Here is a 72,089-nt window from a genome sequence, read left to right on the forward strand (position 1 = left end):
AGCAATAAATGAACTAGCCTTCATGATCAGATAGGCATGTGGCAATGAGATAGAAATGGGCAGAGAGATTAGTAAGTATACTGTCCAGACAGGATATACCACTTTCGGGTGACGCCATAAAGTGAGGGAACCAGATTGATAAGATCGGTAAACTGAAGTGATTCATTAGAGAGTTCTAATACGTTTCTATTAAAATCACCAGTACTTAGGACGTTATTTACGTCTCTGTCAATAACAGTCAACAATGTGAGGAGTTTATGCATAAAAAGAGCAAAAGAACCATCCGGGGACCTGTGAATGCAAACAACAGTGGTTTTTAATTCACGATCCGTAACGGCTGCCTCTTCAAAGTGCACCTTGATGCTGTGCTGCATCAGGTCATCCCGGAATTTGATCATCCAATCTGGCTTTGTGCTCATCAAAATGGCAGCTCCTCCACGAGTTATGGGACTCCTACAAAAAGTAGCTAAAACTTTATAGCCTTTTACAACTAGTGATTTTGCCTCATCGGTGGTAAGCAAATGTTCAGTTAGGCATACCAAGTCAACATTTTTCTAATACAAAAAAATCTCGAGCTGATCAAACTTAATGCTAAGACCTATACAATTCTGGTTTAACAATAACAATTGGTACTGAATTTGTACATTTCTATTTACTTGCTAAGAATTTGTGTTACAAGAAACATCAGGCAGGCTCAATTGCATGTCAATAAACATGTGTCAGTAATGTTATGTGATCTTAAACTATTTCTAGTGTGCCTACAATACTATTATCATAGTGGCCATAAGAAGATTAAGAACGGATGGAGGGAGTTTTTAGTGGATTAGGAGGGGTAAAACAGACGGAATTAAAACCAAGGTCGAAAACTTTGCTGTTACTGAAAACGCTGTCTAACTTATTTATTTTTTTATTAATTTCTCTGGTGGATCTGTTTTCTACTGCATGTGGATTGAGATCATATCTTGGAGGGATTGTAGAGATCAGGCAATTATTATCAGGCAGTGTGGTTAGCAGATCTAACTTACGTACTCATCTACCAGGCCATTTTCCCTGTCACTCCCAGTATGATTCGTACCACCTACAACTACGATAAACCTATTGTCCTTAAATCTATTAGAGCCTTCCTTTACACCACTCACGACTTCCTTGAGTGGAGCACCGGATTTAACCAGACCAGGTTTCACTAGACAGGATTTCTGCCCAAAATTCTTTGTGTCTCTACCATCACTTCAAAGGGTCAGGCCTATGCATGACAATTGTATTTTTTTTTTTTTTTTTTTTTGCTTTTTTCTGCTTTTATTGCATCCAATCTGCATCTTTTACCTCTTCTCGGTTTGTTGCTGTCCAGGTTTTCTGTATTGCTGTCTCAGCTTCTGCCAACTCTTCGGCGAATGACAGTCCGGAGAATTTGTTCGATGTTGAAACAATGGGGGTCATTTCTTTCAACAGATGAGGGGAAAAGGCAGACGAATTTTGGTCATCTAGTTGACATTGACTGGACGTCCTCAGATAACTAAGTGTTTCTTTTCTTTAAAGTACTGATTTCAACATTTAATACGTTAATGTTGTCGATCAAGTGAACGATGGGTTCTATTTAGAGGCATTATCTTCCTGTAGAGCATTGTTTTTTCCGCAACTTATTTACTTCAGCTGTCAAAGTATAGATTGTTTTCTTCAGATTCTTTATCAGAATCTAGAGACAGTTCAAGATCGTCTTTCAAACTCCCCCTCTCCATGCCATTTTCAAAATTGATAACTAACATTGTTATTGTAAACATAACGTATTAATGACCTGGAAATATTAGGTAACATTTCCTGATGAATATTTAACATGGTAATTATAGAATATATTAATATGTATATTATGCAAAGTAAAGCGACAAGTTAAATAACTTTAATAGATCTTCGTTTTATTAGGTTTGAAAATGTATTAATAATATTAGAGTACTAAATTCAAATAAGGAATGATACCTACTGTTATAACTTACTCTGCAATTGTGAATTTTTAATCACATTGATGATTTCAAGCAAAAACACATTAATTAGTCTAAGTAACTATAAAGCTATAAGTTATTATATAAAGAAATTATGTTTTAATATGACATGTAAAATCATGAAGACAAACTGTAATGAGTAGATGCGGTTTCATTCTAGGGTAAAAATGGAAAAGTTTGAAAGTGGAGAATACAATCTCTTTAAATTGTCCTAAATAATGTTTTATTTCTTCATTTCGGCCATGGTTTCTGATATGTTTAACATAGCTTAATCTTTAGGACTGAGTCTTCAATAAATAGTGTTTGAGAATAGCATCATGGTTTAAAACCAAAGCCGGCACCTACGCAATTAGTAAAAAACAGGAGTTGGTCATATTTCTTCAGCCCAAACAAAACAAGAGTTTTTTTTTTCAATTTCAGATCTGTTTGTTTCTCTACACTACATTTGCTACAATATAAGATTCACCTACTTCTCATTGGTTTTCTGTTGAGTGCTGATCTGTCAGTAGGTTTGCTTACTAATATTTTTTATTGTAGCCTACTTTTGATTGATCTAAGTAATAGGCTACTACTAGAATAAGAATAACCTAAATATTAACAAACTTAAGTTTTCTTATGAGGTGTTTCTTACTTTGTAAATTTACTTTCATTTAGCTTGAATGATAACCAATATTTTGGGAATTTGTAAGTTATTACAACTGTGTTAATAATTTAATACTATGAATCTTCAAGAAGTGTTTTTCATCTCTTTTCAAAATGATGTCAGCTATGTGAGGTCTCAATTCATAGTTTTATAGGCACACAAACAGCAAACTGTATTTACATACTCTCTTCAATTTATGAATTAAGTTTTATAATTGAATATACTTAAGAAGTGAAAAGGAAACAGAAAACGGCTGCAGTATAATAAACAGCCATCGACACAATCAGAATGATTATCGAATGATTCGAATCATCAATATTCATAATCATCCAAAGGACAAAGCAAAATGTCTAACCAAATAACATAATAAATTTCAAAGAGCAATATAGTTTTGCTAGTTTTCAATCCCGCTAGTAATCAAATTAATGTATAAATATTAATATAATTATCAAATTAAAATATAATTAACATAATTACAACAAAACAATAACATTTATGTATTTTTAAGGATAAACGAGAGTGCTTGTGAAATAAGAAGATACGTATGTCACTGTCCTTGCTGCCATTAGTCAATCACAAAACACATGATTTTAATTTTGAATTTTTTTCCAAACACGATTATACTTTGAATTAATTTTGAGTGATAATAACGAACTTAATTAAGTTTGATGCTTTTAAAATTGTATTATTGTAAAGCTATACTTTTATATATAAAAATAAATGTATTTGTATCAGGTTATATAAAATAACAAACTTTATCAATACGATGTTTGAGCAGCGTATTACTTTCAATTAACTTTAACCAATCTAAATAGCATTTCTGCAGGTACTGATGCCGTTAAAAATAAGTCATTTAAAATTTAAAACTTGATTTAAAATTAAATAATTTTTAGATACAGCGTGTGTTTTTTTACTTTTCTTTTAGCAAAACACTATTTAATTTCCACCTTTAATTCTAGTTTTCATCACCTCATTACAAACTGGACACTTTGGATTTAAAGGAGCAAGGTTATTATCTTGTAAAAACTTAAAACATTCTTCAGTGTTTAAAAATACATTTTCAGAAGTTGGTGGGCCGCTTTTTATACTGTAGCCAGTGGGTAGGGTACGATAAGGGGACCCAGTTTTTTATATCGAAGAATGTAATCATCAATACCTAATATTCGCATCTCAAATCCTAGACTATCAATCCATATAAAAGTATCTATAGTCCTCAATAACAATCATATGTTTTAAATTAAAATATGAATTTAATATTTACAGTGATGAAACAAATTATTATAAGCAAAATTAGGAAAACTGAAGACGACCATATTTGCTCCTCTTACAGTTACAGTTGTTTCTTTCCCACAAATTTCACATAATCGATTTTTCGGTACGAGTCCAACATGTTGAAGCCACGTAAAACATGTCTTATCATCTTTCAAAGCAATGTCGTGTAGTTTTCTAAAATTGACTGCCATTTTTAATAATCAAATGTTACTTATATGTAAAATTGAAATATTACCTTACATGTATTATTTGAAAGTGTTTACAGCTGTTGATATAGATTATTTAAGTTATTTGTTCAAAATAATTAATTAGTAGCCTATCGATTGATTATATCGGTGGTTAAATGATTAAGTAATATCGTTTGCCAATTTCGATATAAAAAACCGTGTGCGCTTATTGTACCCTACCCTAGCCAGTGAGCAACCACTTTTAAGAAAAGATGAAAGGATCTCCCCAGACAGAAGCATTTCCCTGTGGTACAAACCAAAGCGTTTTGTTTTTGCTAATTTTACCTAAAATTCTTTTTATTCAGACTCTCTAAATAGCTATACTAGGGCCTATGTAGAGTTTATGAAAATACAAGTATTTAAAGATTTGTCTTCTTTTTATTATATCTATCAATTTGAGGTATGAGAACTCACATAACATGCAATGTGTCTATGGTTGATTATTTTAGAGAGATGCAGCCAACTAACAATCAGGTGATGCGACAACGTCAGCGTTTCACTCGCTTTACATGTCAGATCTGTGATAAGGTTTTCGCCACACAGGAAACACTCAACCAGCACATTGCTACCCACCGGACTCCTGGCAAACTTCCCTTCAGGTAGACTTTACACTGTTCAGCATGAAGGTTTATAGTTGTGTTTTATTTGTTTTAAACTTCTTAAATAAATTTGATCAAAGTGCACAATTGCTCCATCCTTTAAACAAAATAAAGAGGATATTTAAATACATAAGTCCTTTAATCCAGTACTTACACTACTGGACAGGACCATGTTACAATATCTGAGACAAGCAGATTAAATCAGTAATAGTGTTATAGTAAGTTGTAGTAAGTAATATAGGTATAGCAGCTGGACAGAGAAATCTACTTTCTTTGTTTTAACGGAAATCCCAATATTTCGACTCCAAAGAATGCTGGAAAATAATTTTTAACACATAATAATACCCCAAAATGGCACTTTTTGGAAGGTAGAGGTCATTTTTGAAAGATTTTCAAATGTAAAAGTAGGTTGAGTTGTACCTCATTTTAAAGGTCTCTTCTTAACTGATCATCTAGGAAAAAAGTTTAAATGTATTTTGCTTTTTGTATGCAAGATGGTCCAAAATGTCAAAAGTTGTACGGTTTAACTTTTTTCTTTTATTTACTGTTACCTCGTTAAAACTTTTACCAAATCCAAATTTTTATCCAAGGTTACTAAAGAAGTATTCTTTCTAAAAATATTTTGGAAACAAATGTCACTTTTCAGCACTTTTCCAGTTAAAAAAAAAAAAAAAATAGTTCTCAATGTTGATGATACATGACTTTTTACAAAACTTCAAAGCTGCTGCTGCTCTGTACGCTATTTTCATTATGACTCTCTGCAAGATTACAACTTGTCTACAGTTCAGCTGGTTGCATCAAATATGTTAAATGTATATTAAATGACAAAGTAACAACATTAAAGGGAGGCGTTCAGATTAAGCACAATGGAATAGATTGTGAAATATATATATGCTGTTCTGTATAGAATATGTTCTACAAAACCTTTTAATTAGGGCAAAACCCAACTTTGCAACTGGATGTTGTGAGATCAATGAAACCGACTTGATTGTGAAGCGTTCTACAATAGCCTACACTCTAAGCAATTTGCTTATCATTGATAGTAGCATTCTTTTGTCCCTAATACAATTTACAAACTGTTGAAGAGACAGCTCTCAAGTGTTGCAGTGGGGAGTTGACAGTACATGGCTAGATGTGAGGAATAATAACTCTAAGAAAAATTCTCAGATGAATACCATGCCAAGTATAATGACTAGTAACTACTTTGGAATCCTCTCTGAAGTTTCAGTAGAAGAGGAAGCCTATCTTGACATAAACAAGTGAATTTATAACAAAGAAATTATCAACCATCTGGTGGAAAACTTCAAAAATACTTACCTAAACAATCTAAGGTACTTATATTAGCAGACAGCCACGGAAGAGGATGTTTACGTATCCTTCAAGAACAGCTTGGGAATAAGTTCACTGTTGGGACAATATTCAAGCCAAATGCTTCACTGAGTTCTGTTGTACAAAATGTGAGCAATTTGACAAAGGACATTACAGATAGGGATTGTTTTGTCATTGTCGGTGGAACTAATGCACAAGTAATAAAAGAAAAGGAAAGTCTGTAAACAAAGCTTATGGAAATTATAAATCCTTTAGTACAGAAAACTAATGTCATTGTACCTAGTATTGCTCATTGCTATGACAATCCAGTCCTTAATCTGAAGATAGACGAAACAAATAATTGGAGGAATGAATGTTTACTGAAATTGTTAAAACTGCACAAAACATGACCCTTATTCAGAACACCAAATTCAACAGATATGATCATACCAGACAGGAATTGCATTTTAGAAAGTCCAGAAAACCTTCTGGACAGAAAATTCTGTAAGATGGTATCAAAAGCAATTCTCATTAAAAACATTAAGAAAAGAAATATAGTAATCTCCAATGAAGATTATTTTAAAGAACTACTTCATATACCTCACTCAATCTTCTAATACTCATGAGGTGTTAAGAAGATCTGAATCATTACCCTGCTTGGCTGGTCCTCTGCCACACCTATACAGTCTCACATCTGTGACTCAATCTGCACACAGCAGCACGCCTGGTCCGGGATCTGTGGCTGCCCTTGCGTGTCTCAGCACAATAACCCTTGCAACTATACCTCCGCTTGCATCGCACAGTATACATATCCATGCAACTGCAGACGGCCTCACCCTTCCCAGTTCTCGTGTTCATGTACCCATGCTCTTTTTTGCATTGTACAACACAGAGAGCCCTGATCGTCATCTCTACAGTGAAGTGTCAGAGCAGAGTAATTGTGTTGGTGAATGTTCTGGTGATTTTCTATAGCTAAATAACGTCAATGTAATACAACCTTATTCTGTTTTCTCAAGTCTTCTAGAGCAAAGTCAAAATCCCCTATTACATCTAAATTAAAAAAACCCTACTGCTCAGTCACATGAGGGTATGTTCTTGCACTGTAATAGAGTAACTCATCCTCTCAAGCTAAAGAGTAACTTCTCTAGTCTGAGTAAGTCAATCTGCAAAGCATTAGAAATAAGCTTCTTGAATTAGAGCATTTTTGTGAAATTAAAAAATTTGTGTTTCTGAACACTGATTAGTTAGGGATGAATTTGACATACTGTATATGTGCTTAATTGATATTAACCTTCAAAGTTTTTTCTGCAGGAAAATAAAGAAAAATGATGGGTCAGGTATTTTTATCAAACAAAGTATTCAATTTGAGTTAATCGATTTAGAGGATTTTGGTTCCAAGTTGAATTTTGAAGTATGTTGTATGAAGTTAGTTGAACTGAATATTATAATAGCAAGTGAAAGGTCGCGAGCAAGAACAATCAGAGTCAATTTTTTCACGAAATCGAGTTTTTCAATGCCATTCGATAGCTTAATAGAAGTAGATTTCTTAATGCTATTACAAACGTGCAAAAACAAGTAGAGTCACTAAGTTTTTCAAAGGGAAAGATATAAGCTAACGGGCAAGAAACATCATAGTCCATGCGGCGGCGCACAATAACAATCAGAGTCAATGTCGCTCCCCTCCACCTCACTCTAACTCAGATTCAGTCAGGTGCTTTGTTGTTTTGTTTCCAAAACATAACCCTACTTTAGTGGATGTGTGAATGTTGTGCGGACAAGTTTTCAAGATTGTTAGATTATTTTACTGTTAGTAAACGCTATGTTGAGTGATATAAGTGGAAGTGAGGGGGAGGAAGGGACTCATGTTGGTTTACAAAATGCAAAGAAAAGGAAGAAAACGGGGAAGATGAGCGACGTGATGAAAAAACTTCGTGCAACTACTCATGAGGTTGGTGATGATTGTCAATGTTCTTGTTACAAGTGTTTTCACGTTGTTTCACCGGAAAACCGACAACGTATCATCAATAACTTTAACGGACTAGGTGATTACAACGCACAAAATCAGTACTTGGGTGGTCTTATATCTGTTGTACCTGTTAAGCAGCGCCGCAACCGAAATTCCCAAGAAGAGGCTAATTTCAATCTTTCTTCTTATTGTTACCGTGTTCGTGCATATGTAGATGATAATTTACAGGACGTTACAGTTTGTTACAAAGCATTCATGTCATTACATGGCATTGGGAACAATCGCGTTCAAACCATAAAGAAACACCTTACTAGTTTTGGAGAGGTCAAGCCAGATGGGCGAGGTAAACATGCAAACAGATCTAATGCTCTGTCCGAAGAAACAAAAACAAAAGTAATAAGTTTCATTCAATCCCTAAAGGGTAGAAAATCACATTACTCTTTGAAGGACACATCAAAATTATACTTACCTGAAGAGCTCAATAAGTCTAAATTGCATAGAATGTACAATGAAACAAATAAAGATAATACTGTTGGGTTCACTACATTTCGAGACATTTTTGATAGTAAATTCAATATTTCATTCGGGTACCCAAGGAAAGATACGTGCAGTACCTGTGATGTACTTAAAGCAGAAATTTCTGTTTTAGAAGAAAAAATCAATGGAGCGGATGACAAAAAAACTAAAGATACATTATCACAAGATCTAACAAAGAAACAAAAAGAAAAAGAAATTCACCTGGCTAAAGGCACAAAATTTTATTCAATTAAAACTAAGTGCAGGAAGGAAGCAAGAAGAAAAGAAGAATTTGAGGCCGTTACGATGGACTTTCAAAAAAATTTGCCTACACCAAACATTACAACATCTGACGTATATTATCGACGCCAGCTCAACTTTATATCATTCAATGTCCACGTGTTAAGTGACTCTACATCGTTGTTTTACACATACGACGAAACCGTCGCCAAGAAGGGAGCAGATGATGTTTGTTCAATGCTTGAACATTTTTTTGACAATGTACTAAGCTTGAATGTGCGACATCTTGTTCTGTTTTGCGACTCGTGTGCAGGACAGAACAAGAATTATACCGTCATACGCTTTTTACATCACACAGTTGTGGACAAGGACCGTTTCGATAGTGTGAAAGTTGTGTTCCCCATAAGAGGTCATTCGTATATGGAGGGAGACAAAGACATGAGCGTTGTAAACTCAAAATCCTACACAGAGACACCAGATGACTGGAGGGATGTGCTCAGAAATTCGAGGGTGAAACCTTCACCTTTCACAGTAATAAACTGTGGCACTGAGGTTAATTTTCAAACCTGGACGAAGTACTTTTCTGACAAGTACGTAAAAAAATGTCCCATCCCAACGAGACCTATAAGAGTACTCAAGATTGACAAAAATGAACCAAGATTCATGCTGCACAAGTCTAACTACTTTGGTAGTTATTTAAAGGCTGTCTTAGTTCCTCCAGTGAAAAAAAAGCAAAATTCAAGAAATCCTAACAAAAACAACTCTCCAAAAGTGCTTAGTAAACAGTACAACGGACCAGTGCCTATTAAAGCGGCAAAAGTGAAAGACCTTTTACACTTAAAACAGTTTTTGACACACCAGGAGTCAAAAGCTTTCTATGAAGCGTTAGTACCTGACAGTGAATGTTTAGAGGAAGCCTCGGACGGCGAGTTTGCAGACGACCCACTCATTGATGAGGCCCAGTGACGTGGAAAACCAATCAAGGTCATGACTCTTTTTTTTAAATATTTAAAACAACCTTTTATTGTCGTGACTTAAAAATGTTTACTATGTTTGGAATAAACTAAATACTATTTGTAACATGTTTGGATAGTTATTTTTAGCTTTAGACCTTTTTAATAGTAGGTAGGCGACGTTAAACTTTAAAAACTGTTTTCTGGCAAACTAGGTTCAGTTGACTCTGATTGTTCTTGCCCGCGACCCTTCAAGTCTTTATAGATCTCCTCAGGGCATCACTAACCTGTTTTTCAAGCGTTTTGAATTGGCAATTAAAACTGTTCTTAGGGGGAGCCCTAAAAACAGTCTCATAATTCAATATACTTTTCAAATTTACTTAGATCTCTTAACCTTATGTTTATTATTAAGGTCTCAACTCATGCTAATTCCTGTATAGATAATAATTTGGTAAACTTTTCTGATAATTTATATGAGACAAACACAATTGAAGGCCAATTTACTGGCCACCAATCCAATCTTATCAATCTATATATATAAATATGAATGTTTGTCCTTTATGGAATCGTAAATTATGTGACCGATCATTATGAAAATTTGTATGTATATGTATTTTTCCACGGAGAAGGTTTATATGCTATGCCCATTGATGTAACTCGCCACCAGGCGGCACTATAAAAGAAAAGTTTTCGAAGCGCCTGCACATTATAAACTGCAATTACGAGATAGATATGTATATTAAACAGTGAAACACTATTTGAAGGCGCTAAGTTATGATGTATAATAATTGTCTTTAAACTAAATTTTTGGTTGAACTTAAAGCTTGAGTGGTAGACCACTTTGTAATAAAGTACATATGCATGTACAATACATTTTTGACAGATTTTCTTGATCGTGACATCAAGGTAAAATCTACATCGGCGTTGGAAATATAATTTACTTCAACCAGAAGTGCTCATACGCGGGCAAAACTTACGAAAAGCGTGCAAAGCCGCGGGAAACAGCTAGTATACTTATAAATGCAAGTAACCATAGTAGTTCTAATAGGAGTAGTAAAATTGTTTTTATAAAACAAACAGAAAATCACATTACAAAATTTATTGAGATTTTGAGGTTTGAAAATGGAGCATGGTTGAAAAATATGTTTTGGGTAAAATAAGTGTTTAAGAACTATTTGATACTTTTTTAAAGAAATAAGTTAATGTATGGTATATTTGCTCACCTTTAATAACCAAATATAAGAAACCAAAATGTCACAAAAGTAAGAATATACAATGGTATAGTAATGACTTAGTTAATAAAAGAAAATTAATGTTGAATGTTTTTAATATATACATATATATATATATATATATATATATATATAAATCTAAGACATGGTGGCTCTGAGCAGACACAATTGGCTTATAATGCTTACATAACTTGTAAAAGAAATTACAGGTCTAATTTAACCCAAGCCAAAAGGCTGGCATGTGAAGATTTTACTGAAACATCTCTGAACAGATGTAAAGCTGCTTGGGATATGATCTCACTTGAACATTCTCCTATAAATTCATATGAAGTAACACTTGATCCAGAAAAAGTTGAAAGCTACTTCTTAAGCTCTGTCACTAAAATTTCAAATAATATTCCAGCCACTAATAAATTCATCCTCAGATTTATTGGGTAACAGTCCTGTTTTGCCAGAATCTTTTCATTGGCAAGCAATCAGCCCAAATTATATTATCAGGGTAGTCTCAAGGTTGTCTAATTCCAAAAGTATGGACTATTATTGGTTATCTAATTTCATAGTAAAAAAGACAATTCAATACATAAAGGAACCACTAGCATTCATCTTCAGTAAATATCTGGAGACTGGCTACTTTTCTGACTCCTTGAAAATATCCAAGGTTATCCCAATTTATAAAAGAGGTGATAAACTTTTGCCCAAGAACTATGGCCTAAAATCGATTGTTCCGATCTTTTCAAAAATATTAAGAGTCACTAATGCATGATCAACTTTCATCACATTTCAGCCAATACAATCTTATTTCGGAATCTCTTATTCGGCTTCCAAAAAGGTAGATCAACTACATCTGCTGTTATGGAAATTATAAATCACACTCTTCATACATTAGAAAACAGAAAATAAGTAGCCCTTTCACTATTGGATTTGAGCAAGGCATTCGATTGTGTTCCTTTTGCTTCTATTTTGGAGAAAGTAAAATTCTATGGTATCTCAGAAAAGTCATGTAAAATTATTATTTCCTATCTAAGCAACAGAAAACAGTAGGGGTACCTCAAGGGTCTGTTCTAGGTCCATTTCTCTTTACAGTTATAATTAATGACTTACCAAGGAATTGAATTGTTGATTCCATAATTTATGCTGATGATACCTCTATTTTCTCAAGTAATAAAAATCTGTCTGAGTTGCAAGCCATTATGAATACAGCCAAAAATGAGACAATACATCTCTTTCAACAAACTGCACTGCAATGAAGACAAAACCCAAAACATTTGTATTAGCTTAAATCCTTAATGACAAAGTACAATACAATTCGTGGACAATGAAATACACCCATACCAGATTTAATTACATCAAATTGCATGGAGATGATTACCTTCTAAGAATGAACTTTTGTTTGTGGACCTGTGATAAAATGTACGAAGATGAAAATTTTTTCACAAAGTTTTATGGTGCAACAAAGCAGCCTTCCTGCGTAATGAAAAGTGATCGTCACAACATGAGATTTTTGGCTTTGAGAATCCCCATTGGATGTGAGAGGGAGACATCCAAAGGTACTAGACTCTCAATAATTGATGCGGTATCATTGATAATAAAATTTTTTGCCTGTTTTTTATGAAGGACACTTGGACAGAAATATGTACAACAACTTCCTCATCAATGACTCGCTAGATTTATTTTTGAATATTCTTGAATCGTTTCAATGGGAACAACTGTGAACTCTGAATTATATAAGGGCATACTGCAACATTTGCAAAACAACATAACGAAGAAAGAGGCCAGAAAAATAAGTGAATCGCTTTCTTCTTCATCACGACTATGCACCATGTCACACCTCCCTTTTTGTTCGCAAGTTTTTGGCAGAAAAAAGTGTTCCTGTCTGTTCACATCCGCCATACTCACCTGATTTAGTACCATGTGACTTCTGGCTCTTCCCAAAAATTAAAAGTGTGCTTCAAGGAAAATGTTTTGACACCATTCCTGACATTGAGAAGGCCAAGACCGAGCAGCCCTTCCGAAGGAAGCCTTAAAAAAATGTTTCCAGTCATGGATTAAATGTTGGAATAAGTGCATTGCCAGCCAAGGACAGTACTTTGAAGGAGATTAAATCGAATTCAATTTAAGTTTATTAATTTTTGAAAAAAATTATTTACCATATTTTCAATGGTCAATTGTTATTCTAAAACATTAATTTATTTTACACTTTAATTTAGTAGCATCCGATGTATTTAAACCTGATCAAAAACCAAACTGACATGGGGACAGTCCATTATTTTATACAAAAAATCAACAAGTCCATTGAAAATAATCTTTTCAAAACCTTTATAGAGAAAACTGTCGTAATAGAAATAGACCTGAATGAGTTTACCTTTGAATTCAATGTAAGGTTTTTAGGCGAAGTTTTAATTACCTTGAAATTGGTGGGGTAAATTCCGTCAGAGATGCAAGCATTAAAAAGAAGAGTCGAAACAGGGGTAAGCACGCTAGTAAATTCTTTGATGAACTATGTTGATAGGTGATAAAAATTCTTAGATGTATTAGATAGCAAAGAAGAAATTGCACTTAAGATTTCAAAACAGTTAATTTTTCAAAAAATGAAGAACTTTGGACTTGTTCAATAGAAGAAAAACATTTTCTGCTGAGAGATGGAGATAGATAGGACTTATCCTGTATGGTAACGGGTAGATTATCCATTACTATACAGGATAAGTTTTCAGCAACATTAATGGAGGAATGATACCATGTCCAATTTCCTGAGCATCCATGCAACAACACTCAAACACAATTTGACTTATTCTACTACCAGAGGGCTTATTTGCAGGCCTAGAGCTGTTAATGACCTCCTAAGTTGCTCTCACAGTCTACAACCCTGAGAGATATGCTGTTCCACCTGTCTGGACTTCATATTCTTTATGAGTGAAAAAATTAGATTCTTTAAAAAGTGTGTAGTACTCCAAAGGAGGAGGGCTTTCTAATTGCAAGACGTAAGCATCCCACAACTTTCTTCAGCTTACTAGACTACATTTGTTAACCGCTTAGGTTGTTGAGATTTCTTGGTTGCCTGTTTTACAATGGAAAACGGGAATTAAAAAACTAATGAATTTATCCATAAGTGGATGATCATGATGCAGCTCTAGTGTCGATTCACAGAACTCAGATCTCACCAAACCTCATCCATATGAAGGATTTATATTTTGTGTAAGTAATTTAATCAAAGCTATTAGGTACTGTAAGAAGAGACAACAAACAAGAATTTCCCATCTAAATTTTATAATAAAAAAATAAATGACCCAAAAAGTTGGATGCTTAAGTTTTTATTCAGGAATGATATGCCAGCAAACTAAATGTTAAGAAAGTAGTTTGTTTAATCTCATAATTAGGTGATAAAAAAAGGGCAGAAGCACGTTTTATCTTTTAGTTAACTGTACTTGTCAACGATTTCGTGGGATGGATGTACATTCCACTTCATAATTAATATAATGGTACCTCAAACTTGGTTTTCACAGGGTGGCCACTAAACCGGGAATATTCCTGAAGAACTGGAAAAATCTCAAAAACAATTTTTCCATTTCTAAAAACTTATAAAATCAAGAAATAATTTGACACCTCCTTGAATCGGAACCTGATTAATCTCAAACATCGTATTTTACGTGACGTGGTCTGTGAAACTGTGAATGAAGATAGACATATGTTAGCGAGCCCCATTTGACACTGTTTGCCTCCATTAGTGTAGTGAAGTTTATCTTAGTTAATTCCACCCCTGTGTCGTGACAAGACCCCAAACACATTCCATTGGATAGTTAAAGTCGGCCGAATGATTGTATCGATCCTCGGCCACTATACAAGCGTTAATTGTAATCGATAAAGTGGTAGTGGCCGCGATACAAGCAGTGTTTTTGTGTCTAAGTTTATTCAATCAGCAGAAGAATGTCAGTTGGATATTTACCAGACCTGATAAGTCACCTTTTAGAGAAGAAAATAGTAGGTTTGCAATAATAAGTACAGCCGAGAATGGGTCTGACATGTTGCACAGCAATGACTAAATGAGCTAAGGGCTGAGCGGCAAGAGAAAAATTTAATGTCTGGAATTGGTGGCGGATCAGCAATATCGTGTGGTCCTGGCATGCTGCTCACATTTGTCATAGCCTGGGTATATCTTGAATTATCTTGAATCTTAAAAAAGGGAATTCATAAATGCAGAAATCATTTCATCGGCTTATGCCTTAAACTGTGAGGCCACAGGCTCTCAAATTTCAACCCTTGGCTCATAAAGCTGATTTATGCATGATGTTTGGTTTGCTAAGGGTTATTGTGCCTTATCAGTTCAAAGTTTATATCATAGATTTTGGTTATTTAAAATCAGATAAGAGTGGAGAACTAAGATGAGTTGTTGGTGCAGATGTAACCTGTGTAACGCCCAGTACCCGACGAGGATGGGACTGGATCAACACAAGTTGACGTATCACCGTGGTGGAGGTGGGAATGCAGGTTGCGGTCAGGGATCTGAGATGGTCGCTCCAGTGGTAGATCTCAACCAGCCAGGTGTCATCGACAAGTTGACTGCCCTCGGCATTCGCCACTGTGTCGTCCTCAACCAGATCGGAGAACAACCTGCTGGTATCTTCGGGCTACCGATCGTGTCCATTGATGGGGCACGTAACCCTGCACAGAGCAACTCTGGTCGTGGACCCCCTAGCACTTTATCTCTTGGCCCACCCAAGCCCATACGATAGATCTGCTACTGAAACAAGTTACTGATTGTTCTATAAGACTGAACAATATAAGAATCTTAAAATGATAATAGATATAGTTATGAAATCTTTGCTTGAGTACAGCCAGTAAGCACCCCTACTAGGATATGCTGGTGCTGATTTTTACCTTGTTTTTATAACTGAATGTCTTAATGTTCTAAATTTATTTATATAGGTTAGTTTCATTTTAATGACTTTACATTGTCTTTTTTTATTATATAATGCTATTATCATATGTGATTTTTTTCATGGAAGTAATGAACCGATTTAAAAAAATATTTTACTGAATTAATTGTAGTTCTATAATTTTAAAGGTCAGTAAGTGTCAAGTGTTCACTCCACATCAAGTTAGATGGCTGAAGTTAGTTAGTGATAGTGTTATGTAGTAGCTCAATGTACTGTAAGTATGTAACAAGCTCATTATTGTATGTATACAGTTTGACAATTTCTAAAATGTGATGCAAAGGAAAAATAGCAAAGAACACATGGTACTTTTCTGGATGTTGTGTCTGTTGTAAGAATAAACATACAGTAATCTTTATCAGTAGAATAAGTTGGTCTGGGGTTTTAATTCAATTAGGGTAGAAATAGGGAAAACTGAAGAGGTTCCCAAGGGGGTAAAATTACCAGAGTTTGAAAGAACAGAGGTTTCTTTCTTAGAGAAAGTGTGTGTTGTAAGAATAAGTAAGTCAGAATGACTTGTATCATGAAAATGTGTGTTTATCCTCCTAAATGATTCTACCCCTATCTAATAATGCTAAAATCTTCAAAATGTTGACAAGGGAGTATGTTTCCGAAGTGGATTAACAATAAATAACTGTTAGTTGAATACAGTATAAATAAAATTTACTCTGTCCCTATCTACTAGTAAAGATTCACTTTCGCTCAGCCACTTCCGGGAAACAAATAATATTTACTCTTTTCATATCTAATTGTGATTATTCGCTTACGCCATTTCCGGGGAACACAAATAAAATATACTCTTTTCATATCTAATTGTGATTATTCGCATACGCCCAGCCATTTCCGAGGAACACAAATAAAATTTACTCTTTTCATATCTAATATTGTGATGATTAGCTTAGTCATTTTCTTGTAAAACACATAAAATTTACTCTTTTCATATTTAATTGTGATGATTTGCTTACGCTCAGCTATTTCCAGGGAACACAAATAAAATGTACTCTTTTTATATGTTATTGTGACGATTCACTTACGCTCAGCTATTTCCTGGGAGCACAAAAATTTAATCTGTCCCTATCTACTAGTGATTGCTAACCCTCAGCCAAATCTCGTTCAGTACTGGCTGAACTACATTTTTGTTTGTTTACTACATTAGTAAATAGTAACAGAAGAAAATGTAATTTTTAGCCAAACATTATCGTAATTCACCTTATGAACATATAGTAAAAATGTAAAGGATGAGACATTAGTAGATAAGGCTTAACACCCTGGTTAACTGGAACATCCTGGAAGACACAACTCTTAAATAACAAACATTTTCAAGATACATATCACTTCGACCAAACTATTCTCATATAAGATGTAACTCCTTCAAGGAAACAGTCCTGTGTTCTTTCAACCTCCGGTAGTTTCAACCATCTCCAAAGAGCCTCTCCGGTTTTACTGATTTTTTGCTGAAATTTTACTGATAAGATTGCTCTCTATTTATTTTCATAGCACAGAAACAACATTCTTCTGAAAAGAACCACTTGTGTTTAACCCCCGGTAACATTAACCATCCTCCAGAATTTCCTGGTATGACCAGATAATCTCCTTCGTAAATGAAGCCCCCTGATCAACTTAATCAGCTGATTAAAGATTAAGTACTCTTCAGGTAATAAAAACACCTTATCTAACCCTCTGTGTTGCAGACTACTTAGTACACAGAGTCTAATCAACTTCCTAGTATGCTAGAAAATAACTATTTGGTACAATTGTAGCATAGACGGTGAAATTGCATTTCAGAAAATATCTGAAAGCTGGTCAGTTTTCATTTTTACTTATTCTAACCAATTTACAATGTCTGACCAGTGCAGTCTTTTCTCCCAAGCTCTGGAGTGGGCAAACCAGAGGACATAGCTCAAATCTGAGGGCATAATCGTTTTTAATTTCCTACAAAAAAGGTCTAGTACCTTTTTAATTGTACCTCCAACGGTTAAGCCACAAAACGCCTTTAATACCAAAAATTTGGTTAAATCTAGAAAACTAAACAAACTATGGTCAACTATTCGTCTCTGAATTCAACTTATCACCTAAATCCTTTTACCCCTGATTTTGCAAACACTGAAATAGGTGTTATGGTACACATCCTGTACTGACAACACCACATGTGTACATTCATTTTATTGTAGAATTCTTTGATATTTAATAATAATTATGGTTTTGAAATTTTTTATTTAGGAATTCTAAGAATATCAAGTGACAGATTTTCAAAATTAGTTCTCAAAGTATACTAGTTTTCTCAATATATTTCCGATTGATTTTCAGCAAGCAAAACCCAGCTTATTCAGATTATCAACAGTTTCATCCATTGGACAGGATTTGGAACTTGTGAGATCTTTTCTTTATATTATCATAATTTATTGGCTTGGTGAAGTTTTAATTTTATCACATAATATAATATGGATTTGTCAACATTATGAGAATGGCTCTGACAGCACTCATGATGGAAACATGGAGTTGTGTTAATATTACTGATAACCTTGATAACTTTAATAACACTGAGTTGCCAGATTTAGCAGGAGCATATACCATCACTAGTGTCACGAGGCGGATTGAACTACTAGTACTGGTGATGCTATGATAGTGTCATAGTGCTTTGTATGTAGAAAAATTGTATTTATTAAAATATTTTATATTCAGCAATTATGCTAAATTAATACAATAAACTACAAAAAGAGTTTGTTACTAGATGTGTTATTTCCCTATTTTAGGCATGGCTTGAATGTGTTAATATTAAGTGAAACGTATTATATTTATTATATTTTATGCGACGAGATAAGCATTTTTAATTATATTATATTGTCTAAAATCCTGATATATTTATTGGATCTGTTCTGAAAATAATAAGAGTTATAAATAAACAGGCAGAAAGACTGATTAATTTTGATTTGGTTACTGTTTATTAAGATATTTGATTGAAATGACCTTCTATGTATGATAACTACTTGATCTAATTAAAAAATTTTCTTCTACACAACCCAGCTATGGTGGGAAGGGTCGACTCAATGCGAATGTTGAGTTTAGCTCCAGGTCATCTTCCTCTTACGTGCAGTATCTGAAATCTGATGCTCGAAAATCTGGTTATGTTCGTCAGAAGGTATCCAAAAATGATGATGGTGACGAAGAGGCTCAAAACGAATTCTTTGCATTGTTTCGACATCATAGACACCTAGACTACAGAATGTAGTGCAATCTAGGTTAGGAGGTATTCTCATTATCTCATCAGGTGATTGATCAATTGAGACAATGAGATAGATTTCAGATGCTGAACATAAGAGGAAGGGTGAGTGAGCTACACTCAACATTTGTATAAACAATTATGTTATAACCTCTAGAGTAATGTTGAGGAGGTTGTCATGTTAGAGCAGAAGGAGCAAAAAAAATCCCATTCCTGGCCTCCTCTGGAAATGTTAACCGGGTGCACAAAACTCACATATAGAAACTGTGACTTATATTGTCATATTTATTTAAACCATTGAAAAATAAGTTGCTGTTACACAAATTATTTGTCCATCATCTTTAATACAACTTATATTGTAGGGCATATACAGGAAACCAGGGCCTATAGTTTTCAGCGAACCTGGCAAAGTACGATAACACAAATATTGTTGTAGTTAAACTTATACATTAAACGTTCAGCATAAAATTTCTACCTTATGTTTAACATTCTTTATTCTGAATCCCTTCACACAAACCTATAATACTTATCCCAATTATGCTGTAGTACATCTCATATTGTGATTTAAAAATATTTTGTTATTAATTTATAATACTTTAATTTGTTCTAACACACCAAGACAGTATTTATTGAAAATATATTTTTGATTAAATTATTTATTAGGAGGTCGACCTTGAATTCTAAATACTTAGTGTTAAACTTTCTCCCATAATTGTAGTAATGGGCTTGTCTGTTGATGTTAACTCTGCTATATAAATGTAACAGCAAGTGCACAAAAAACAAACTTACAAAGAAAATGGCAATTGGTATCAATTTTTGAAGTTTTTTGTATATTACTCGATACTCATCCTCGATGCTGTACCAAACTTCAGAGTTTGAGTAGAAACTTGATTTCAAAGATGAGTCTGTAGAACTTCTTCTTCTTCATTGGAAAAATGTCTCTGGTGTATTTGTATTATAGAATATGTATGCCCATTGTATTGCTTTTGTCTCATCTTTTGGGAGGTATTCTTTAAAATAAACTTGAAATTTGGATAAATGGTTAATGAACAGACTTTTCAATTATCTTTTAATACCAATACATTTTCTTATAGTCGTTCAAAGAAGAAAGTATCTTACCTTGCCAAATTGTTCTATAATAGTAGACGCTCACAGACATCTTGTATTTGGTTCTAGTGTTGTTGACATGCCATTATTAAGTAATGTTTTTGAGTAAATCATGGCAAGCATATTATATTAAAAGTACAAGTAAGCATAGTAAAATAGTAACTTTTCTTCCTTACTTAGCAAGACAGGCAGGGCACACTTTGTGCTTGGCAGCATACTCTTTCAAGGTTACACTCTGCTTCACACTATTTAATGTAACAATCCAGTAGTTATTATGTATTGAAGGAGTATGATGTTCATTGCAGTATTAACTAGTATATTAATATATGACTTCACATGGTCCACTGCTAATCCTTATTTCAGTATACCTATTATTGGATATAAGTTAAACTGTTTTGATCTAATTTGTAATTGTTAAGCATTTATAATTATATTAAATGTCTAGAGTGTTGCCAATAATTTACTGCCATCTAGGTTGTAATCTTAAATGTCTGCAGAATCTGAAATGTAGTTAAATGTATAGTTTTTGTGCTATTTTGTTATTTGTATATAAATTTATAGAGAATAATTTGGAGTTACATCTACCCATAGTTGTTTGTGCAAAATAATTGACTAGCAATTATAACAATTTGGTCTCTTTTATTAAGATTGTGTAATATCTACAAATTATTGAATTGTATAACTGTAATTGTATGTTGATGATGAATATAAATGTTCCTGGTTTTTATTATTTTATTTAATCAAAACTACCTATATTATAAATATTAATTATATATTGTGACTTGATTTAGTGTTAGTCTCATTTTGGTATCCAATAATCTGTCACTTCTCTCTGCAGATTTGTCTCAATAATTTGATAATTACTTTTAGAAACATTAATTTTTTATTCATGCTTCAAATAATTGGCCTTAAAACTACTTTAAATTTGGGATCAGTTTTGTGATAAACACACTTTCCTGAATAATTTACTCCCTTATGTCCAGGCTCGGAACTGCCTTTAACACTTAAGGAGCCCAACAAACTCGAACAATTGTCCTCCATAGTAGACGATCTATCAAACAACTATTACACCCCAATATCTCAACATTTACAGTTAGTGGACACACCTGGACTTGAATAGGGTTGCCCAGATTTGTGTCATATTGGTTTTTGCTGTACCCAATGTAGGTTATAGAGGTACAAGTCGGCCAAAAAATAACCCTTATTTTTTTCCGATAATTATGTACTCGAATACAGTGTAATGATACAAAAAATTGTCATTCTAACTCATTCATAAATACCTCAATCAGTGAAATCCAAAGCAGCCGAACTTCTAATCAGTAGAGTTTGTCCGGTGCATATTCCGACCGTTAGTTTGATCTTGTACCCGAGCAACGCTAGAAAATTGCCCTCCTTTTCTAAAGGGTTTTCGGCCGTCAGTGGCCCAATGTCCCCGAAGGGTTATTTAATTTTCTCCACAGAATATAGTTGTGTCAGTTATAGGCTTGAGTGAAGCTCTGTTTTGTTCTTCTTCTTTCTTATCCAGTGAATGCAACATCACATTGGTGCCTTCTACTTGGCCAGAATCGAACTTTGTAAAGTTTCTGTAGCTATACAAGAAAATTTGTGGTACTAGGGTTGCTGTGAGAGTTGAATTTGCCTATTACATCTTTCCACTTTCTTTAAAGCGTAGTTACTAAAGCTCCAAATTTTTGGTATTTACCTTTTACCAGTGAACTTATTGGCAAATAACACACAAAACGTCCCCTGGATCCCCGGTTTTGGACCCCCCCCGAACGAAATTTCTGGCTACACTACTGGGGAGAGCATTATATAGTTTAATGCCGCTGACTAATAAAAAAAAGTCTAAGTCTAAAGACTAAGTCTTTCAAAAAAACTTGTTCTATGGGCAGGAATTATAATTATATTGGAGTGACATAGATTGTGACAATGCTGGGGGACTGTGTGATTTGAAAAGGTTTTTGTGAACAAATGTCACGCAATTCAAGGTATACATCGATGGGATCGTTAGAACTTGTCTCCCTAAAAAGCGACCTTAAAACTTAAAAACATTGGTATTTATTGTGTTTTATTTATTGTGTTATAAATTTATGACATAATTTGCTAATAAAAAAAAGTCAGTGAAAACACATTGGTTAGTAGAGTGAAACGCCACCTACCGCATCAGAATACGATGATCCAGTCAGAAATGGCAGCGCATAATGTACTTCACAATGTGTACCTAAAACAAGCCGCCATTTCTGATTGGATAAACCTTTTGAGATGCGGTTTGCGGAATTCAACTCTACTAAGTGAGCTCTTTCAAATGAGGTATCACTCGACCCATGCTTCAATTTAAGATTTCCATGTTTTCCTCTGTGGGCCGTCCCCCCATGGTTGGCATGTCATGGTAATAGCAAGGAAAAATAGTTTACATAGCCATATGACACTGTGCAAAGTTTATAGATGTTATCTCTTATGGTTTTTAAAATATTAAGCCGTACCCATACTTTTCAAACACCCTGTATATCTTCCTCCCTTAATGCTGAGCAACTTGTCTTTACTTGCAGAGCAAATTGTGTAATTAAAACTGTACCAGTAGGCTATAAATAACATTATCCTATTCCCTCATTTGAATGTGAAATTCTTATTCTAATTTAATTAAGAAATATGTTTCAACATTTTGTAGATTTTAGTAGATTACTGTAAAAATTTCAGCATAAAATATCTTTAGTATATTATTTTATTGTTTTAACATACTTTCCACCACGCCTAGGTTTTCAAATTGAGGGATTTTTGGGAGCGTGATTAATATTCAATTATAGTCTCATAAATGCACGTACGTGCGTTAGTACGTTGGCATGCATGTTGCGTGGCACGTACCGTTGAGATCGGCGACACGACGTTATGCAGCATTGCATTGTCACGTTACGTGACTTTGGAGTATGCGTGTGTATGCTACGTTAACAGTACTTATCACTTTCACACTAGAACAAGTTGCTTTAAACTTCGTTCTGCCATGGAAAGCTTGTAGGACTTTCCTATATATATATATATATATATATATATATATATATATATATATATATATATATATATACATATATATATATATACATATATATTTAACGTATGTATATATATATATATATATATATATATACATACGTTAAATAGTATAAATGGCAATAGCCTTATTTAATTTCAATAAACATTGAATCGCAAAAAGTACTTGTTCCGCCGGGAGTCGAACCCGGATCTCTCACTTGCCGGGTGAATGTGCTACCATTACACCACAGAGCGCTTACTTTTTCCGATTCAATTATTTTGTATTTGGCCTTATCTGTCACATATGTGTTTAAATAAGCAAACTAACATATGATCGGAAGACCAAATACCTGTCATATATATATATATATATAAAACGCAATGCTATCAGCTAATTCATATAATATAATTATTCGTGATAATCAGTCCCGAATTCGCGCCGCCACGCCACAAGGTTAAAACATTACTTAAAGTTATAAACAGGAAGATAACTTACTTGTTCAAATAACATTATAATATAATATAAGACTACTATTTCTATCGCTCTTATATTAATGGCCTGCGGTATAATTTACATCTATCTTGTAAAAACTACAATTTATCTACACAATAGTTAACCCCAGTGACATAGTAACGTGTAATGAAAAATCTCGTTTGAATTTACTCGGTGCCATCATTGTACGGTTAACACAATCTCAAGTTTCCAATTCACTATAGTAAGAATCATCTGACTGCTAAGGCTTTTGGAACAATAGTTGAAATAAAAAATAATACAGAGTTATATATAACAACATGAATATGAGATAATCGACAAAGCCGCATAAAAATGAACTAGATCACCAATATTATTTTATTAATGTAAATTCTTTTCCTAGCAGGGCGGAGGACAGAAATGAAATTGATAAGATTATGCAGAGTACAAGAGCATCTCGAACTACAAGCGCCTGCATTTATGAAATACAAGGAGTTGTGGGTATGTACATGTATTAGTTGTCCTTTTGTGAAGGCGTCACAATTTACTGCTCTCACTAGCTTATATCTTCATTTAAGTTGATTTCACAGTACATACATGTAGGAGTGTATGTACGGGCTTGCGTAATATATGCGAGCATGTGAACACAATAACTGCCGTCATATTTAAAATATCCAAATTTAACTTGGTACAAAGGTAGTACCTACTTGTAGTATACCCTCGATTAGTTCGTTTGTTGTATCCAATGAAAAGTTGTAATTCCCAACATAGATCCAAACCAATACATGTTTTTACACACAATATGAATATGTTTAAAAACTTTAATTTTGGATCAATTATAATTTTTTTCTGGTAAGGTTTCAAGATTACTAGTTTCGAAATGTTTGAAAGTGTTCCGATTACATTAAAACATACCAACATTGATGGGGTTATTATCCCATCAGTTTTGTGCGAATCAAACATCTAAAACAATAATGCATCTTTAGTTTGACATTTCAAGATGACGGCCTCATGTGAAATCTACTTTTATTCCAACTAAGCCGGAAGGGATATTTTAAAATGCTTGCAAATTGGTAGGCCTACTAAAAGGAGTGAGGGGATAAAGCTCAAGAGGGAAGGTCGGGACTTCTTTGTTAGTACCAGTCTAATAGTTAGGATTAGATCACTATGTAACATATGTCTGGAATATTTTGGAATTCAGAAAAAATGTAGTATTTATATCTCATAATCCAACTAACACTAAAGAGCTGTTGAAACTCTGACCTAAAGTTAGATAAATTGGACGAAACATTTGTCTACATTTAAATGTTGTAAAATATTAAGTACACAGTGTCAGTATTGTAATGGAGATAGTTAATAAAAAGTAAATATCTAAATTTTACTCCAGATTGTGGCAATGACGAATTCAGATAAAGTTCGATAAATAAAAAAAAAACATAATAAACCTTAGCTTAAAGCAATCACCGATAGTTAATTTAAACACTCAAATGTTTCCACTCTTATTACCGGACACATTCGCTTTCATCCAGCTTGTCTTCCAGTACCCAAAGTGCCATACGCTTAGGGCGTCCATCGCCGTACCTCAGCATCCCGGCGCATCAAGCTTATTTCGAGCATTGTTTGTGTTATTATTATAAACTGTATCCTATGCAGAAAACTATGTTGGAATATGTACGAACCATGACAAAAACCCGATAAGTCACATAAGACTTAGTTGAGCGTTAGTGAAGTCTATCACTATGGAAGTTGGCAAAATTTCTCTTCTGTCCGTCTACAACATATCTCGAGAACCGCCTGAGACACAGTTTTGAAATTTTGCATGATCTACATAGGCTAAACTGAGTTGTATGTCGATCCATGTCCGTTTATGGAATGTTGGGGAGAGCGGGGCTATACCGTACACTGAGGCTAAACCGTACACCCAGATTTTGCGTCTTCATTTCAAGATAGACATGTCTAACAATTGCTACACCCTAGCGGCAGACAGCGCAAGTTTGCACAGGACTGAATTTGTTTGCTATACGTGAGAATAAAACTGTGCCGTTGAAAAAACGTGTTTTTTACTGTTTTTCTTATAGTTTTGGGAGCATTACAAAATAAGAGATAGGTGAAGAACCTTATCTAATATTCTAGTAGCTGTAGGATCATAAGAAACTACTTCTCTCAAGATTTCTTTTAATATTTAACGATGATTGGTTAATTGTCGGAATTTGAGGTTAGGTTACTAACATTAATCGCGGTAACAACATGGGGCTAAACCGTACACCTCTGTACGATTTAGCCCCGTAACTGTACGACTTAGCCCCTAACGGGTTGTTATGGCAATATTAATAGATTGTAGTTTATGGAGAAAATTAACAAATTTTATAGTTTTGTATTCTTCTCTATTCTCTGCAATTGCAACAGTGCTTTTGCCTACTCCACCTCAATCAAATACAGTATCATTTAAATCCCAAAATATATGTCCCACACATCAGTCTACAATAAAGAAAGTATCTTCGAGACAACAACACTCAGTAATCTTTACTAAGTCCCCAAATAAATCACAACTGGAAGAGTCTGCAAAAATAAAAGAACCTAAGAAAACAATTCAACAACTGCAAGGAAAAATAAAAGCTAAAGTGAAAGAGCAGAAAAAATCTAAACAAAGCAGTACTAAACCTAAGACTTCGGCCTACTTCCAAGAAAACAGTATCTGGGAAATATAAAAGCAGAAGAAAAATTAAATTTGAGGACTCGTCATCAGATGACAATCTTCCTGACATCAAAGATATTTGCCAAGACTATGAGTTAGATGACGAGGACCCAAAAATGTCATTTATTGAAAAAGAATCCTTAAGACAAGCTTCCGGTTCAAAGTATGTTTGCATGTTGTGTGGAGACTTTGGCAAGGATAACGAGCTCTGGTTTAGGTGCTGCTCATGTGCAGGGTGGATCCATGCGGCTTGCAGTGCTTCGGAGTCAGCTGACAACTTTTTTTGTGATTTATGTACCTCGCTTATGTGTAAAATCATGTCTGTTCTCTTTTAGGTTTTTGATACAACTCATTCCCTTTTATATGAGATAATAATAATAATATAATACAGTCTTTTGTATAATATTTTATTGCACTAATATTATTACCACCCTAAACTGATGCTATTCAACTGTACGGTATAGCCCCACCTACTGTACGAAATAGCCCCGGGAGTCGGGGCTATTTCGTACAATTACACTTTTTTTCACTTCTAATTTTAAAATATAAAGAGTGAAGTAATTTCAAAACTGTTGTGTGCTTTTAGAACCCAATAAACCAAATTATATGTTGTTTATATTAATATAATTTCTATTCAATTAATAGCTGTGTAATAAAAATTCTCCCTTAAGTGTACGGTATAGCCCCGCTTCTTATTCTATGCGTATACCGTATGCGTATGTGTCTTACCGTTACGTGACTCGTGGTCTTCTTTGCTTTTATTCAGTTAGTTATGTGAAAGAGAAATGTTGACTTAAATTTGTAAACAGATGTACAGAGAGTGCAGACGCTTTTTAAGATCGAAGGAAAGGGATGATAATGGTCAGACACGTAATTACGGTTTTAGTTGTTTAAACTTTAACCGGTGAGACTCAGCCATTTTACCCCAGCTCATTTTTAAATACAATTAAATATTTTTTATAGTATTCCACTGACACGTGCGGTTAAACTATACTAAGCTTAGATTATGCCGACGCCCTTGAATGGGGGGCGCGTATTAGCTTGAAAAAGACTTCACGACATTAGCAATTCCTGATTCGAAAGGATCGCGTGATCTGTCACAAACTGGTTTTACTCACTACAGTACATTCCTCCATTACCATTTAATCCTTATATTGATTGGAAATAATGTACAAAGTATGTTTAGTGTTAATAGAACATAGATTAAGAAATGGGGTGATGAAGTGGATCCAAATTAAAAAACCTATTTAATCGAGTTTGTCCAGAATATCATGAACTCTCAAAACATTTTCAGACAAACTTGATCAACTATATTTAATTACAGTATATTTTTCTCAGTTTTAATATTGTAGTCAAATATTGAACAAATGCATGATAGCGTTTTATCGGCTGGCGATGGAGTCAACCCCGTTTGGATGGAATATTTCCATGTGGGTGTGGATACCATTGATATGGTGAACTGAAGCAATTTATTTCAAAGTTGACCTACAGCTTAAGTTGGGCGAGTTATTGGCGTGGATCAAGATATCTTCTCAAGAAGCAGGTCCATTTTATCCTCTTTCTTCCCATTCCCTTTGTTCATAGCCCTGTGTGAGGATCATTTCAAACAGACATATGGTTCCTCCTTGGACTAAGATAAACTTATATACCAAGTTTCAACTCTCTAGGCCTTTTCTATCTATCGCACAGACAGACAGTAGGGAAACTACACGATTTTAAGAAAACTCTGTCGGTTCCATAAAGTGGGTTTGGAAAATATTTGTTTATTAAATTAGTAGCCATTTAAGACAATTTTTCTGAATACAGAAAATGTAGAGAAGGTATTTTATTACTCAACGTTATATTACAAGTATTTTAGGTAACAAATTCAGGCAATTTTATAATCAGGTCTAAATAAAAACACCTGAAGATAAAAATATGAATTGTTTGTTATTTACGCGGGTTATAGCTTCAGGCAGTGATATGCTTCTTATTTTTTTTAAATATTAAAAACATAAGATTTGCTTGTGTTATATTTGATAAATCATAAATGAATAAATTAAACATGTCACTCCCTGATACTGTAAAGTGCCACATTTTTATCTTCGGCCGTTTATATTTAGGCGTGATTACGACACTGTCTAATTTCCTGCTTTAAATTCCTGTAATTTCACATAAAGTGATAAAAGAAAGTTTTCTCCTTTTTATGTATTCAGGGAAAGGCTATGAATGTAATATAGACAAAATTTACTTTCCCAGTAATAATAAGAGGTTAATATACACATCGAAATTGGATTAACAATATTCGTTTATTACAAAAACTGAAACATGTATAATCTACTCGTAAAGAATACGAAACAGTTCTACTTGTTCCACCTTCATGATTGAGGAATGGTTTGTCACAGCAAGTTTTCTATTTGGAAACTACACATCTGGAAACTGCAGAACTCCCACACAGCGATTTCCACTCCTCGCTTGTCTGGCGCTGACTGTGAGTACTGATCAACGGCGTGTAGTAACAATTCAGAACTGGCTTCGCACAAAAACACATTCGGGTTTCCTGGACCCAAAAAACGCATAATGTGAACCTTATTGTTTGTTAATGGACAGGTCATGAACGTTGCGTGATGTGGAACGTCAATAATGAGGACAAACCTCACGAGTTCTAACCTCTGTTGTTGAGCTTCTTTTTTGTTCGAAAATAATAAAACCGTTTTTATTACGCAACAACCATAACGAAATCATGTAGTAGTTTTAAAATTGGGATATAGCAACTTTAATTAAAAAAACTAATTCATTTAACAGCTCAAACTTTGATAAATTCGAATTTGTTTGTCAGTTTAAAGTTTGGTAAAAAAAGAATTAACGTAGTAGTTCAATTTTGATAAAAATAATTCGTTTAGCAGTTCTACGGCGCTGGTATTATTGGAGTCAATTCTCAGACATTATAGGCTGTTATAGTTAGGCTTTTTACAACGGAGCATCACGACTAACGTGCTCACAAACCTTTTTCAATTTTTAAGAACATTATTTCCTCGAACGAACACCAATTTCTTAAAACAAGAAAACTCTTTCATTGCTGTATCGAATATTGTATTGTATATAAACTTTGATTGAAAACAAAATATTGAAGTTCGAGGATACAGTAATGTTTTTATATTTGTATTTCATGTTTTGAATATTTATAACTTAAACATTTAGGAAAACGTAGTGATTTTCATAATATGCGTTACTGCAATTTAAAACTAACGACAGTTCTTCGTGGGACGTATGATATCTTCGGTTTCTGTGGAGTCTCTATATACCATCGAGTTATTCGTAGTTATGGAGTCTACATGAACACCAAGGTCTGTTCGACCATCGGCCGATGAACTCTCGAGTTTCGGCGCTGTTCTGCCCTTATCTGGCGGCCCCGACATCGCCCGTGACATGCTGATAAGGCGAGGCGTGTCCCTAACTCGAGGTCGTGTTATCTTGGCTTTGCTCCGCTGTATAGTCGATCGTTATTTAGGCTAAGTGTGTGCCCCAGCAGGAAAATCCGTAGTAACCCAACTGCCCACGCATATATAAGTTTTCTATGATATAAGTTTAACTTTTCACCAAAATAATAACAATCGGAAATGTATTTAATCACAGTGCTGTAATTTTCAGGGAGTGTTTGACTTCAACACGCGCATAAAATTTCAACACAATGTTAAATACACTGTCACTCGTGTAAAATGTTGTAAACTTTCTGATCAGAATTGAAGTAATTAGGTGGCCAGAACCGACACTAAGACCTAAATAAATATACTTTTTTTGACACATTTTCTTGACCGTAGCAACAAGGCAAACCCAACATTGGCATCTAAAATACAATTCACTCGAACTATAAGTGCTTAAAGCCTCGAAATTGTGTACGAGGCCGCGGGTAACTGTTAGTACATTATAATATTAGTAACTAAATACATGAATATATTATATCATGTTAAGAAAATTATATATTATACAGGGTGTATATTATGTCTGGAAACACCCAAAATATATCCTTTAATAATTTAAATATAAATTTCAAACCTCTTACAATCGTGATAGAGATTGGGCATCTACTTTTTGGAACAATGTTTTGTTATTCACACCAACGGGGGGGACGTCCTGCCGAGGGTATCGTGAATATTCTTAATGGAAGCCTATACCTTGTGATACATAATTTTTAAGGTAATGATAGCTTACTGAATTGAATGCCACAAACCGCATCTCAAGGGAATTATTCTATCAGAAAATAGAGCATTTTTAGTATTGAAAATTTACTGATGTTCAACAATGTAATTTTAAACATGGTTCTTGCCACAAAATGTGTTACACTAATTTTTTAGCATTTTTTTAAATGTTCAATTAAATAAAACAAAAATTTCATTTTAAGGTGGTTTCATTAGTACAAATTTACTAGTTTTTTATTACAATGAAGAAAACTTATGAGTCCACTTTCTCTGATTACTTATGAATCTGTACTTGGTGTTTTCCAGTCAGCAGGAAGGTTTAAAAGAGACAAAGGTCACTAGCCTATGAGAAACATTATTGTGTTATTAAATCATCTGGTCTACAGGTTTCAGTTTGTTGAGCATGGAGCTTTCACTAGACAGGGTCTAAGCTTGGGAATTACAAATGGACAAAGGTCATATCATTCCTGTCGAGTTAAATCAGTGTCTCTGAAGCATTGCTGTCAACAAGTTATCTAATTACAGTAGTAGTTCAGTTTTTATTTGTGCATTTTAATGGAATTGTCTGAAAGAGAACGAATTACTTTGTTGATGATGCGAGGATTATGGCGATCGTCAAAGATCTTATCGGGAAGTTTGTAATTTGTTTAATGACACTTTCCCAGAAAGGAATCCCATAAGTGTTTCAAACAATATCAAAAAACTATTGAGCGTTTTGAAATGACAGGAGTGTACGTAATCGGCCAAAGTCGGGTAGGATACAATCTGCAACAGATGAAGAACATGCACTAGATGTTTTGCAAACATTTATTGAAGACCCACATTACATCGCTCAGAAAAAGCTGCACAGCAACATGATATGCACCCTATGTCTGTGAGTAAGATTTTGAAAATTAATAAATACAAACCATTTAAAGTTCATTTATTCCAACAGTTAAGTGAGGATGATTACGACAGAAGAGTTGAGTTTTTGTGAACTTGTGATGCGCAAATGTGATGACAATAGAGATTTTCTGACCAACATACTATTTTCTGATGAGGCAACTTTTTTTCCTAAATGGCAATGTTAACAGGCACAATTGCCGTTACTGGGCTAGTGAAAACCCACATTGGATTACTGAGTCCCATTCACAGCAACCACAAAAACTGAACGTATGGTGTGTGAATTTTAGGTAACAAAATTGTTGGACCCTTTTTCATCAATGGAAATTTAAATGCCGAACTTTACTACAATATGCTCCAAAATGAAATAATCCCAGCTATTCAAATTGCATCAGGAGAATACTTTGATAATGTATGGTTTCAGCAGGATGGTGCTCCACCCCATTATGGGAGACAGGTAAGAGAGTATTTGGATTTAAGGTTTCCTCATAAATGGATTGGCCGAAGAGGAGAAATCGAATGGCCTCCAAGATCTCCGGATTTGTCACCAATCGATTATTTCCTATGGGGTCATTTAAAATCCAATGTTTATAGAAGAAAGCCTCATAATTTGGAAGACCTAAGAAACAGGATTATAGAGGAGATTGCTTTGATAACTGAAGAAATGTTAGGCAACTCTGTCGAATCATTTTTACACAAGATTGGCTCATTGTCAAACCGTAGAAGGAACACAGTTCGAACAATTGCTTTGACACCAAATGCAGGTAAAACGTTTGTTGTAAGACTTTTCTAACAGCATACATTATTTTTTATTTGTAATAAGAAATCAATATAACATAAGTATTTCATAATTGTACTGTAATAAAAACTGGCAAATTTGTGCTAATAGAACCAGCTTAAAATGAAATTTTTGTTTTATTTAATTGAACATTTTAAAAAATGCTAAAAAATTAGTGTAACACATTTTGTGGCAAGAACCATGTTAAAATTACATTGTTGAACATCAGTAAATTTTTCAATACTAAAAATGCTCTATTTTCTGATTAGAATAATTCCCTTGAGATGCGGTTTGTGGCATTCAATTCAGTAAGCTATTACCTTTAAAAAATTATGTATCACAAGGTATAGGCTTCCATTAAGAATATTCACGATACCCTCGGCAGGACGTCCCCCGTTGGTGTGACATAACAAAAACATATGTTCCAAAAAGTAGATGCCCAATCTCTATCACGATTGTAAGAGGTTTCAAATTTATATTTAAATTATTAAAGGATATATTTGGGTGTTTCCAGACATAATATACACCCTGTATAGTTTTAAGAAAATATTTGATAATTAGCTCTAATCATTTCAATATGGCTGATCAAAACGTGTAGAAATGTGTATTTTTATTATTTTATTGTATGTATATAAAATATGTGGAAGGAAATTACAAGTATTTTAATTATACAAAATATAATTTTTTTCAAAATGACTAGGAAAGACTAGGAAAAGATGTTTTAAAATTATTTTTTAAATATGCAATTTCCTGTCGTCTTCAGTAATAGGCCTATAAATACTGTAAAAATCACATGTTTTAATCTTCAGCGGTTTTTTTTCTCGAGCCGTATTAAAAATTGTCTCTAAATTCTTACTTTAAATGTCTATAAATCCACGTTGAATGATCAGAAAACTTTTTAATATTTGTTCTGCCGTAAGGGAGGATAGAATATGTTTGTTTCCGTTATGGAATTTTGTAATTTTCTTTAAGATACCACGGGCTATAATGTAGCGGCCTTGAGTTTTACTCCATATGTTAAGCTTAAACCATTTTACCTCTTACTGTTGATTTAAGAACAATAATAGTTGTGTAATTTTAAAAATGTAATTGATACGCATTCAAATGCTTTTACTTACAAAATGTACATTCTTTGCAGTTTAAATAATTAAGTAAAAAAGTTTGAGATTTTGTTCCGAGTGACTAATAAAAGTATCAGTAAAATAAATGAGCGTTTCGGTGTGTATTAATCATGAGACATTAAACTGAGACATTCTCCATAATTGTATTAGAGAACAAAAAAAGCCGTAAAAGTGAATGAAGTTTAATATTGTTCTCGTAAGTCTAAAATGAAGATGGCCACCAGATGAAAGGTGGTATCTTAAAGGAGAATAATTTTTAAAAGTTTTAAAACATTAACTGAACTAAAAGATATATTGCACCATCTTCAGCACGCCTGCCTCAGTGAGTATTATACAGTCCCAGAATCTGAAATTCAGCTCCTGTTGCTGACCAACAACTTAGTAAATGGAGCAAATTTCGACGAAAAGTGGGTTGTAGTAGCTCAGAGGGGGCTAATGAACCAATAGCAGTCCGATCTGCGATGGTCAATAGCAAGCTCCGACCGATGCTCAAACTTCATTCAATCATGACAATAGCTTTAAAATATCTCATCACGTTTTCCTAGTCATTTTGAAAACAACGAAGAGGTACAAAGGGCAATGGTGGATGTTTATTTATTTATTTATTTATTTACATTCCAACGGCAGTACACCAATTTACACTTTACAACAAGTTGATGGCACATGTTAAGAAGAAAAAAAAACAGCAAAAAACTTAACGAGTAAACCAAACAAATGGATATAACAATAGCTATGCTACAAGATGCTTAACTGTCAATGCAATGCCTTACAACTAAATCTGACATTGAATACTTAAATACTTACTCACCCCGTGTTTAACTGTCCGGATGATCAAACCCAATGACCTTGAGGCTCTGGAGCAAATGTGGCTGATGTGGGAGCCAAATTCGAATGACGAGTCGATTAAGACGCCAAGGTCCCTGATTACCTCACATCTCTCCACTCGGGATCCGTCCATGGAGTACTCAGCAACTATAACAGTCGTCCTCCTACTATAGGTGATAAGCTTGGTCTTCAAAGGGTTCACAAACATTTCGTTGGAGGTGCACCAATTAAGGACATTGTCCAGGGCGCTCTGCAAAACCTGGCAGTCGTGGATAGATGTTACCTCAATTAAAAGCTTAATGTCATCAGCAAATAGCAAGAAGGGAACACCAATGACTTCCTTGATGTCATTTATGTATATCGAAAAGAGAAGAGGACCCAGATGGGAACCCTGAGGCACTCCAGAGCTTGCAACAAAGGAACAATATAGGTGATTGGCAAACCGGACGAACAATCTTCGATCAGAGAGGTAGCTCTTGAACCATCGCAGCATCACACCGACGACCCCATATCCCTCCAACTTAGCAAGAAGGTGCCGGTGACTTATTTTTGCAAAAAGCCTTGCTAAAGTCTATGTAAACTGCATCCACTTGGTTTCTGCGGCTAAGAGCGTCCATCACATAACACTGGAGTAAAAGGAGGTTTGTTTCCGTTGACCTTCCTGTGAGGAAACCGTGCTGCTCATCAATGATAACATGCTTGAAGAGAGGCTGCAGCATGTCCAGAATGAGGCTCTCAAACACCTTACTCAGGACAGATTGTATCACCATCGGTCTGTAGTTAGTAGCGTCATTGCAATCGCCAGACTTCATGATAGGGATCACGAATCCATCCTTGAGAGCATCAGGGAAAATTCCAGTGGACAAGCTGAGGTTGAACAGAAAGCAGAGCAGAGGAGCCAGTTCAGAGTGACAAAAGTTGAGGACCCCCGGAGTAACCTCATCAGGACCACATCCCTTAGTAGAGTCAAGAGCAACGAGTTTTCTGTGAACGGCATCAAGTGAGACAGAGCAATCAGAGAAGACAAAGGAGGTATTGAAGGGCGGAACAGGCAGAGCTTCGGAAGATGCAGGTGTGTATACAGAGGAAAAGTAGGTGGCGAAGAGCTCGCACATCTCAAAAGGAGCAGAGACCTCAATGTTGCCAAGTCTAAGTAAAGAAGGAGTGGTAGATGTGCGATTGAGGTCATTCACGAAGCTCCAGAACACCTTGACGTTCGAGGAGATAGTAGAGTTGACGTAACCCACGTAGCTAGCACGGCATTCCCTGGAGAACGTCCGGCAACACTCTCTGATTCTGCAGAACGAACGATAGAGAGATCGTTTGAACCTCTTGTGAAGTATCTTCTTAAATATGACTAGCTCCTTCAATTCTTTAGAGAACCACCTAGGAAATACAGAGGGACCAACACGCTTCCAGGGAGAGTGGGATCTAATGCAATCCCCAAGTTGTTTGCAGAAGCTGGAGAACAGGAGGTTAACATCATTGCAATTATAATCAAGTCGAGCTATTCCATGCTGGAGATCACATCTTACCGCTTCTAAGTTACACCTCCCAGTATTCCGAATATATGTGGGGTGGTCAGCACGAGAATTCATTGGGCAAGAAGCAACACTGGTAACGACAAGGGCAGGGTGACAGGGTTCAGATGCGGATCGTCCTCCAAAGAGACAGTAAAAAAGTCAGACGGGTCAAATATCAAATCCAATTGGACTCCCCGAACGTTGAGGACATCACTGATCTGTGATAAATCCAGTTGAGAAGCAAGGTCCAGAAGAACTCTCACAGGAGGAGGAGCAACGGGTAGGTCAGGGTTAATCCAGTTGAAGCCAGGCAAATTGAAATCACCGGTAATCAAAACCGCATCGAAGTTGTGGCAAGTGGAGATAGTTTCAGTGAGCGACTCAGCAAAAAGAGAGTAGATCCCTGTTGGAGACCGTGGAGGTATGTAAACAGCACAGATCAGAATCTTCAGCAAGGGGTTAAGTCTGACAAGTACACACAGAGTCTCAACCGGCAGATCAGGCTGCATGATCTCAGAAGAATGAAGAGTCCTGTTAACAGCTATCAGGATGCCACCACCACCCTGTTTACTGCTGGCAAGGGCTGAGCGGTCCTTGCGATAGACAACAAAGTCATCAAAGCCAATCTCCGATGATGAAATAGATGAGTTCAAGTTAGTTTCAATAAAGATAACAACATTATATAAACAAATCGAATTCCATTGACGTTTTGATAGAGTAAATTGAGTTGTGTAGTGCCGTTGGAGATTATCCGTTTTTGTCTCTACAATCTTGGGATTGCCGTTGATGTACTTAATTGTGAGGTTACTTTCACCCGAGTCTGATCGACGAGCCAACTCAGCTCTAAGGTGCTTGAGACGCATTGCTTCGTTCTTGGTTCTATCACGTCCAACAGATACTTTGGAAAAGTCATCGCCCAGTCCCGACATTGTTGTTAACATAGTGAATAACAAAGTTGTAATTTTCTTCTGACTTCACCGAGTGCTCTAGCCCAGACGAAAATAGAAGTCGGAATTAAGGTTATTACTATTTTAAAGTTATCTGTTAGTTATCTCTCAACGAACTTGAGTTATAGTAGCAAAATAAGCTGAATACTAACATCAGATAATAAATGAAGAATGTAAGAATCTCTATCCAAGTAGAATAATATCTGCAAGAAAGATTATCTAAAGAACTATCACTAAACACTGGATTGTAAAAGAATTTCAGATAAAGTATCTCTGAAATATTCGAAGGATTTGTAACAAGATATGGTATGTTGGCTAAAGGATTATCGGATTGAGGTGACGCAATCGAAATGCAAAATTTGGAAAACATTTTGTTAAAGCACTTTCTTCTGTTAATATGTGTTCGCTATAATTCTTTTAGTTAGATTATATTGGACGTCTTTTAATGACTCTGTTTTAATTTTAGAGATTAAAAGTTCCTTGAATGTTTCAGTTTTAAGTGATTTAGATTTCCTGTCCTCCCCGAGAGAACATGCTGAGAAATTCCACAAGACCAAACCACTCGACGTTCAAGGGCTCATAGGAAGGGAGGATCGAGTTACTTACTCTCCGGTTTGGATCATTCCAGCTCCAGAGTGTGGTTTATTTCCAGCGAGCCCCTCCTTCTCCCACCCACGACCGCGAGTCTCCTTCAGGCATCACTCACCTCACTGGAGACTCCATCGACCTGAGACGGAGTAAAAAGACCGTATCGCCAATCTTCAGATATTGTTCGCTAATTTTCTATTGGTTTAAAACGAGCTAACTGTAAACACAGATTTGTGTTGTTGATTGGAAAGTAATTCTTAAAGGCTCAAATGTACAACAGTGAATTTGTATAAGCAATGCCATTTCTCGTAAACATTTAAATAATCTAAGTAATCTCTACTTCCAAGGTTGAAATTAGTAATGGCTGCAGCAAAATCAGTAGCAAAAGAAGTGCAGCGCGGATAATTACTCCATTAACGACAGGATAATATCGAGGAGGCATGTGCAAACAGCTGATTGTAGTCTACCCGGTGTACTGCAGGCCGACGACCCCGGCTGGCTAGCTAGCTAGCTATACGGCTACACTGTGTACGCTACAGTTGTCACGTCTCGGTCGGCATCGTAAAGAATAGTGTAATTCGTGCTCTGGGGCGCGTTATTAGATACTGTACACTTGTTAGTCGGTAATAGTTAAGGTCATAGTATTTAACTTAAACATTGCTACAAGACTACATTTTCTTGTGTCTGTAGATTCATATACGTCCGTTGTTCATGTTTCTCTATAGCGCTTATAAGGTTTAGTAAGAAACTGAGAAATAAGCTGGATATCAAATGTAAATTTTTATCAAAATAAGAAATTAGGTGTAGTGATGTTCTCATCTACAAAATGTTTAATTTCACTTGGGTCTGAGTACACCGTACAACGCCTAGATTACAACCAACTAGGGGTTTACGTCATAAGAACAATGTTGAACTTAAAACACTTTTACGCCCTTATTTTAGCCATATAATGATGGATGATGTCTCATTTCAAAGATATATTAAGTTTATCTTGTAAAATACAGTTTTAATATTTAAACACAGAAATACCAAGTTTTTTTACATTTACTGAATAATCTAAAAAATACAAAACATAAAACGCGTTTGGATGCACATTGATTATATCTTTAAAATAAGATATCTCCCACGATTCTTTGATTAAAAATAGGCGTAAAAGTATTTTAAGTTTAACGTTGTTCTTATGCAGTTTACACCTAGATAGCCGCCAGTATGGCTCTAGTTTTGTTTGTGGGACAAAAATTGTTTGAGAATTGTTAAGGATAATAAAATGCACGGTGACCTACTTAATTGTTTTAACATGGCTTTAAGTATGTGTTGGTTATATCCGTTTTATAAACACTTTTGCAAAACTCCTTTCTAAGTCGAATTCGAATCTCACATTTGTGTTTAGCTCTGTAACTATTTAACATTCATTTAACTGTCAACAAATACTGAGATCACACTATGTATATAAATAAACCTATCCTCGTCATAAACAAAACAGTTTACTGTGAAAAAGCGATTAAATTAATAGTCTAAGCTTTGAAAATAGTAAGTTTGAGGGAGTAATATTTGCCTCAGCCAAAAGTTTGCAATGTCAATGAATTTTGCAATACCTACAAAACTAAAGGTACAATCAAGAATATCAGTTACATTCAAGTTACAATTGGAAAGAAAACAGGGCCTGTTTGTAATCCAATCTTGGGATGGCAAATATTATTTGATTGAATTGAAGACTCTTGAAAAATTGGAAACATATAATACTAGTAGATATTGAAACAAATTACAAGCCAATATTGCTATCCTCAATGGTTACGCCACACAACTTATTGACAATATACTAAAAATCTTTGAAAAGGAAAACTAGGAAAGATAAAATAACATTATGGCCACTTCAAGACAGAAAACCAGACTTTATTTGCACAGCATACAGCACTTTTTCTTTAAAAACACATACAAATAAAACTGTTTCTCACAGAACAAGCTACAAACTATCCTAAATATTAGGTAACCCTGAAGATAAAATTTTAAATGAAATTATCTATGAAATTGATAGCAACGACTGTGGCAAAATGCATATTGGACAATCAATAAGAACAATAAAAACAAGATTCAAAAAGCACTTATCATACACAAATTAAGGAAAAGTTGACAAATCTGCTAGAGCAAAGCACTGCATTGAATCAGGATACACGATATCTAATACAAATCTAAAATTAATGAAAGAAGTAATGAAACCAATGGACTTATATGAGTGGGAATCACTACAGATATGTGGGAATAAAGATAAACTCTTAAATAGAGAAGAAAACCGTGTTGACAATTCTATTTTACTTTCTGCACAATGTGTTAAAAATATAAATTAAACATGTCTAATTTTACATACTGGCCGAAATATTTTAAAATTTTTGTATTTACATTTATACACCATAAGGTATTTTTATTATAATTTTAATAAATGAAAATAATTCAAATATGTATTTGTAAAGTCGCCTTATAATGAAACCTTCGGAAGGCCTAGTTCTAAAAATAAACAGTACTGGAAAAAGTGTTGTTTTAATATCTACTAATTTACTAAGTTGTTAAAATTGTATAGAATGTCACATTTCCGATTTTTTACGTGCGAATCTAGGAGACCGTCGCGTCATGCCTACTGTATGTCACAAAAGAACATTACTGGACTTTTTCGTATACGTCGGTATACGAATGTTCTCGGGAACATCCAAGTCAGGTGGACTATGAAGTCTTGCAAATGATTTCCCCATGAAAAGTTTAGCTAAATTTAGATTTAAAATATAAGGTGTGATGAGATTATTGAACATTACCAGATAAAATTTTACTAGCTATTTAATCATACATTTTAACTTGATTAATCAATCTTGATCAATAGGTTCTTAATGCTGATATTTTTGTTAATAAACTTCATCAACTGACAGTAGGGTAAACTTGAGTTGATAGATTTTAATAAAATTTTGATCAGGTCTAACCCTAATGTGTTGATTAATAAAAGGGAAAAGATGTACGGCCAACCCACGCTGACAAATGGTGAAAAGAAGGATTTTTTTGTCTAATAAACTTAGGATAAGAGTCTGAAAAACTTCTCATTGCACTTAGTCCTACAAAAAAATTTGCACTTACTTCCAGAGATATTCAAGAGGTGATGTTGGGAGTAGGGACCGCTTCCTTTCGAGATCCATGAGGGATATCAGGCACACTATCTCAGTCATGTCATCTTAGAAGAAAGGGTGGCCAGCTCTGTTCCATCCTCTACAGTAAATACGGGCAGGAGACAGCACTATCTCATGGCTAGGGTAGCAACAACTTCACTAAGAGATCTCCACCCACCCCAACAGTCATCCTCCGCAGTTGAGTGTCGGCTCGCCTTTCCACCCCAATATCTCGCCCTTTTCGGTTAGTGGTTTACAGTCCCTGGCAATCAATAGGGTTGCCCAGGTGTATATTTGACACATTGGATTATTCAGTAACCAATGTAGTTTCAATTGGAAGGTTTAAACCAGCCAGAAATCCTTTGTTTGAAGTTTATTTTTGACGATGGAAGGATTGTGAAGGAAATAGGACTTTTTCCGGACATTTGCCATTGTTCAGTGAAACAATAAATCAGTAACACAATTAGTAACACAGCCAGAAATGAACCTTTCTTCTGAAGCAAAGACACGTCACTTCTCGTAACGATATAAGTACTATTATTTATTGCCGTACACGAATAAGCTTATTGAAATGTAAAATTAATGAGCTGTATCATAAATGCTACCAACATTGTTACTAATATTCAAACATTTTAGGTAAATTTTGTACACAAAAATTGTCCCAAAAATACCCAAACATGTTCAAACTTGATACGAAAATAATCTTATAAATATTTCGGTTACGTTCGTTGGCCAGCTGGGTACGCCACTCTGTTTCAATATGGCGGTCTTCTAAACGTTACGATTATTCAAAACTCAAATTTTTAAGAACCTAGAGAAAAAAATAAAACGCATTCTTATGGAAATTTCTAAAATGTTTGTTACAAAATACTGTAATGAGATGTTTATAACATAAAGCCAAAACACTTTTTAAACTAAATTTTATTTGTATCTCGAATTGTTTCCAGATATCGATTACATGTAAATTACATAAGAATTTCTATCGCCACGTATCTTAGTATCTTAGACATACGAGAAATTATTCAGGAAAATTATTTAGAAAAATTAAGTGCAGGAATGTTGGCGATCCATCAGTGTATTTTGCTGCAAACATGAACAGAAACAGCCAATACCAAGCGATCCAGTTTCACAGTTATCTGCTCAAGGGACCGACTTTTCATATCTCCGCCATGTTAATGATTGCTTCTGTTCTGAGGTTCTACTGGAAATATTGACTTAATCTTTTTATTTGAAAGATTATCCTTTTTTATACAAGGAACTAAAAAAAATAACTGTTATCATTTGGAGAATGTTTAAGGAAACGAGAATTTGTTTCTTTTGTTTACAAAGCGGTTTAGAGTATTTTCAAATTTAATTTGTTTAACTTAAATTGTTAGTATTGTTGGTTTTAATGATAAGAAGTTCAAAACAAGAAAATTATTAATGAGAAAACCAAAGAAAATTAATATTACAGAAACTTTACATCTTGTTCTTGTAGATATCATTTGTAGTACCTCCAATGTAATAATGGTTGGCCGGGTAGGCCTTGATCTTTTGCATCTTAGTACGTATATTTAAGTTTCCTTTTAGAACAAATTTGCATGTTGTCATATCTGTTTTGCTAGTAGTGCATTAGCCTTTTTGGCGAAATTAATTCGCCTGCCATCTAACGTCTACATGACTTTGATAACTTTTCTTTGTTTTTAATCCAATCTTTTGGAATAACTTACACTTCCCTATCTGACCACCATTAACACGTGTTACAGCCTCATAAGCATCAAAGTTTAGGATAGGGAGTCTAACGAACACTTGTCCGGGATTTATGTCCAAACCACATTATTGAAAGACTCGTTGACATTTTGTCTCTTATCTTACAAATTACAGATCAATGACAAAGAAAACAAAATCCAACCAGAGTAGACATTACATAATACCAAAAATACTGTTTGAGCTGCTAACTAAATATCATTGGCCATCGATATCATTTATGTTCTAATACATTGTGCCATTAACACTTACAGTGCATGGATATTTATTTGTCACTGAGGTATACAATTAAAGTTGTGATCATGATTAAATGAATACCATAATCATTATCAAAACGACAATCGTTTAAAAAAGGATTTTCATTGTGTGGTATCCTCATATTAAGTTACTCGTTGACTTAAAACGTTTATAATTGCTCTACAAACGATCTAAAATAGCCTTATACTTTATATTAAAGCCTTGAGCTGAAATTGGATTTCGGGGTCGCACTCATAGGTATATCGCTTCCAGCCTACCATTATGCCAAATTAGATCCTTTGGATCTTATTGAACTTTTCCAAAAACCCGACGTGTTCAAAAACCTTTATCAATCAGACATTTGCTATTAATGAATTAAGACTGTCATAGAAGGCTTTTATTTTGTGTATAGTAGCCTAGTGTTAGTTCTCTATTTTAGGGAAAGAGGATGCAGGCTTACATCTGAAATAGAGCAACTGATTATCATGGCCTTGAACGATAGATAGACACGCACTGCGTCGTGGTTATCACTGCGGAGGCAGTTGGATTGCAATAATCTCCAGATAGTATTGCTGACGATGACACTGTGTGAGGATCAAAGCCACTTTATAATTTTCAGATCCCAGTATAAGGTGTTATTTTAACGTTTTAAGACAATACTTAGATTTGTGAAATTGATTATTCGTGTTATTTTAACAGGTTCATCACCACACATATAGAAGTTGACTATTACAACACTTTAAATAGCTGAATGGTGTCTTAGTTAGGTAATCTGCATTGTCAGAGAATGAATTTAATGCGTTTTTTTATATTGTTGAATAAGTCAGGCTCCTCCATAAATTACCTATAAACCACTTAGGGAGGAAGTCTATTTTTAACCTAAATAACAGAGTTTGGAATTGTATATTACCCAAAATATTTCATCATAACAAATGTTTGATGATAATGATAAATAAGTCGTTAAATTAGACCGTTGCAGAAGAAATTGCAATTTTTAAAATTAGAATGGAATAATCAACAGACAGCAGATTCCATTTGTTTTTGGGTTATTTAATCTTCGTTGTAGTTTCTACTGATAGCTAATATTAGATAGAAGACTGGTTTTTTTTCTACTAAGCAAATTTTTCTACGAAACAATATCTTGCACATTTCTACACAATGCATGCGTGATATCTTATAGTAAGACTGAGGTGCCCAGCTTATCCCTTTACGTAGTACTAATGTTTCTGGTGTGCATAGCTTTGGTTCTTTGGTTCTTGCATGGTTTCGTTTTGGTATTTTACTAGGTGGCATTACAATGTAATGGGTTATTTGCACATAAATTTTTCGTCGTAATGATGTTTTGTTCATGGCATTGTGTTTCGATTGAATATACCTTTAAAATGACATGTCACAAGATAGGGGTTGCAATTTGAAAATTTAAACTTACCCCATGTACCTCCCTTTCTAAAGGGGGAACATTGTTTATCATTCAAAAAATCCAAAATTATTTTAATATGTATGGTGCAGGTTATACATCGATATCTCAATCCGTTTGGAATACATCCGGGCGTATCAGGGCTTAATTTGCTTACACCCAGTATATAGCATCAAAGAGGTTTCTAAACTTAACATGTAAGAACAAAAACAAAACAACAACAAAAAAGAACTCAGCTTCTCATAGAACACAAATGTGTTATAAAATTACACCAGTTTAAATTACATACAGTCTTCACCTTTACTATACTACATGCAGTTATACAACTGCAACTGAGTTCAAAATGTTTTTTAAGAAGGAAGTATTCGACTAATCACAAGTTTCAACAGAAATTGTGACACACACACACACACACACACACACACACACACACACACACACACACACACACACACACACACACACACACACAAATATATATATATACAAATTTCAATTTAAAATTTGAATGGTATATATATATATATATATATATATACATACCACAGTCCACTAGGATTTCAGACTTGCTGAGATTCAGTATTGTAACGTCTAAACGTTATTTAGCCTAAGCTTTGCCTTCACCACCCAATGACGATCTAAATTACTAGGAATTTTCTTGCAAAAAATCTCTATTGGATATCAAACAGGCCATGTCTTTTACCCACTAGGTTGGTTCAAACGTTGCGTGTGGAACGGATAAACAAAGACTCACTATTACGGTTTTGCTGCAGGGCCAACTCTCTGATAGTTACTTAAAGTTCTAAAGCAAGTGCCCTCAGATTGCGATATTACATGACAATGCAGTACCAGTTAATAATGTTCGAAGAGTTGTCCACAATAGACACACTGGTCAAAGTATCCAAAGATAACAAATTATAAGAAGTGTTAAAACCATCAAAGACTTATGGACGAAGTTTCGTCAGCAACGCGGAGAAAGAGAGAGATAGGACTGGTGCAGTCGAAGTCGTGTGAGGAAGTCACGCGAGCCGCGAAACTTCCCGCCAATTACAAGCTCTTCTCGATGCGCTTTATTATTTTCGACCAGAGAAATCAGAGAAGGCAGCCTGAGACAGGTGATTGGCGGAGAGAGGAGATGGTAGCCTACATCCGACACGCCGCGATATGGCCGGCTCGACCCTCTTGTTCTAATGGCCTTCTCGTGATTTTGGCCGAGATTTCGGCAGTGACTAGGTTCAAAATGAACTCTCTAAGAAAGTTAGTCTCAATCGCTATAATTTAATTCTAATCTCGTCAAATTAATGTTCAGGAAATTCCCATGACTTGCCCCCAAAAACGATTTGGTCAAATTCCGTTAGTTGCCCGCAAAACTGTTTATAGAATTACATTTAAGTATGTGGGTTTATAATATTTTATAGCTCTCTCAGACGTTCGTGATCAGACCTTCTAGAATTTTATTCGGTTCCGTTATTTAATTATCGGTTACTGATAAATTTGATAGCCACTATTGCGAACCTCAAGGAGTGTGTTTGGTTCGTCGCCATCAGTGCCTTGATGCTGTTCCGCACCAATGACCGAAGGCGTTCGTGCCACATCGTTCGGAAACTAGACATATATAATCTTATTCTAACAATCACAGACTTGATTTTTGTTTATTTAAAGAGGTATCGCAGAAAAAACTGATAACGGAGTAGTTTAAACAGATAACAGAAGTTGATCATTAAGAATGATTTAAGGTGTTTAAAACCGCAGAAATAAAAACGTTTTTGTTACATAACTTTAAAATCAGTGTTGATTTGCATTCTCTCATTTTCTAATACTACCCACCGATTAGGATGCTGAGTTATACAGCATTGAGTGATTTTTTTCAACTGAATTTTGCTAATATAATGTTATCATCAAATTATTATACAGTTCCTAGTTTAGTGATACAGTATAAGGCATTTCATCCAAAAAACATAAAATTATCATGTAATGAAGTAAATGCAAAGAAGGAGATTTACCTCTTTAAGAACCAAAAATACATTTATTAAATTCAGCCCTTTAATTTTTTCAGAATAAGGTTGGTTGTCAGAGCACTTCTTTTACAATTTATTGAGTATTTTTAAAAATTCGTAGAACTAACAATATACTGTTTGATTTAGTAAATAATTCTAGTATTAGTGAGTTGGCACAAGCCACTACTGTTTTCAGGAGAATTGTGCGTTCAGGAGAATTATTAAAGAATTTAAATATATTCTAGTCGACCAACGTGACTGTAATCTGTCACCGAGAGTCTTCTCTAGATAGTAGCTCTCCAGCGGTGTCACTCGAGTGCTGGAGCCAGCTGGAGTTATTTCCAGGGAGGCGAGACACGGTTATTTATACAGTGTCTGTCTGTCTATGTCTCTGTGTCCCTGAGCACATTTATAACCCGTGACTTTGCGGCTTATTGTCGAGTCTTTGGTCTAGGCCGCTTCACCTTATATCTCGCTCTTGAACATATCTCGCTGATTTGCATATCAAAGTATCCAATGATCCAGAATGGAATACTCCGGAAAACAATGACGTACTGACGTTGTTCGGACATTCGTCGCAAGGAAAACATCTCGCAAAATGAGAAAGCAAATGTGTAGTGATTGGCTGATTCTTAAGAGAGCACTACATTACGAAAATAACAATATTTTCTAAAATTGAATATAAGGTTTTATTGTAGAAGATTTTATTGATGTTTCAATTTTGGAGGAGATGGATCAAGTGAACCGTACGGCTTTGTGTGTTTTTTTAATTCAGAGATATTTTAGCCAACCTCAGCGCTAATGTAAACAACTTTAGAAGTTTCGACAAGTTTGAATTTGAGCCTTTTTGCGAATAGTAATCAAATGCTCAGATCTTAGGCACTATGATGTGTGGTAAGTACTGTTAGAAGTTGTTCACGTCTGTGTTGTAAAATTTTATCTAGAAGAGATAGTCATCGTTAGATATTTGTAGTGCAGAGGAAGACATGAGGGAGAAAGCTTGTTGGTTAAAGAGATTGATTATTAAGGGACATTACTGGTCTTCGAATAATCAGACTACAGCTGAGGTGTGTCGCATTTACAACAATTGAATAATCCTGAGTATCATGGGACTAAACATGTCAATATATCAAAGGCTTCATAAGGGAAATACTCGATAAAGAATTACTTGAATTTAATATTGTGTCTACAAAGTTTCAAAAACTGCATCATCAAACATCGAGAAAGGTCAAGGTTCAAGCAACCGCATAATGATGGGTATGGTCAAATGATTAAAAATCATTATGTAATTTAATTAATATTCAAAAACCTTTAAATAGTTGTCTTCTAAGCTATATTTAGCTGTCTGCTGTAACTGTGTGTTATGGTACAATGGTGTTATAACATTATATCTCTTCAAGACTTGTTGAGGAAAACGTCAATCAAAACAGTGTCTTTTATTTGAACAGCATGTTTATTTAGTCTTTAAGCTTATTGATTTGATGTACTTGATTCGATTAATTCGTATTCATACTCACAGAACATATAATATCACGCCCATCAATATTAGTTATAAAAAGTCAGGTGAGTACTTTCTTTGAACAAAACAATATTTTTAGCACTGACTAAGTTTGGTTTCATGCCGGGGAGGTCCACGATCGATGCAGTCGATGAGCTTATATCCTTCATCCATTCTAACCTTGAAGTGGGATTATCCACTGGTGCCGTCTTGTGTGACCTATCAAACGCCTTTGACTGTGTCGATCGGGACATACTCCTCAAAAAACTAGAATTGTATGGTGTGATTAACCGTCAACAAGCTCTTTTCAAGTCATACCTCAATGAAAGGTACCAAACAGTTTGTTCAAATGGAAAGTTTTCTGAATATTCTGAGGTTAAGTACGGGGTACCACAGGGGTCGGTGCTGGGCCCATTTCTATTCATAGTTATGGTAAACGACTTGGTTTCTTGTGTAAGCTCGAAATCTGTAATGTTTGCTGATGATGCAACTTTTGCCACATCACGCTTATCAATCGCTTCCTTGCAGACAGAGACTGATAGTTTACTTATACAGGCGAATAACTGGTACAGAGCCAACATGTTTCTGATGAATGTAGAGAAAACAAAAAAAAATATTTTTCTTTTAGTAACCATGGAAATAATGACAGTAGCCAAACGGTGAAGCTTTTGGGAATTATTCTTGATCCAAAGCTGTCCTGGAATCCTCATGTTGACTATGTGTGTTAAAGGTTGCATAGAGTGATTTACCTTCTAAGACACCTTAAACAATGCATACCAAATGATAGCTTAAGAATGGTTTAGTTTGCATCTTTTCATAGCACGATAGCTTATGGTTTGCTTTTTTGGGGCAACTCCAGTGGCATAAACAGTGTTTTGATCACGCAGAAGAAGGCCATGAGAATTTTGGATGGGAGTGATCCCAGAGCTCACTGCAGACCTATATTTGTAAAATTAAAAATATTAACAGTGTTACCACTTAAATCTTTACATACTTTTTGCTTTGTTGCATGTTAAGAAAAATTTTAGCAGCTTCACGCTTAACAAGCATGTACATAATTATATTACTAGAAATAGAGATTTAATTAATAGACCATACACAAGATTGAGTAAGATCTTGTTTTCCTATGAGTTTGTTGGTATATCGCTTTTTAACAAATTACATTTAAGTGCTCAGAATGTCAGTGTAAAACGATTTAAGAAAGTCATTGAGTGATTTAACTGGCTTATTGAAAAACCTTTTTACAAACTCGATGAATTTTACAGTTCTGACATTAGCATGTTAATGTTTGAGGAGATATAAGTTACACGTGTATTTTAATTTTTACCTAAACTGTAGCTTATTTTGATTATTTTTTGCCTATGTTACCATTTTAAAAGTATCATTTTTCCATGTTACGTTCGCATGTTAAGTTAAATTAATTTCTTGCACTGGGTTGCACGTTTTGTTTGTTTTTTACATTGCTATTAGTCTACTTAACTTTTTAACTTAATATTATTAAAAACCACTTTTTAACTTATTAACTATTGCTTTTAGCTATCGCTTTGATTCAACGGTATTATGCCCGTGATTTAACTATGAATTTACTGCACGATTGATTACCATTGTTTATATATATATATATATATATATATATATATATATATATATATATATATATATATATTTGAATGTAATTCTTGATCTGTTTTAACTTGCAAATTGTAATTGCATCATGTTGTGACGAGATCCATTGCGTGTAAATGTTTAAAGATCAATAAAGATATCTATCTATCTATCTATCTATCATCCCGCAAGCAGTGTAAGAAATTTTTCTTCTAAAGAATTATATCGATAACTGAAGGGAACAGAGCGTCAGAGAAAACTTGAGGGTTTCATGAGATATAAAGACGGCCGTTGAGCAAGAATGACAAAATGAAGCATTACAGAACTCGCGTGGGTTCCACGCTGCACAGTGGAGATCACGAGTTTTCGTCAGGATTATTTACCACAGAGAGGCTGGGACTTACAACACCAACTGACTGTGAGAGGTATCCTACATACGAGTATTGTAATTAGTTGTATATCGTTATGTTTGGGGACCTCTCAATCCCGGTCTAGGGCTATAGGAATTTTTTATTACTCCTTATTCGATAGATATTGTTAATTTTACTTTTATGATTTTAGACACATGTATCTCACGTATAAGTTAATCTTTTTAAATTACAAATATAAGAAGGCGTTTTCTATATCTCGACGGATGAAGATTGCTTGCTGTCGTAAGAGTTGCTGTTTGTGATAAAAAATCAAAATTGCACGTTAATTTCCAGCTATTAATTAATGAAATGAATTTAATTGGATGCTTTACTACGGTTTACTCTACGTTTGATAAGGACTTTTGATGCCTGCGAGATTCATTTAGTTCGGAATCGATATCAAATCACATTAATTTTCGATAAAGTATACAAATGGTCAAGAATACACAGAAAATTATGGAAATTCCCTCCAAAGACTAGTGGTCTGCTTGCAAGAAAAAGCTTACAACAGTCAGTTTTTTGTAGCACTTACATAAACTATTACTTCTCTTAAGAATATTTAAAATATTATAATTCAACAGTGGCATTAATATACGGAAAAACGGAAACAAACTTACATAACATTGAAGACAAAGTGCAAGTAAAAATTAAATGAACTAACTTTATTATGTGAGCAATATTGTATTTTACTTAACTATAAAATTAAAATGTCTTTTAATAAAAGAGCCGAATATATGTGGACTACAGTTTCAAAACTATTGTTAAAATGAAATTAAACATGATAGTAATTGTGTCAATAAGCAGAACGTACTTTATCATTTATATGCACACGAGCACTCATATTTATGTGTACTTACGTTTCAAGTGCAATGTGAATGTACCAAAGATTCGCTGTAAACGGTGATGCGACCAGTATTCAATGCTATGAAGTCGTGTGTAAATTCCTAGAAAGAGGAGCCAGATAAAATTAATTGACAAACTCAGTACTGTAGATGGGTCTGGAGACGTTAAATCCCAAATTAAAAAATATTTATAGTGGGATAACTGTGTAAATAAAGAGCCTTTGTTGTACAGTAGTAAATTATTAATGTAAAGTTGTAGAAATTTGGTTAGTGGAATACCTTTGACTTTTCATAAATACAGTTTTTAATAATAGCTCTCTGGAATACTGCAAAGGGCTCTAGTGAGTTAGAGTAGGTAAACGGACTGTAGGTCCACGTCATAAAACTGCCGGAAGCATTTCTTACCTACTTCTTAAGGGGTGGACAGTAGGTCCACGGTCCCGGCCTGGGACCCACTGTCCGACTCACGGGTTTCTTTTGACGAGGGGTTGATAAGGGATCGTCGTACTCACACTGCAGCACTTGAATGGATGTTTCGAGATCTAAACTCTATATCTGCTAAATAATTTTCAGTACACTACATAAGACAGCTGCAAAAAGAATGAAACGAAATTATATACATAAAATAAAGTCAGGTTAGTTACGCCATTTCTAACTTAAGAATGTCTGTAACGATTATAGTGTCTACTGGTATATACAGTATTATACAAACGATGGTCCAATATAAGGAATAACTAATAAAAACTTACTGTAGATGTTTATGATTCATTAGGACAATGCCAACCAAATTAATCAGATAGTAATATAATGCTATATGGAATTCGTTAAGATATAATCCCTATTAGTAATCCACTTCATATGTGATAGCTTGAGTAAACTGTTGTTAATATTTGCTGCTTTAGCAGTACGCTGTGCGAATGTGGTGGAAGCATCACTGACCAAAATAAAGAATAAGTGCAGGTAGAAAAACTAATGCACGGCCAGGTTTTGAAAAGTAGGACAGTTAGTGCATGCCGACACCTGTGGTCCTACCCTGCAGAAAAGTGAGGTCAGCCATCCTCGTCAAACTAGGCGTGGACCTACAGTCCTACAATCGTTAGAGTATGCGCCACCCTAATGTGCTGCACCGAGTCACCGACTGCACGAAAGTAACAAAAGCGGTCCACTACCAGAATTTGACTTGGCTGGAGGAAACCACACTTTAATTTTCGTAGTCTCTGTTATACATATTGAACTTGTAAAACGTAGCTTTTGGGTCCTTAAATATATATATATATATATATATATATATATATATATATATATATATTGCTCCTCACGTTTCAGAGCCGCATGGAATCAACAACAGATTACCACAAAAATACATCCTCAGAATCCTAGGACATAGATCACTAACGCTTCTTGGGTAAAAATTTAGTTTTGTCTATGTTATCGATTAGTACACTTGTTGCCATCCCATGTACCTAGGCCGTGTCATCTGCAAATAGGATCAGTTTTCTATTAATGCCTAATTTTAAAGTATTGTTAATATAAGTTATAAAAATAGAGGTCCGAGATACTGCCTTGTATTGCAAGGCCACCATTTGTAGTCGGTGGTCAAAATAACTCCAAACCAGTCAAGAGCTGCGTTCATTTAACCGACCGTTCCTAGATTGTAAATCGGGATCAACAGAATCAAACGCTTTGGCTAATTCTAGATAGGTGGCCAACATTTTCATTAGCACCAAGTTCTACATAACGGAAGGACATTGGTATAACAATACAATTTTACGTAATAATGCCATTGTTGTCAAAGGAACTTTTGAATTTATGTCCCTAATTGTATTTTGGTATAACAAAAGGTTATGTTTAATTGGTGTCGTGTAAATTTTTCCCCTAATCATTCACATCATATAAACACTAGAACTTTGGAAGCCCGTGAGCCAGACCTATTTTTTAGGATGTATCCAAAATTCGCTAAAGAACATTTAGAGTGTAAGAGCTTTCTACTGATATGAAGTATGTATATAAAATAATAGTTTGAGGTACTTAATCATCATATAAAAAAAAACAAAAACATTCTTTCAATAATACAGATGAAAGAGAACGGAATTATGAACATAAACAACAGGTATGGAAACAGTCCAACAGTAGAGTTATCGGAGACCTTGACTCAACACAATAGGCACAACAGTTACTCGTACTGGAAATAGGCTCTCTAATTGCAACTATTTCCTGTAGACATAGACAATAATAATGTGACAGAACGTGGAATGGTCCATAACTTGTAACCACTAATTTAATCCATTAAAATGTTTATACCTTACTTAGAATTGGGGAGAAATAAATATAATTCTGCAACGGTTAGAGAATTCCAAGAAGCACGCAGAGTTATGCGATAATGACTTAGTCAGTATGGAATCAGAATCAAGTGTATTATTCTTATACTGACGCAAACAGAAAGGGGGCGGTCAACTGTTTAATGTTTTATTCTTCTTGTCTAATGCAGGATTGCCAACTTTTGTGTTCGTTCGTAATTTAATTATTCACTTCATAGACTTATTCCAGATTTTCTGTAAAAGAGCCATTATGCAAAAACCTATTTTGTGTTGTTTTAAGTAAAATTCCATCTCCTAGAAATTGTTTCTGTGAGAGAACGGCTATACTCCTCTCAGTGAATGATTAATTTGTGTTTAATTTTAGTAAGCCATTCTTAGAAGCTCCCCTCACAGCGTCACAGGAGGAGTAAGTCTTTATTAAAAATGCGTGAACACAAAATGACATTAACTCATACTGAGCTTTTATTCTATTGGCAAGTACATATTTTTTTTGTTTCAATTGTTAAAATCTTAACATACAAAATATTTTCAAAAATTACTACAAAATACGAAAAAGATACTTCTTTTATTTTGATCAGTAGTTCGCGTTATGTCTAAAACAAGCCTCACATTTCAAATCACAAGAAGACTCTTCAAGATTTGGAGAAGATGTCACTCAGAATGTTGTGAGTGATTAGTTTTGTATCGTATCTTTTGGGAGTCATGCTGTCAAAGAGCCGGCGCATTGTTTATACATGTGGTGTCAAAGTTTCAAAAACCCGCAACCATGAAGACTATAAAAGACGGTAAGTCAAAAAACAAAAGCGAAGACCAAACAAAATTTATCTATGAGCCGTGCAAGAAAGGACTTTTTGTGCAAAACTAATTTGAAGTCTTACCACCGTAAAGCAATATATGTGATTGAATTAGTTACACAGGAGATAATTCATATGGACGAGGTGTGATGAGGTCCGAGGGATTATTTCAATTGGTTCTGAGCTCCGAAGCTAAGGCTGGATGAGTTATCTCCTGTGCAACTGATACAATCTTCGCCCCACTGATTTGTATTGTTGCAAAGTACATACTTTTGTACATGTGTCAAAAGTACATGTAGTGTATCTAGCTCTCATTTCAGTGCTGATAATGTACTCTAAAAGTATTAATGAACTACAAAGTGGAAATATATAGCATTTAGTTAAAAAAACCTCTTAATCAGTGACACAACTAAATTACAATTTGGAATAGTAAAATTTACAAGTAGTATAATTTTATAGCCTATGTATTCTTTATAAAAACACATTTTTAAAGCACATCTTCAATTAGTGTTCAGGAACAATAAAGTTATTTGTTATTTTAGAGTGATTTAAAATACTATTTAAAACAAAAAGATGAAATACTAAGATTTTAGCAAACAATGAGGTTGGTAAGTCTTCCCAGGTTTTCATTATTTACTAGAGCTGAATTTACCATTAAATACACTATGAATTAATCTAGTGCAAAGTGTATAGAGATGCATTATGACATGTTTATTTCTTGTTATAGGATTTGCTTTATATATATTTATATATATATATCTATATATATAAAAATGAATGTTTGTATGTTTGTCCTTTATGGAATCGTGAACTATTGGACCGATCATGATGAAAATTTGTACGTATATGTATTTTTCCACGGAGAAGGTTTATAAGCTATGCCCATCCCTTTCCCGATTCAGGATTCTGCCCCACTGGTTACAGAAATACCCATAAGAAATGCATTGCAGCAAACATATGTTAACGTCTTTTCAAATTTTTTAATCAGCTGTTCTTTGTAAACATATATTACACTTATAGTTTTAAAGCATAGAGTAAGCTTAAGAGAAACGACAAATTTTGTTTAAACTGTTTTTGCAATCACTGTTAAACATAGACTTTACTATCCAGATAATACAATTCAAATTTGACGTAAAAATTCACCTTTAACTGCAATATTTATTTAATATAAACCATGCTCATGCTTGATCAGAAGAGTAATGCAGATATCATAATTACTATCTTACGTTGGCTACAAATATAAAGAATGTTATAAAATCAACCTTAGTTGTTTTTTTTTGACAGAAGTATGGTTCTCAAAACTCCGTGTGTACATATTCTCTCGATCGAGACAACAAAGCAAGCTCAATCGTGGCATCGGAGATATAACTAATTTAATCTAAAATTTATTATAGTAAAAAAAAAAAATTTACTAAGTAATATAAGGACTTCGGTTCTTAAGATTTGCGTGCGAAGCCGTGGGTAACAGCTAGATAGAGGCAGGAATATGGTACATACCTTCATAATACGCCCAAGAGGCTCACGATGGAACGACTATCAATTATCTCAGCAATGTTTAGAATGTGATAGAAAAAGAATAAGTGAATATAGTGTACTGTTTTCAACGGGAAATGGCGTGCGAAGCCGCGGGCATCTTTTGCAAAAAATTATTGAAATGCGCAGCAAAGCGCGCCGGGCCCGCTAGTAGACAATAATTTATAAACTCCTTGATTAGATTATTGTTTCACATCTCTAATACAAATTGTAAACACTGGTGTTGTTTTTTTTTTTTTGCTATATCCGTTTTCTCGATAGTCTGGAAAACTATGGCGGAGCTCACTTCTAAGATCGGTGAAATTTTCGTAAAATTTAGTTTACAATCTATTAAGTTTATTACTATAATAGATCCCACCCTATCCACCAGCTCCAGCTAAATATTCAGTTAAATATTTCGGTTGGTTGCAGTACATTCTGTATTATAAATATGAATTTTTAACTCTTTGTTGAGCCTCCAATATTTTAAATAAAAGTATAATACAATTCCTAATACAACATTAACAACGTATTTATTTATTCTATATATTATTGGATGGTCACATTTTGGCGAGTATCGAATATAATTTACGATTGCAAATATTTTTACAACAATTTTAATACAACGACCTTTGGCGTCTGAAACCTTTAGTACCTTGATTTCGGACAGTGGCCCCTCTTAATATACCTTAGTTCATGAATGTACGGAGTTACATTTGATTCGTGGTGAATCAATTCGAACCTCCGAAAGGTACAGGCGAAGAAGAAAGATTAGATGTAGATTCATTGACTTTCCGGAACAATCTCTTGTTCCTTTCCCATCTCCAGTTGTGACCATAACACTAGCGTGTAAAGGTTGACTAGGCTTGTAGATAGGCTTCCAGTTCCCTCTCAAGTTGATGTAAGTAATGGGTTGGCTAAAAGTTACTCACCTATTATCATTATATTATCACTTATGGAAGAGGATAAAACTAATATCAAGCGATATCCTGACGCTTGAGTCAGTTTATTGATTTAAAGACTCTTGAAGTATATTCACAAACGTGGTATACTTGTTCCAACACTATAAAACTTTACTATTAGGACCCTCTTTGATTATTATTGCATGGTTCATCCAAGCCAAATACAAAGGTATGGTACATCATTTGTACGTATCGTATCATTTGTACGTATCGTATCTAGTATTTGAGCAAAAACACCAAAGAAATTGCAATCAGAATTGAAGACAAAATTGTTGAAAATCAAGCTCAAGTAGTAGACGAATTCAACAAGTACTTCTCTTCCGTTGCTACAGTGAACTCGGCGTTCACTGAACCTCGGTTCGGCGGGGGAGATGCTGTTGAACCAGTTGCATCCATAGCTTTGGCTCCTGTGTGTGAGGGGGAGGTAGCACGTGTGATACAAGGGCTGAACGTGTGATACGGGGGGGGGGGGGACGTGTGATGCCAGCGGGATGTCAGTGTGGCTTCTCAAACGTTGCTTCAGGCACATAGTGAGACCACTCACAAAACTGATAAACTTTTCTTTGGAAAAGGGAACTTTTCCGTCTCTCCTGAAGACGGCCAAAGTCATCCCGATCTTCAAAAAGGACGATCCTTGCCTTGCAAGCAACTATCGCCCAATCTCAATTCTGCCTGTGTTTAGCAAAATTTTTGAAAAGATTTTTATGAAAGACTTGCAAGCTTTTTAGAAAATAACAAAATTCTGAATCCAGAACAATTTGGATTTAGGAAAAACAGATCTACAGTGGATGCTGTGAACAACCTCTTGGGCAATGTTGTCGATGGAATGGAAGGACGAGAACATGTGCTTAGCATATTCCTCGACCTATCCAAAGCTTTTGACTGTGTGCATCATGAGACACTGTTGCACCAGTTGGAGAAATGCGGCGTGCGGGGTCTCTCGCACTTGTGGCTCGCTTCTTACCTCAAGGATCGAGACCAGTGCGTGGAGATCTCGAACGTTGTTTCAAACAAAATTTAAATGACCCACGGTGTCCCTCAGGGCTCCATCCTTGGGCCTCTCTTGTTTCTAGTTTACGTCTGTAGATTGAAATCAGTGATCCAGCATGGAACGCTGGTTCAGTATGCTGACGACACTACTCTCTGTCTCAAAAACAAATCAACCCAAGATCTGGAAATCAATTCTTTCATAGAACTGAATGCATGCATTCAGTATTTTGCTGAAATAAACCTGAAAACAAATCAGTCAAAAACAAATATCATACATTTTAGCCTTCGACAAAATGATCACACAGCGCGCCCTGCTGTGTTTGTGGATGATGTTCGTTTAGAGGAAACTGATTCCACAAAGTTTTTGGGAATGTTCCTAGATAGAGGACTGACCTGGGCTGATCATGTGGACAATGTATGTGCTAGAGTAGCCTCAGGCATATATGCCTTGCGGCATTTAGCAAAGTTTTGTTCCCTCAGAGTTTTAAAAATGGCCTATTTCGGCTTAATCCACCCACACTTTGCGTATGGAGTGAGACTCTGGGGAGGTTGTGTCAGAAACAAAATGGAAAGAGTTTTCAAGCTCCAAAAAAAAGCAATCAGAATCATTGCAAAGCTGAATTATAGAGAGTCGTGTAGGGAATCTTTCAGGGAGCTGGGGTTGCTGACTTTGCCCTGCCTCTACATTCTTGAGGTGATCACGTACTGCAAATCAAAGTGTGAGTTGGTTCGTGGCGGTGACGTTCACCAATATGGGACAAGAGGCAGGGACAATTTTCGAACTAGCCAATACAGATTGACGTTATCACAACACCTCCCGCAACAAGTTGGTGTCAGACTCATCAACAAGCTCCCTGAGAGTATAAAAAATTCCATCAATCAAAATCAATTAAAAACTCGTCTCAAATGCCTTTTGGTGTCAAAAGCGTTTTATTCTGTCGATGAATTCATGATGAGCCGCTGGGAGGTCTAAATTTGCACAGTATTTAAATAATCAGTTTGTATGTGTTTGCTCTGGATCTGGAGTCGGTATGTATATGTTTGCTTTGGATCTGGAGTCAGTTTGAATGTGTCTGAGCGAATGTATGAATTGTAAGTGTGAATGTGTATGAAGGTATAGTTGGGACTATTTATTTTTGTTTATGACGATTGCGATACAATGTTAAATTGTTTAAAAAATGCAATAAAGAGATTATTATTATTATAGTCCTATTAATCCAAAAGTTGTAAAAGGCCTAAGGTCGAGTTGAGAATATATTACAATACGTCCGACAAAGCTTGCTATCACCAGATGATTTTACACTTGGGACTTCAATTGATTTGAATCGAATCGAAACGCATCGACCGAACCTCACGATGTGACCTCTCTACAATTTCAAAGAATTGAAGAAAGCGTGCAATGCAGATCTTTGTTGCTATGCATCAATTCTCGCCTGTATTTGCTCTGACACTATAATCACACCGAGGACGTCCCGAGCCTGATTCCATAGCCCGGCCAGGACAGCCAGACCGTGATCAATGTGAGCGGTGTTCCTGCGGTTCTGTTAAGTCACCGAGGACGTCCCTAGTCTGATGCTCCATAGCCCGGCCAGGACAGCCAGACCCTGATCAATATGAGCGGTGTTCCTGCGGTTCTGTTAAGTCACCGAGGACGCCCCTAGTCTGTTGCTCCATAGCCCGGCCAGGACAGCCAGACCCTGATCAATATGAGCGGTGTTCCTGCGGTTCTGTTAAGTCACCGAGGACGCCCCTAGTCTGATGCTCCATAGCCCGGCTAGGGCAGCCAGACCCTGATCAATATGAGCGGTGTGCCTGCGGTTCTGTTAAGTCACCGAGGACGTCCCTAGTCTGATGCTCCATAGCCCGGCTAGGGCAGCCAGACCCTGATCAATATGAGCGGTGTTCCTGCGGTTCTGTTAAGTCACCGAGGACGTCCCTAGTCTGATGCTCCATAGCCCGGCCAGGGACAGCCAGACCCTGATCAATATGAGCGGTGTGCCCGCGGTTCTGTTAAGTCACCGAGGACGTCCCTAGTCTGATGCTCCATAGTCCGGCCAGGACAGCCAGACCGTGATCAATATGAGCGGTGTTCCTGCGGTTCCGTTAAGTCACCGAGCGGCGCGGTCCGAGACCGTCATTACGGGTGGCCTCCGTGCGGAACGGCGCGGCGCGGCGGCGTACTCAAGTAGGCCGCTGTGCGGTGCGTGTGTGTAGCTCTGACCTGAGAGAGTGCGTCTCTGCGCCTCGAGTGATGATTGGTCTCTCCTTTGTCTCAGCACAGTGCAGCGGCGCCCATGCTCTATGTTCAACACCTCTTACCTCTGTTATTTTCCCACAAGTCTACCTCCTATGAGACCTTTTCTACTCATTATCAACCTGTCAACTCTTTTTGTGGTCCGTTTTGGAAAATGTACACCGTGTAATGTCGTAACATTCTATTGGCAAAAATAATACTTGACAGAAAAGATTATTACGTACAATTAAAGATGGGTAGAAAGCCATTCCTGTGTGTAATAATTATGGACATCATTCTTCTAAATAATGGTAATGGAAATTCGGACGCAATAAATAGAGTTATCTACAAACAGTTTATTAGAGTTTCTATCACACGGTCACGATTTAATTTATGGTTTTAGTTGGAACTTCACTCTTTTTGTCACAAACTCATACTAGCATCAAGTGTAAAAATTAAAATAGATTTATCATCACAAAGCCAACACCTTAAGACAAAGAAGAGTTTCTTAAATAATCATGTTAGTTTAGTTTTGTTAAAGTTCCAGAAAAGAATGGAGAAGATACTGTTCAAGATGCGTGACTGACCTCTCCACAATCACAGGACACAGTTCGGCCTATACCAATCTGAATCTGAATGTTCAGCACGAGTAGTTGATTGACCAATTGTAATACGGACGCGGTTAATCAACGACCGTATTCCCTTGGAGGGTTCATTGCGTAAGATAATTTTATTTAGTCATTAGCTGTGTCAAGATGTTGTCTTACCTGATCCAAGAGATAGTACGGGATTTAAACCAGTTTACCGAACGGAATTGGAAGATCTTCTAAAATGGGATTGGAAAAGGATAATCCAATAATACTCATCTTATAAATCACCAAAGACAGTTTGCACCTTCTATTCGGAGGGGCTATAGTGCTTACTATCAGGAAACATTGACGAAAGGAAGCCATGAGAGAAGCAGTTACCTTCATGGCTTTGTTTAGTTGAATATCAACTTCGCTCAGAAGAACACTGTTTATCCAGACTGGGGCACATTTACAATAGAGTAGACTATGGATAGTAGGTTGATTTTTGAAGAACGTTTGAATTAGCCCCTAAATTGGTCCTGCTAACTGTTATATGATCAACAACAGCCCTCCACCTTATAATCAGATAACTTCCTTAGTATTTAGGCTACCTGCCGAAGAAGATTGTAGGGGCATAGACAGCTCCTCTCCTCACATGTCAGATACTTCTTAATCAATCGATTACTCTACAGGGGTTAAAACTGCATAATAAGAGGGCAGGGAATTAGGTCAATAGCTTCACTGGAAAACTTTTGTTCGTTCCTAATATTGCCTTCTGAGGGATTCACAAAAGCAACCGATTAAGTGTTTTATTTCCTTAACCAGCCTTAATTGCAGATGTTGGTGTTAAAGTCTAGTCTATGAGAGGTCTAATCCCACATTATTTAGATTGTTCAGAGATAAAACCATCAGATTTTCCAATAGTAAAAACAACAATTATTTAATATCTTTTATAAGCTCTTGGCAAAGCACAATTTGTGAGGACACTTATAAAAAGATTAAGAAGCCACGATCAGGATTTGGTCTTTACACACTTGATACGTTCTGAAAAGATACAAATTGACCTGTAGTTTGACCTGTAATGTGACCTAGTAGTCCAATTTACATCGCGGAGGTAGCCGCGCTAAGCTCACTCACGAAATGACACCATTGAAAGCTCAAATATCTTTAATTATTTTACTATGTATGGTATCAGCTTATCTAATAGCTGATATGCAATCAAACCCCGAACATGCTATAATAGACATTTGAAAATCGTCAAAGGTTTGTGGGAAGATATAAAAAAATTTCTCTACCTATATAAATCAATCACTGCCTTAAAACCATCAGAACAAAAACGTCTTTCAATTTATAAAACAATTAAACAACAGTATTCGAAATTCACAAACAAACCTTTCTGTGGTGAACCAAAATGCACAGACTGATTTAAACAAAACTTATCGTTAATAGCAGATGACTTTCATCCTGGAGTTATCTCTGAGCTTGGTAATATACCTGTACATGATCAGCCATTATCAATTGGCAACAATATTTCATGGAACTAAATACAAAGCGGGGGTTGTGAGTTAGATTTTGAAGTGGGTTGTGAGTCAGATCTATAAATTTCTCAAAACATTAATTGGCTAATATGTAATTATGATCCAAATCCACAATGCGTGCTACACCAAACTTGAGTACCTACTAAATGTTTTTCCTATCCATAGCATTAGAACTCATTATTGCCGGTGACTTTAATATTGATGTGATAGATCACACTAATCCTGCTTGATAAACTCTTCTATTTGAATTAGTTTTGTCCGTGTACTTAACATCTCGAGTGACTGCAAGATCGAGTACAGACATCAAAAATTTCATCACAGACTTTCCGGACGTTTCGGTTTCTATTCTTGACATATTTTACCACTTTACATAGGGACTGTAATCAGGGAATGCAATCTTAAATTCTAACACGATAACATCCCTAAAGTATAACAAAAAAAACTCCAAATAGAATCGTTATCGTTTGTGGACACTTATGAACGCGGAGAAAGAGTTTGTGGTTTAGAGTTGGTGATTGGCTGATGACGCTAATTCACACAATGAAGCGTGGGGCAGCACTAACACAAACAGCAGAGGTAAGTCGCTTCTGGAGCATATAATATATCAGTCTAGTGTTTGCGAATGTGGGTATTCCTATGTTTCGCACGCAGACCCGTGTGGTAGATGTGGCCATGATAACGGGGGTATGATTAATTGGATACACAGCTGGCATGTGTGTAACGAGCCCTCCCTCTCTGGTCATGTTCACATCTGCTTTAAAATCGGAAACCTGGAACTTGAAAAAGTTCAGTATAGGAATCCGAGAAATACAAACTGGTTGTCATTCAAGGAGACAGCTGTACAGGTTGTACAGTGCAGCTGGACAAATCTGTCGACAATCTGACATCTGCAATTGTGGGTTGATTTGATCTCAGTTGCAGTGTCCCCTGAAGAACTAAGTGTAGAAGACTCGGTAGCTCCACTGTGCGTTGGGATCGGGTCAGCCAACATCGTAGTGCATTCAATTGTGCACCGGATGAGACAATGAGACAATACCTCTTCACCTAGATTACACTATTTTTTTTAGTCTGTGTGTCTCTGGTGTCGAAACTATGCGGGGGCGTTCGTTTTGAACTGCTCAGTTTTTCGTCCCCGACTGTTTTTGGATCCTTTCAGACGATCAAGACTCCAGATTTCAGGAGTCAAGTCTGAAACAGCATCATATTTCAGATGCTGCACGTAAGAGGAAGGTGAACTGTAGCTAAACTCATCATTCGCATTATGGGTCATCTCTTCGAAACACTAATATTCAAAGTGTTTAATGTTCAAAGTTATAACCCAGAGATACGTGTAAAAGTGCCTTCGTGGAGTTTGGATATTCCAGCTTCTTTATTCTTGATGTCACAGTGTGCTACCGATTCAAATACGAACTAGATCAGGGCAGGGATGTCCAACTGTACGAGACCAAAAGTAGGACCGATTTCTAGATTGAACAGCATAGAACGACTACTTTCGAAAACTTGCCGTTTCAGGCAGGAATTAAGATAATCAATAGGCTCCTTAAAGATCTCAGACGAAACCCCAAGAATTCAAATCTCGATGAAAACACTATCTGCTGTCAAAGGCATTATATTTTGTTGATGAGTTTAGAGTCCAAGAGCCAAGAGCTAATTTACATTGTATAAAATCAGCATGAACTAATTGTATACTAATCTCTCTTTATGTAGTTGTCTGATGGTCTGGTTTACGTGTAAAAAGCTGGAAAAAAATATAATTATATGAAGAAAATATCGTTCCATCATTTTTATCTCTTTCGATGCCCCCTCATTTGACTTCCACCAAAAACTAACGTGGCGGACGGAAAATTTCTTTCTCAAAAAGATTTCTCTAGCCATTTCAAGAAAACTCGGGTTGTTTGCTTATACAGGTACAATGCAAATTAACTGCCTGGCTGTTACAATGGGCTGCTGTGCTTGAATGAAAATTAACATTGTACATTTCTCTTTCACTGATATCCAAAACATGTAAATTAGGTCAGATGCACATGGGCATGACCACACAAGGCGTCAATATATATTTTATAAAATTATTGAGAGTGGACAATGTAATGACTGTGCAATATTTCAAAGTGACGTTCTGCAATACAATTCGGTCATTTGCTTACAGCAACAGTATTATTATTATTTACTATTATTACTTATACATTTTAACTGTTAAATATGCCGTATACACAGCTTTCATAGATTATACATAGGTCGTCTATAACCTGTCTCGAGTATGTAGGCCATAAACCCTGGCCTGATATAAATACATGTCTATAGGCGAGAATATTGCCTCTTGCACAGTTTGATATATATCCCACGCTAGTTTCTTGCAGTACAAGTATATCAATCTTATTATTATTACTCACAAGATTTTTGCCGATAAAGTTCTTTATAGCCTACTTAGCTTTCAACATTAAATAACATACCGTTTACAAGAGACGGACGTTCTGAAGAGAACTTTTTTGTCAGAACCATTAGGGGATAAAGGCATTTCTACCTGTTAATTACTTTAAAACGTAGTATGGCGCTTATTTCTATGTATAATAGATAATTCGTTTCTCGGTCATCATGAGGGCCCTTTGCTGATACATTGTAGAAAATGTAATGAGACCTATGTTTAATATTATTAATGTACAAAATGAAACAACATTTGTTAGTCTCACTAAACCTCGATAACAGCTGGTCCTATTTAGCTAATTTTGAATTTAAATATTTGTAATAGTCCAAAAAGGTGATAATAATTGGAAACATTTCTCAGAATATTTAATAATTCTGGAAATTAATTATAATATTTATGACATGTATTCCAAAAGTAACTGACTAAAAAGCTGTAGATACTTTCAGCTGTGGACTTTCAAAATAGCTGAAATATTTGTTGATAAGAAATATTGAACGCAGATTACAAAGTCAAAGTTACTGTCTATTTTTTATTTTAGATTGCACAAGTGTCAAATAAACCATGTAATGCATTGAACATAAAATTTAAACGGTGTTCTAAACCCCACCGTGATGAACAAAGCTGTGACTGTCTCGCACATACGGTTATCGAAACTGATTGTCTCCCTTAACAATTCTACTCTAGTTAGAGGAAAAGCACAGGTATGGTGTACTCTCCCCCTTATATCAGAAGCAGAATACAAGCAACGAAAGTAGATGCATCTCGACTAAAGTACTTTTTTAAGCTTACGTATGAAATTTTTTTCTTGGGCGAGGCAAAAATTAATATTACTTATAGAACCAGAAACATCACAGAACGCGCATAAACGTTTTTAAATCTAAGTTGAATTCAAAACCCACATATTACGTGTTTATTTTCTTGGTTGTGCAACAATATAAACTCAACTGTCGAACCGTAAATAAATTAAAGTGTAAGTGAATTTAATTGGTCTTATCTGACGCTTTTGGATCGTAGTAAAGTTTCAATCGTAACTTACGTAAGTTATATACTTACGTTATCGGGACAATAAAGCAAACTATCACTATGGCACTGGAAAAATCTTTGAAAGTAAATTAAAAGAGCAGAAAGTAGACGCTTTTTAATCGAAGTTGTTTTTTGTTGGCTTTTTTTAATCGGAGTGTGCTCAGTCAAACTTAGATATGGCACTTAATAGTTTAAATAGCAAATTAATCTAAACAGACAGAAGTTTACACCTTTTTTTACCAAATTATGATTATGTTTTCAAGACACACACACACACACACACACACACACACACACACACACACACACACACACACACACACACACACACACACACACACACACACACACACACACACATACATATATATATATATATATATATATATATATATCATAAAAGGTTTCACTAATAAAGCTATGGGCTTCGATTTTGTAAATTGCGTGTGGAGCCGCGGGTAACTGCTAGTTGTTTGATAGAAATGGAATCCAAGCTTCGCAGTTAGTAGTACATGAAACTCAATTACAGTTACTCCTTTGCTATATGAAATAAAAGAAGTGACAATTTGAACCCATTTACCCTATTTAGTTAAATAAGGTCACTTGATTTTATCATTCAATGAATTGTTGAAAAAAGCCATTTATCAATTTAATTTAACTTAATTTATCAATTCCAATTTTCCTGTCGGCGTACTCTCTTTCTATGCCTTAATTCTCCACCGCCTCCAAATCAAGATGTTGTTTAACCATTAGATGACTAAACAAAATCAGCTTATTGCAATTGTCCTCACGGTAAAAATGAACGAATATTTCGATACAACTTCAACGTACATGACCCCCGCAATCATCTAATACCGTAACGAGCAATTAAGGTAGCCTATATATAATTGGACACACACACACACACACACACACACACACACACACATGAGGAAAAAATACAGACGTCACAAAATCTACCTACTTTCTCCGAATGAGGCGGAGTAACTATTTCCTTAGTATTATGTTGTATTAACATGTAATAAATTTTAGATAATCAGTTTCCAACTATATAGCTTGGATCATATTACACATCCACAGCAACCTCTTCATAAATCATCTTCATAAGAGTTAGGTTAGAGGCACAAAGACCTAAATAACACAGTTTTCCGTTCGCCTCTCATTTCAGGAAACTTTTAATGTCGCTGCTAAGGGTTATCGCCAATCAGTGTTTGAGTTTATATCTTTAAGCCACTAACATTTCATAGGTATCTACTATAAGTTCCAAATTTTAAATAATTTATTTACATTATTTAATTTGGATTCTTTTGCTTCTCAGTCTCTTAATTGAAAAGAAAAATTTGTATCTTAAACTACGTTTTTACATACACCTGACAATTCCTGGTATCTACAGTTGTAGGTTGAAGGTATATTTTGCCTGTCTCAACGTATAAAAATTAAGATCCAGTGTAGTTACAGATCTTACGTTCACTTTAGGAGAAGGTGTATTTATTCCTCAGATGTTTGCTTCTGGGGAATGCCGATACCTCGGTGTAGCTACACTGACCTCAAGGTCGAATCGGGACCGAAGAAGGTGGGTGGGGGAGAACATTCACTTTATCTTAATCGGATAACCAATGCTCCGTAGAAAGCCCAGCAGCGGTTGAAAAGTTTGCACTAATATCTCCGGTCGTATCGTTATTACAGTAAGTGTCTGTAAAGTAGGACTGCGGCTGTCCTAGGGGGTGTACTATCCACGATGCTGTGAACAACGGTGTACGAGGAGTATCTTCAATGTTTTCCTCCATCCGTGGCTTGTTGCAAAGCTTATATAAACAATCATTCACGATCTTCATAATAGTTTCCCAGTCGATGTGCATCTAAAAGCGAATTACCTGGCCTTGGAATGCCCTTATTCATTTGGTGAAGGACAACCATGAAAGATACCTACAGAGAGTGTGGGATAACTCACTCCATAACTCAATGCCAAGTATGACTAAAGAAACGTCAACATGTTAAATCTACATAGATGGACTCTGTTTCCTTAGATTACGAATATGTTCAGTACGCTCATGTTCGAATCAACGTCTCAAGAAAAAAAACACCAAAAGATGTGATGCCCAGTGCATCGCATTGAACGCCATAATGATACGATACAGTGGTTGTGGTTTAATCAGATGCAAGTCGGATTGTGGCGCAGAACAGATGTTTGTCGCTGACGAAGAACGTCGCAAGTTCAATGTGATCTGTAGAAGAAGCTGCGATCACTGCGTTATAGGTACTCTTATCGTGTGAAAAGTGATTTGCACGCCACCAAAATGATCAAGTTCGTCATTGAAGCTGGCGAAGTACAAGTTGACGCTAAATATCGTCTCTCTTTCTGCAAGATCATTTAGCACAGAATATTGTCGTTTCAAGAATGCAGAGCTCTTGATTTCAGTCGGTCTCACGTCGTCGTTCACAATCACTTGATGTAGTCTTATCATCTCAAGAATGCAGAGCTCGTAACGACTGTCAGTTTCACGAATTAGAAATCGGTCTATTCAGTAAAAAGTGTTTTAAATTTTATGATTTTCGCAGTACACGGAATAACAATTTTTATGACACATTTATTTATCCTTTAGGTACGTCTAAATCTATTTCAATCATTAAATTTAAATATTTTAGATCTTTTAAAAAGATGTATTATGTTAGTCTACAGCGTTTAGTTCAGCAGATATATCTAATTGCTGATAAGATATTTAAGTTGGTTGCCTCACACCGACCCACCGAGCTTTTTATATGTTTGTGTGTTTAAATCTTTAGTTTATGGGTACATATAAACCGCTACCCAAAATTTATTTATTTCCTCTTTATCATAATATTATTGAAAAGTTTTCCACAATTTTTCATTTATCATATTAAAATTAGTCATTTTTTAAACGTTGTATTTTGTATACTTTACTTTCTAAACTTGATAGATTCTACTTTTTAAATAAATTCCATAGTAAACAAAGCTCAGTCTCTTATCGACTAAAGCTTTCTTATACATTAATCATATACTTTTGTGTATATGCGTATAATCACTAAACATTAAAGAAACTAACAAGTTTGAATACAGGTGAAACAATTATTAAAAGATTAAATCTACAAAATGTTCAATTAAACCATTAATTTTTAGTCGTACATTTACATAATTTCAATTGTAAATATTAAACAACCCCTACATAATCGGGAACACATTAGTTAATGTAATACAATTACGACACTTAATAAAGTATATCAACCCTGATGGAGTATCGAAGTGTATATATTACGTTATTATTAACGGGTTTTTACATAATTAGCTCCGAAAATAATGATTGATTAAAATTAATTTAATATCATAAATAAAAATATTGGTAATATGTTGTGCAGAAGAAGGAATCTTCACTTTGAAAAATCATGTGAAAAGTTTAAATATATTTTTATATGGTTAAGGAAATTAAAAAGGCACAGTAAACCACAAATAAAGACTTCACGTGGTAATATAAATACATATTCTTCAGGACGTGTTCATGGACGAAATTTACATCAGACTTTTTGAATGTGATACTTTGTAAACATAGTGAGTACAGGAATGTACTCGCTAGAAATATATAAGGACATTTTTCAAAACTGTTATCAAGCTCTACAAAGAAACCATATGTATGGTTGAATGTAAATGTTGTCAGATAGAACTGACATAGATGCAGGCGAAAACAGCAAAGTAACAAGGCAAGTGCGAGTTCATTTTCAGACAGTTTTGATCAATTATTGAATATATTTCTACCACTTTGTAAAGAAAAGTGTTAACTTTAATACGATATAACTCTAGTTCTGTAGGTAAAAATCGATGTTTAAAATGTCCTTATGTTTTAGTAAAATTCTAGTTAAATATTCTTCACCGCCAAAAAACACAATAATTGAGAATCAATTATATAAATATTATTAGTGTTATTTTTTGCAAGTTTTGGTGCGTTTTGCACACTGTGAGTCGTCGAGCGATATTACTCGTCGTAAATCTTGTCGTCTCAGATTGTAGATTTCTTAATCCCACGGGAACCGCACGTCGTTGCAAATGTAAGGAAAATCGTCTCTAAGTCTATCCAATACAACCTTGTGAATTGTATTGTGTAGGATAAAAAAGCTATCATTGTTCAAGGAGGTGTGGGAATTGAAAAGCCAATCTTTTCATACTAAATGTTGTCAATACAATTAAATAAAAAAGCTTGAGCATTTTGGTACCATCGTATCTCTTACCAATTCACTACAATTATTATCAACTAACAACCAGTTTGTTTCGTTTTAATGAAAACTTAAACACCCGAGGAGTATTTCTTACCCGATAAATAAACAATTGATAGTGTGCTTAATGGTCTTGTTCCAGGCTAGGATCTACATTTTTTTGGTAAAGAGCAAAGCCGATTATCAAAACCAATGACGGAATCTTGCAGTTTAATCACCAGGAAGAATAGGATGTAACTAATACGTCCACGTACACAACATTTAACAGCTTTTTTACCACAGAAACTCCGATCTCAGTAGAGTATTTAGAAATGTCTAAATCATATTTAATGCGTACCATTTGTGATAATGAATAAAAGACTTACAAATCATGAACCTACGCGACACAGTAGTAATAAAAACTTGATCTATTATCAGGAAGTTCTTATCTCACGTTGAGCAACCGCGCTCTGATCTTTTCTCTTCTTGAAACAATGACACAGAGATAACATTTTACACGTTTATCAACGGTAATTGATGTATCAGTTCCGCTGGGAGAAGTGATGAATCATATCTTAGTCATTAAGAATAATCTCGTTAATAAATTCAATCTGTCGCCACAAATGTGAAAGTCGCCCTCCATATTTCAATTTCAAGCAGCACGCATCCTACAGATAAACAAAATGTCGAGAATCCTCTTTTCGTTTCTTACACTATTAGTTTATTATAAATGTTACCTTTTTTGGTTGATCCAAAGATAAATGTTCAATTTAGTCTCAGGAAGATTTCAAGTTTAGAGGAGGAGCCTTAATCGCGTAGGTAACATAAACTATTTGTGGTATGTCTCTCTAACCATTATTTAATGTTGATGGTGTAGAGTGATGTTGATTTATACTGATACCTTTGCCACTAAAAGTTACATGGGGAAAAGGCAAACGAAAACTAATTTTTAAAAAGGTTTGGAAAGAATAAAATGACATTATGATGATTGCTGGCACATATAACATTAATCTGTATTACTTTACTTGACTCCAAAATGTGGGATTTGGGAACGTTGTTCGCTTTTATTTTTATATTGAGAGATCCTTTCTACGCCGATGGCATTTAAATCGATTATGCCAAACGATGTTCAGGGAAAACGGCCCAAACCATTTGCAAATTTCACTGACCTCCCCGGAAATCGAACCTGTGACCTCACGGGTAGAGAGTCGTAGCATTAGCCCTAGGCTAACATGAAGGTTTATTAGCTTTGACCTGAAACTCTCGCAATCACCTTGCTGCAATTAAAGTAAATATATGAGGTGATATTTGTTTATTTATATATGTAGTAGTCCTCGATTTTCCCTAAATGATAATGACGATGTGAGTTCAAATTTTCTAAAGATTCATTCGAAGTCAACGATCAACATAGTGACTGTGATGAAAAGAAAGTTTATATTATTGGCAACAACTTAGTTAACACAGGTATTTTGCTCACGTGATCTGCACGTTATGAAATATGAGGGTTATCGTCATGGTCTTTACAACCCTCCCAGTGCAGATGTGGGAATCTAACTATATATTTAAAAACGTTGTTTACCGTTTCCAAGCATTATTTCAATGACTGATTTTTCAATAGGAGTTATATTATAGCTATATCTATGAGTTAATAACGCGTTTTTGGTTGCTGTAAAGTTTTAGTAAAATAATTATCTTGATTAATTTTTTACTTAACAAAACGGTTAATGCCATGTCGGTGATCTATCAAACGTAATCCTATTTGTTTATTAGTTTGTAAGTGTTTAGTACAGACAGAAAGTTAGGTACGTCTATAACTAACCTAACTGAGTGGGCATATGCACCCACAAGTCAAGAATTCCTTTCTGCAAGAGAGATAACGTAAAGGTTCCCATGTTGGTCGCCCTGAGCGCTCCTGACGATATTGTGAGAAAGCGAGTACCGGTGCTGTGGCATTGTGGTGGGTCCGCAAGACCTGGGCCTTGGAGCATAACCGAGATAATCTACACGTAGCCGCAGCCTCCCTTGACTTGTAATCAATCCTACCCCACCAGCACCAACTTATAAAACACGTATTTCTCTAACGGATCTTTTATAGTCTCTGTTGACATTTCTGGGTGAAACGGTAAGAGCAGGTTAAAATTTAACTGAAATTAATTGCAGTATTGATCAGTGTTACTAGTTTTTCCAAGACACACACTAGGAGTAAGTGCTTATGATGGTAAAACTGTTTGGTGTATCAAATAATATATAAGTATTTTCCCAGTTACAGTTGGGACGTTGATGATGTAGACAGTTTACACCTAGTCAAGAGGAATCTGGGTGGAGTCCTACATGGCTGAGCTCTCAGCCCTATCTTTTTCCATAATCTTTCTTATCCATTAAAGGCATTCCAAAGCTCAGTACAAGCCATAATAGTCTCATTTTATCTAAGTAAAAGTACGTTTTTTTATCAGTTGTATTTTTTGTTTTCGAACTAATTGTAACATAAATTATGATTAATTGGGGACACAGAAAGAAATATAAGAACAAACTATTATCAAATAATAACACTACCTAATGACTCTTTCCTTTTCGTAATAAAAACTTGGAGGTTACTCGCTCTTAATAAATGAATTGTTCTTTGATTGAAGTTTTAGTTTTGATGATGAATAATTTTTATGACCATATTATTTGTTAAGTATATTCCTGACATAGGCGTGCTTTGGTATGTTTTGTTTATTTTAATCTAGTTTGTAATTATGTATTAGATTAGTTATTTACCTGAAGAAGAGATCAGATTGCAGATCTCGAAACGTAGTGTTACTGATTTCTTGTTTCACTGAACGATGGTAGATGTCCAGAAAAATCCTGTTTCCTTCACAAATGAAAATTGTGGTTTCACAGAACCATTTTAGTCTAAGCAAAAATACTATTCAGACAAAACTGTGTTAAGAAGAGGGTACAAAGAGATTAAAATATTTGTAATCACGTTGGGTGGAATAAAAACAGTACGGTATTACTTGAAAATTTACCGACTGTATTTAATAAACGCTGAAAATAAATACAGTTCAGCCTGTCAAACAATTGAATGGTATTTACTAAAATCAACAATGACTAAAGTACGACCTTTGGACTTGAAACGTTACAAATCTTTAGTAAAATTAAGTAAGCCTTGATATCTTCTATCTCAGCTCTTTTTATGGTAAAGATAAAAACATAAATACTGCTGCAGTGATATAAATAATAGTTCTGATTTTTTATCAATTAAATGTTTGATGAACTCGTTATTACATTAATTGTCCGTTATTGCTAAGGATTTTTGGTAATAAATAGTCATATTGAAATGTAACAAAAATTCATCAAAGGGAAATTATTTTGAACCTCCTAATCGTTCCACAGGTCTGTTG

General features: G+C 35.1%; 1 protein-coding gene across 4 annotated transcripts; it reads left to right on the forward strand.

Moving 5' to 3' along the window:
- The first annotated feature begins 2,384 nt into the window (after nucleotides 1-2,384).
- On the forward strand, nucleotides 2,385-20,932 carry LOC124366962 (myeloid zinc finger 1-like). Of its 4 annotated transcripts, none has more exons than XM_046823607.1 (3): nucleotides 2,385-2,499; nucleotides 4,586-4,735; nucleotides 15,344-20,932. In XM_046823607.1, exons 2-3 carry the CDS (start codon nucleotides 4,590-4,592, stop codon nucleotides 15,675-15,677), a joined length of 480 nt encoding a protein of 159 aa, XP_046679563.1. In that variant the 5' UTR covers nucleotides 2,385-2,499; nucleotides 4,586-4,589; the 3' UTR covers nucleotides 15,678-20,932. The 4 variants fall into 4 exon arrangements, with proteins under 4 accessions (XP_046679563.1, XP_046679571.1, XP_046679555.1 ...); XM_046823615.1 differs by having other exon boundaries at nucleotides 2,391-2,503; XM_046823599.1 differs by having other exon boundaries at nucleotides 2,391-2,495.
- Nucleotides 20,933-72,089: the final 51,157 nt, after the last annotated feature.

This window comes from Homalodisca vitripennis, chromosome 1 (assembly GCF_021130785.1).
Source record: "Homalodisca vitripennis isolate AUS2020 chromosome 1, UT_GWSS_2.1, whole genome shotgun sequence".
NCBI classification, from domain to species: domain Eukaryota; kingdom Metazoa; phylum Arthropoda; class Insecta; order Hemiptera; family Cicadellidae; genus Homalodisca; species Homalodisca vitripennis.

Bases quoted from the DNA above. Each gene is read 5' to 3' on its own strand.
- LOC124366962 (XM_046823607.1), top strand. From the start codon at position 4,590: ATGCAGCCAACTAACAATCAGGTGATGCGACAACGTCAGCGTTTCACT. The intron at 4,736-15,343 runs GTAGACTTTACA...TTGTTGGTGCAG, and splicing joins CCTGGCAAACTTCCCTTCAG to ATGTAACCTGTGTAACGCCC.